At 39.3% G+C, this 72,089-nt stretch overlaps 1 protein-coding gene across 3 annotated transcripts; it reads right to left on the bottom strand.

Moving 5' to 3' along the window:
* Positions 1–16,852: 16,852 nt before the first annotated feature.
* kcnv1 (potassium voltage-gated channel modifier subfamily V member 1) lies at positions 16,853–61,263 on the bottom strand. 3 transcript variants are annotated; one of them, XM_072571245.1, is made up of 5 exons: positions 61,205–61,263; positions 60,587–60,848; positions 38,195–38,325; positions 28,840–29,808; positions 16,853–18,207 (listed from the first exon to the last, which is right to left on the bottom strand). In XM_072571245.1, exons 4-5 carry the CDS (start codon positions 29,783–29,785, stop codon positions 17,699–17,701), a joined length of 1,455 nt encoding a protein of 484 aa, XP_072427346.1. In that variant the 5' UTR covers positions 29,786–29,808; positions 38,195–38,325; positions 60,587–60,848; positions 61,205–61,263; the 3' UTR covers positions 16,853–17,698. The 3 variants fall into 3 exon arrangements, with proteins under 3 accessions (XP_072427346.1, XP_072427345.1, XP_072427347.1); XM_072571244.1 differs by having other exon boundaries at positions 60,587–61,223; XM_072571246.1 differs by lacking the exon at positions 38,195–38,325 and having other exon boundaries at positions 60,587–61,223.
* Positions 61,264–72,089: the final 10,826 nt, after the last annotated feature.

Raw genomic sequence — 72,089 nt, 5'->3', positions numbered from 1 at the left:
GATGCAAAGTGAGGTTTTGAAGGGCTGAAGTGTTCCAGAGATCTACAGAACAGAAAAAGCCCTTTAAGGCCCATCAGAAAAAAAAACAAGCACTTAACTATTCTAATCCCATCTTCCAGCATTTGGTGCATAGATTTGAATGTTTTAGCATCGGAAATGCACATCTAAATATGTTGTAAATGAGGGTTTCTACTTTTAGTATCCTCTTAGGCAGTGTGTTCTAGATTCTCAACACCCTCTGAGTGGAAATATTTTCTTCACATCCCCTCGAAACCTCCTGCCACTTATCTTAAATCTATGTACGTTGTCATTGATCCATCCATGTAGTGGAACTGCCTCTTCTTGTTTACCTTACCTCCGCCCCCATAACTTTGTACATCTTCATCATTTCCCCCTTCAGTCTCCTCTGCTCCAAGGAAAATACCCTGAGTCTGTCAAATCTCTCATTATAACTAGAAGTCTCCAGGAAGGCAACATCCTGGCAAATTTCCTCTGCACCATCTCCAATGCTGTCACATTGCTCCTATAATGCCGATTCCAGAACTGCATATTGTGACGATACTATGGCTTTAAGAGGTGTATTAGCAGTCACTGGGGTCCGGAAGCTAAATGTGGAAGCTCGTATTCCTTTCACTATTACAGCTAAAAACTAGGGTTCTCTTCCTACTGCTAGAATTGCATATGAGACAATCTATTTTACTGAATTTGCCTTTGCCAAAGGTATTGTTTATGGGATGTTCCTATATTGGAACAGATAACTAGCAGAATTTAATATATATTATTTTATGAAGCATTTCAATAGAGTTACAGTTCAGCCAATTCTTTTCTTTTATTTTTAGTTGGTATTCTAACTGTAGTGTAAAAATAAAGCGTTTTAAAATAAAAGTCGAGTAGTTTGGTCAATCAAATTGCATCTGGAATGCAACACCTAACCTATAAAATATGAACAAGTTAGGGTCTAGGCTGTCTTCTTAATATACTTTGAGGGGGTTTGGTTTGGTCCATAACAACACAATATTCTAACTGTGGCCGAGGCTATTACAATAAGAAATGTCCTTGGTTGATTGATGGTATAACAGATATGTGCTGTATTAAACCATGTGTTATAGCATATAGCTTACTGTGGTAAAATAATGAAGATTTCTGAAACAAAATGTGAGACATTTACTTCTATGAGAAAATATTCAGGTTAAATTTTGTGAACCTGATAAGTGTTTTCAAGCAATCTCTGTTTTTATTTCTGATTTTCAGCATCCATATTTCTTTCTTTTATTCTGGTTCATAACTGTTTTGAACCTTTTCAACAAAGTGATTAATTAAGTGACATAATGTACATAATGTTATAGATGACATGTATATGATGCTCATGTATTAGAATTTCAATAATACATTGAACAACTTTGATCTTTGATATTTTCAAAATTTATGATTGGTGGAAAGTTTTTAGACTAAGTTGCTGTGTTTTCTGAATTGATGTCAGAAAATTGATGTTGGAGACCTTACTCCATGGGGATGTGAATACAGACAAAAATATTTTGTGTCAACAGGAAATGAAACAGTACTGGGTATGAAATTAAAGCAATGAAGCAGACCAATTGAAAAATAGTTACCCTTACTTAATCAACTCTGCAATGGAACTGAATAATATCATGGAATTCATGTTAAACAGGATGGACTAGAAATTAATCAACTATAATGGGTTGAAGGCCCAGATTAATTTGTTGTAATGCAGACCTCATCCCTTTTATATAGATCTTCTGATTTAAATCCACAGACTAGTCACACGCTTTCTCTACTGTCTTGTTCAAAATCTTAATTAAGTAAGTTTCAAGTAACATCATGTTAGGCAGAAGGACCTTTTTTTAATAAAAGGCATTAAGACATTTCACTGAAGGAAGGCTGATGAGCTATATAAAGTGCCACATTAGAATGCAAGAACATTTTTATAAAAGAAAGAGCAAGCAAAATCAAAATTAGAATTTGTGATCCCTAATGTAATTATCTTAGTTGTTGTAAGTTATGAACTTTTTCAGATCACACTTTTTGCAATGTCATTGGATGTTTATTGTAGCTTGCTTAATACAAACAAAATTCTGAAGGTCATGCTCAATTACAACTGTTTGGATGTAATCTAATGCTATCTTCAATGGTACTGTTAACAAAGTGTAGGTCTGTACTGTAACTTTAAATAGATGAAAAGCTAGCAAGGCTTGACAAAGCACAGAGAGTCCTGAACAAAGCAAAAATGTGACACTTGGTCAAAACAAACAGCTGAAGATGAGTTACCATGAAACAAAAACAAATTAAAATCTGGCCACTCAGTTTAAATTATGCCCCAAGATACCAAAATCCAATCGAGATTTGAAATATAATGTTTCTGATGGCATCAAAACCAAGGAAATGACCCAAAATTTTGGGGTATAAAACTGAACATTTTGAACATTTGGGGGAGAACTGCCAACAACATCAACAAATAGACTGCTAGCTGAAGACCTCTCTAAGAGGTACCTATCTACTCGACATTTGTGCAGCAGAACCTCAATACTGACCTAGAGAAAATCTACAGAAGAAAATCTACAAAGAAGAATCAACAAAGCTGACTGGTTTTTGAAACATGATTTTTTTTGTTTTAAATCTTAATAGGGATTTTTTATTGGACCAGTATTAAAGAGTGGGAGATGAAAGATAAGTTTAAGAGAAAGCAGTTGTAAATAGTTGTTCATTTTTGCAATATTCTCTGTTGGACATAAAGAATAAAATTGTTAATTTTTACTTTAAATAATGACCTCTGTTCATTGCCTCTTGAAGTTTAGCAGCTTATGGCGTGAGGTGAACTTTTCTTGTGTGGCTCGTTTAAATTAGCAGAGGGTTTTACCCCGTGTTGTAATAGGTAGCCGTATCACGTCCACAGGATCCCACCTTTTAAATTCTATTTGTTGGCTTCTTAAAAAGTGAGCTTATTTTTCTATTCAATTGTTACAAAAAAAGAAGTTGCATTTACATAGTGATTTCCATGACCTCAGAATACACCAATGTGCTTGATAGCCACTTAGATAGTTTTGAATGGTAGTCACTACTCTAATATTGGGACAACTCCCTGCACTGTTTTAAATAATACTATGGGATTTTTTACGTTGATCTGAATGAGCAGAAAGGCATCATTTTAAAACCTGATTCATATTCTTTTATGGTAAAAACAATGACTGCAGATGCTGGAAACCAGATTCTGGATTAGTGGTGCTGGAAGAGCACAGCAGTTCAGGCAGCATCCAAGTAGCTTCGAAATCGACATTTCGGGAAGGGCTTTTGCCCGAAACGCGATTTCGAAGCTACTTGGATGCTGCCTGAACTGCTGTGCTCTTCCAGCACAACTAATCCAGAATCATATTCTTTTATACCTGTTTTAGCATTGAAAACCTTTTTCAATTTATTAATTCCTTGGAATACTTATTGTTGTTCACTTCAAATTCATAATATTTCAATTTACGTATCTTCAAGGATTGGCCACTCTGTAACCTGACAAAAATTAACAGGGAGGAGATTGATTCTAAAATTCTTGCTTCCAAAGCTTTCTACTACCACTCAATGTCAGCACCAATTGCATACAGTTCAAATACCAAGAAGAGGATTATATGAAATTCAGTCAGCTGAATTTCCCTCTGAGGCCAGGAAACAGAAGCTGGAACTTTGGGGAAGCTACGTGGTATTATTGCTGGACTATTAATCCATAGACCCTGGTAATCATCAGGTAACTACAATCTAGTAATTACAAATCTGAAATTAAGAGTCTAATGCTGGCAATGGACTTTGATCAGATGGGCTGATGGGCCAAGGAGTGGCAGATGGAGTTTAATTTAGGTAAATGTGAGGTGCTACATTTTGGTCGGGCAAGTCAGGGCAGGATTGATACACTTAATTGCAAGGTCATGGGGAGTGTTGCCAAACAAAGAGACCTTGGAATGCAGATTCATAGTTTCAGGAACATGAAGTCACAGGTAGGCAGGGGAGTGAAGAAGGCATTTGGTATGCTTGCCTTTATTGATCAGTGCATTGAGTATAGATGTTGGGAAATCATGTTGCAGCTACACAGGTTATTGGTTAGGTCACTTTTGGAATACTGCATTCAATTCTAGTCACCCTGCTACAGGAAAGGTGTTGTGAAACTTCAGAAAAGATTACAAGGATGTTTCCAGTATTGGAGGGTTTGAGTTATAGACAGAGCTTGAATAGGCTGGTGTTATTTTCCCTAGAGTATCGGAGGTTGAGGGATGATCTTACAGAAGTTTATAAAACTATGAGGGGCATGGATAGCGTGAAGAGTGAAGATATTTTCCCCAGGATATGGGAGTCCACAACTAGAGGGCATTAGTTTCAGGTGAGATGGGAAAGATTTAAAAGAGACTTAAGGAGTAACTTTTTCACACAGAGGGTGGTGTATATATGGAATGAACTGCCAGAGGAAGTACTGGACACTAGTACAATTATAACATCTAAAAGGTATCTGGATGGGTAAACAAAAATGAAAGGTTTAGACAGATATAGGTCAAATGCTGACAAATGGAACCAGGTTAATTTAGGATATTTGTTAGGCATGAACAAGTTGACCCGAAGGGTCTGTTTCCATTCTGTACATTTCTATGACTATGACCCTATGGTTATGAAATAGTAATGTTGATTCTCAGAATAAACTGCTCTAGTCCATTAATGTCCTTCAAGGAAGGAAATTTGCCATTTTTGTCTGGTGTGGCCTACATGTGACCCTAGATGCACAGCAATGTCGTTGACTCTCAGCTGTATTCTGGGCAATTAGGCATGACAATAAATGCTGGTCTAGCCAGCGATGTCCACAGACAGGTAAATGGGACTGCATTAATGAGTTGGATCAATCGATAGTTTCTGTCTATGACTCTATGACTCGTGCCTTGGGATGGGTTTTAGCAAAATTTCCCAATTCTAATACTCCATTCCCTTTGAAATAAAGGCCAGCATACCACTTTCCTTTTTTACTACCTGCCAATCTTGGATGCTAGCTTTTTGTAACTAATGAACGAGGGCTCCCAAATTCCTCTCTGTCTCAAAGCTTCTATCTTCCTACCAGAGCAGACACATTTACATTTTCCCACATTATGGTCTATCTGCTGACTTTTTGCCCACTGACTTAATCTATCTATATTCCTTTGCTGATGCTGTGTGTTCTCTTCACAACTCATTTTCGGACCTGTTGTGACTTGCTGTTGTAAATTGTTATAGCACGGGAAGCGGGGTGCTATTGGGCACTGTTTCTGTTGGGTATGGGATGTTTACCAACCAACCTATGACTGCACTCATAGCCACGTAGACAGTAAAGCTCTGCACTTGTCTAATGCCAAGTACCTAACATCGCACACTTCAACCTGCTCCTTGTTCAAACGAAAATTTCTGATCAGATTCTTTTATTTCACCTTAACAAGGTCTCCATTGAGCTAAGTCTTGAGTGTGGTGCTGGAAAAGCACAGCAAGTCAGGCAGCATCCGAGGAGCGGGAGAATCGACATTTCAGGCATAAGCCCTTTATCAGGATGAAGGGCTTAGACCTGAAACATTGATTCTCCTGCTCCTCGGATGCCGCTTGACCTGCCGTGCTTTTCCAACACCACACTCTCGACTCTGATCTCCAGCATCTGCAGTCCTCACTTTCTCCTAGGTCATTGAGCTCAGTTGACTATTTATCATGGAAGAGAATGCAGCACTGCCATCCTTAAACCTGCCCCAACCAAATGGCCAGCACTTTTTCATGCAGATGGTGACGTGTGTATGGAATGAGCTATCTAGGGAAGTGGTGGAGGCTGGTATAATGAGAACATTTAAAAGGCATCGGGATGAGAACATAAATAAAAAAGGGTTTAGAGAAGTATGGACTAAATGCTGGCAAATAGGACTGGATTAATTTAGGACATCTGATTGGCATGGACAAGTTGTATTGAGGGGTCTGTTTCCAGGCTGTACATCTCTATTACTGTATTAAGAACAAAGTCGAGAATGTGGCTTACTTGAAGTGGCAATATTTTTAGATCTTGTCCATCTTTGTTTCTACCTTTGATAGATCCCAGGGAGGCTCTGCTCTCAAAGGGGAGTGTAGTTATTTGGAGGAGAATTTTCATTTCCTGCTGTTTAGATAGTAACCCAGGGAACAATTTGGCTGCCCTGTATGAAATTCTGCCCTCAACCCATATTTTCATTATATTAATGTGAAAAAAAAGGGCTAACTTCTATAAAAGATACTTGATTCTGTCTGACTGATTACCACCAAAGTGAAAGGGATACAGAAATCTAAATCTAACTTAGGACTGTTATACTATAGTTTCAATTTGTTAATCTTGATTTCACATCTACCAAGACTCCAATCCAACACCATGGCCGCTCTGAGTTTGTGCTGTATGGATATGTGAAAACTACAAAGGGAACATATTTGCTGTACCAAAAAGAGTGAACTTCAGATACTGGAAATCAGAAACAGAAACAGAAGTTGCTGGAAAAACTTAGCAGGGCTGGCAGCATCTATGCAGAGACAGCGAAGTTAAAGTTTTGAGTCCAAAGACCTTTCTACAGAATACATTCAGAACATTGGACCAAAAACATTAATTTTGCTTTGTCTTCACAGATGATGTTAGACCTGCTGAGTTTTTCCAGCAACTTCTGTTTCTGTTTCTGATTTCCAGTATCTAAAACTCAGCAGGTCTAACATCATCTGTGAAGACAAAGCAAAATTAATGTTTTTGGTCCAATGTTCTGAATGTATTCTGTAGAAAGGTCTTTGGACTCAAAACTTTAACTTCGCTGTCTCTGCATAGATGCTGCCAGCCCTGCTAAGTTTTTCCAGCAATTTTTGTTTTTGCAACATATTTGCAATGAAGTGGATTTATAAGCTAGGTGGAAAGTATGTGCAGTTCCCCAGACATTTACAGCAGTAGTTCATAGCAAAGTTGTTGAGTCTGGATTAGCTCAGTTCCCTTTTTTTTTGCATTTCATCAAGATCTCCTCAAAATGCAGATTTAAACCCTATAGAACTAATCTCCCCAATGCATTCATATTACATTAATGCACTATTTTAATAGTTATTAACCAGTTTATTTTAAATGGTCTAAAAAACTGCATTAAATAGGACAAACACAGATTTAAAGCAAACACAGTAACCATTGGGCTAAACATAGAACAGTTATGAAATTAAATAGCCGGAGGTCTTCATAACAAATGTGATTTTATTTTGGTGCAGTTGCAATATCGGATGACCTATCCTGAACATCTGACCATGGAACACTGCAATTTCAGGTCAAATGTAAGTGAAAGTCTACAGTTTTCACCTGAATGAAAACAATGTATTCTGCAGCATCCCTAAAATAGAAGTGATCTTTTAAAGGGTAATACAACTGAGAATAGTAATCTGTTTTTATCCTTCTGTGTTGACTGTGAATGACAAGGTCTACCTGTGTTCTTCTGCAAGGTGCTGATAAACTTGAAAAAGTGGATCAGGCTCACCTTCAAAAGTATAACAAATTCACAAGATGGAGCAGTGTGTTCAGGCACCGATTTCCTCCAGGTTTAATGTGATGTAACTACATGTGGTAGTGGAGATCTCCAGTCAAGTAAAATCAGAATCTGGCTCAGGCGCTTCCTTTATCTAAATTGAAGGTGCGAGTTGATGTAGCTAGTGGAAGGATCACAAGTAACATTTTACTGTTTTCCTACTGGCTACCCATTCTTGAGAAGATTTCATTTGCATATCCTCTATAGACCTCTGCTTTGATTCAATGCTGTTATACATTTCGGTTCGTGCAGTGCCAATTCAATCTTCAAAATGCCAGTTCAGTTTATTGTCTGAAGAGGTAGAAAATAAAGAGGGTGAGATAATACCAGACTTATGATGAGACTTGAGCATAAAATTGTTCCCTGCGTTGAAACGGTACGACTCAGCCATTTTCAATTTTGGAGATGAGGCCTCACTGAAACTAGAGCAGAGAGCTTTTGTGGGCCAGACAGCTAGTAACTTCTTTCCTGTTGCTTGCCCTATACCATGCTGGTAGGAGAGGTAATGGTTAGCAATAGTCAGTGGACAGTTGTGGGGGACAATGGGAAGAAGTGGTAATGATCATGTCAGGATGGAACTGGGAAGGTCATCAGAGGAAAGCTGAGCAGGAGCTGGCGATTTCCTTTGTGATTGCTGTGGTGCCATGAGAGGATTAGTCTTCCCAAAGCCAATTTCTGCTAAGCATCTTTCAAAATAAAATCTTTTGTGATCCTCTTGAAGAAACACCAAAAGAGCTGGCGCCAGCAGTATTCAGGGCAGCGTAAATTTGAGAAAGGTAATGGACTTTGGCCTGAGTCCCCTTTATGATTGGGTTTAGGACCTAAAGTATGTTTCAGATATTGGCCATGGATTCTTGGACTTCAGCTGCAACAATGTGGATGATAGTACACATCTAGTATAGAACACTTTTACACACAGTTCACCATATTGGCTGCTTAGTGCTTGTTTTATCCTTGTATCATTAACCATAGAATCATAGAGTCATAGAGATGTACAGCATGGAAACAGACCCTTCAGTCCAACTCGTCCATGTCGACCAGATATCCCAACATAATCTAGTCCCATCTGCTAGTACCCGGCCCATATCCCTCCAAACCCTTCCTGTTCGTATACCCATCCAGATGTCTTTTAAATGTTGCAATTGTACCAGCCTGCACCACTTCCTCTATTAGCTCATTCCGTAGATGCACCACCGTCTGCATAAAAAAGTTACCCCTTAGGTCTCTTTTATATCTTTCCCCTCTCACCCTAAACCAATGCCCTCTAGTTCTGGACTCCTCCACTCTAGGGAAAAGACCTTGTCTAATTAACCTATCCATGCCCTTCATGATTTTGTAAACCTCTATAAGGTCACCCCTCAGCCTCCGACGCGCCAGGGAAAACAGCCCTAGCCTATTCAACATTGCCCTGTAACTCAAATCCTCCAACCCTGGCAACCTCCTTGTAAATCTTTTCTGAACCCTTTCAAGTTTCACAAGGTCCTTCTGATAGGAAGGAGACCAGAATTGCACGCAATATTCCAACAGTGGCCTAACCAATGTCCTGTACAGCCGCAACATGACCTCTCACCTCCTGTACTCATAACAAATGCCTTCTTCACTATCCTATCTACCTGTGACTTTATTTTCAAGGAGCTATGAACCTGCACTGTTTGTTCAGCAACACTCCCTGGGACCTTACCAATTTGTAGGCTAGCAAATAAATTTTAACTGCAGAATTCAATTAGGAAAACCGAAGTCATCGTGTGAAAGCCGGTTGATCTATGCACGTAAGCATAGAGTGATATAGCAGTCCCACCAGTTCTCTTGACAGAAGACAAGACCCTGGCCACATGCAATGAAGAGTGCCCAAAGATTGCCTTTTGAGATTAACAATATCTTGACTAGCAAAAAGTCAAGAGTCCTTCTGGAACAAGCAGAGTATAAATAAATATCAACGTCAAGCTTCTTGTCCACTGCTGGAAGAAGAAAGTAGTTTTAAGATGTCAAGAAAATTAATTAATTCTCTAATGACAAATAAACATTAGGTTCCAATAAAATTTAGCAGAAATTTCTTCTGAGTGGACAACAAAATGGCCATGTTCATTGCATTTTCCAAAATACTGGGAATGGCACAAGAAAGATTTATTAGAAATGCATATTGACTGAAGCAATTCGTTCCCCAACTTAAATAGAAAAATAAATTGTATTACTTCCTCATTTATCTATTCCTTCAGACTATCACATGCTTATTCAATACTTATGAAAGACTATTGATGTATCCATAGCTTTGATTACCAAAGTTAAAAGCCTCTGTTTTCATACTTCCTAGAAAGATAGTTAGGACTATACTTGAGTCTTGATAGAATCTAATGAAACATTTTTGTCAACCATGGTCCAAATTGGTGTGGGTTTATTTTGTTCAGTACATTTAGTTCATTTTCCAGTTCCAGACAAAATAACACGAAGCTGTCTATACCTTTTTTTCAACATTGTTCTGTTATGCATTTCCAGGCTTTTGTTTTCAGATTTGTTTCTTTCTAAATTTATAGCTTCTGAAATAGGAGGGTTTGCTGTTTACCAATTAATCAATGTTACATTTCCTTCTCTCCAAATATCTCCGGCAACTGGTGCTTCCTGTTCCCAAAAGTACAGAGCAGTAGTTGTGAGCTTTATCCAGAATACATTTGCTGTTTAAATCACGAGGAACAGAATCTGGGTCAATGACTGCAGTGATATAATGCACTGAGAAATGTTACACAAATGTGCCTTTGTGCATAGAAAAATCGTTTTTTTTAAAAAAAAACTTTTTAACTAACATGAAAATATCTATAAATTATCTTGAGCAATGGACAATGCACTACCATAGTTTTGGATGCCTTTTTAATGAAAAGTTATGTGTCATTAAATACTCAAGAGTTGATTAAATTCCATCTAGCAAACTAGGTAGCTGGATATCTAGGAATTGGAATGAGCAGAGCATAGGGTTCAGTCAAATTTATGTGCTTGGATAGTTCTGCAAATGCAAATTGACTTTCCAATCAAAATTCAAAATTATCATTTGTCCAAGGAGTCATTTACAGCATGGAAGAAGGCCATCCATTCTATTGAATCCAACCTGACTCTCCACAGAGCAATCATTCAAGTCCAACTCCCTGTTCTATGCATCCAATGTCCTTTTCAGATAATCAATTGTTTTTGCTTCCAACATACTAGTGGGCAGTGAGGTCATTGCCACTTGCTCTGTAAAAGGGCTCTTCCTCCCATTCTCCCTGCACCTCTTGCCTCCTACCGAAAAAGAAGCAAAACACCTCTATCACATTTCCCCTCAATCTCCAAAGGTCTGGGAAAAAGAAACAGAATTAATGTTTTGAGTCCAATGTCTTTGAAACTCTAACGTTTTGAATTTGAAAAGTTAACTCTGTTTCTCTCTTGATGCTGGACCTGCTGAATTTCACCAACATTTTCTGTTTGCATTCCAAATCTACAGCAAATGCGATATTTTTGCATTTACACCCTCAATCTGTTTTGCTCTGAGGAGAACAACTCCAGACTTTGGAAGCTAATCTTGTAATCTTTCCCATCCTAAGAACCATTCTGGTGAATCTTCACTGTATCCTCTTGAGAAGCTCCCTTATACTTCATAAACTATTATGTGCAGAATTGGACAGAATATCCTCCTGGGGCCCAACCATGGCTTTATATAGATTCAGCATAACATCCAGGCTTTGTACTTACTGTCTCTTTGAAGCATGGGATCACCTAAGCTTTGCTAACACCTCTTTCAGTATGTCCTCCCGCCTTCAAAGATTGAAGGCACATGCACTCTTAGCTCCCTCTGTTACGGCCTGTGTGTCATGTTGCCTCTTCTCATCCTTTCCACCAAAATGCATTTTCTCACAATTGCATTAAATGCCACTTTTGCGTCCATTCTGCTCATCCATCTCTTTCCTGTTACTGGTAATTTATTTCATCCTCACTGTTTGCCATTCTACTAGATATGGTCTCATTGGCAAATTTTAAATTTTTAACCTTTATTCCAATGCTCAAGTAATTTATATATAGTAAAAGAAAAACATACTTAGCATTAATCCTTGGGAAAGATCACTGTCTACCACCCTTCTGTCTGAAAAATGACAATGAATCACAACTTTCTTTCAGTCCTTAAGTCTTTTTTTAAAAATCTGATTTTTAAAAAGAGAGGATGTTTTCCAGAAACTTATTTTAAATGAGGTCCTGGAATCAAAGTTCCCTCGGTTTCATGCTGTATCTCACCTGCTGGAACCCGGCCTAAAGCTATCTCTGTAACACAACAGAAGGAATTTTGACTTTGGATGAAATATAAAGTAAGCAATGAGATCATCTGCGCTTTAACAAAGAGAAAAAAAAAGTGTAGAAATGGTGGCTAATCAGATACTGCCCAGATTACACAACCATCTAAAGTTAAAATATTTTTCAAAATATAATTGTCACAAGCTTTCCAGAAATCAATCTGTAACTTTCATTTCCTTTAATCTCACACAAATAAAGTGGGGCGGCACAGTGGTTCAGTGGTCCCAGTTCGATTCCAGCCTCAGGTGACTGTCTGTGTAGAGTTTGAATGCTCTCCCTGTGTCTGTGTGGGTTTCCTCCAGGTGAACATAAAATATAGAACAATACAGCACAGAACAGGCCCTTCGGCCCATGATGTTGTGCTGAGAATTTGTCCTAGCTTAAGCACCTATCCATGTACCTATCCAATTGTCGCTTAAAGGTCACCAATGATTCTGACTCTGCCACTCCCACAGGCAGCGCATTCCATGCCCCCACCACTCTCTGGGTAAAGAACCTACCCCTGACATCCCCCCTATACCTTCCACCCTTCACCTTAAATTTATGTCCCCTTGTAACACTCTGTTGTACCCGGGGGAAAAGCCTCTGACTGTCTACTCTATCTATTCCCCTGATCATCTTATAAACCTCTATCAAGTCACCCCTCATCCTTCGCCATTCCAATGAAAAAAGGCCTAGCACTCTCAACCTATCCTCGTACAGCCTATTCTCCATTCCAAGCAACATCCTGGTAAATCTCCTCTGCACCCTCTCCAAAGCTTCCACATCTTTCCTAAAATGAGGTGACCAGAACTGCACACAGTACTCCAAATGTGGCCTTACCAAGGTCATGTACAGCTGCAACATCACCTCACGACTCTTGAATTCAATCCCACTGCTAATGAACGCTAATACACCATAGGCCTTCTTACAAGCTCTATCCACCTAAGTGGCAACTTTCAAAGAGCTATGAACATAAACCCCAAGATCCCTCTGCTCCTCCACCTTACTAAGAACCCCACCGTTAACCCTGTATTCCGCATTCTTATTTGTCCTTCCAAAATGGACAACCTCACACTTGACAGGGTTGAACTCCATCTGCCACTCTTCAGCTCAGCTCTGCCTCTTATCGAAGTCCCTTTGCAGCCAACAGCCCTCCTCACTATCCACAACTCCACCAATCTTCATATCGTCTGAAAATTTACTGACCCACCCTTCGACTCCCTCTTCCAAGTCATTAATAAACATTACAAACAGCAGAGGACCCAGAAGTGATTCCTGCAGAACTCCACTTGTAACTGGGCTTCAGGCTGAATATTTACCATCTACCACCACTCTCTGACTTCAACCGGTTAGCCAGTTCTCTATTCAACTGGCCAAATTTCCCACTATCCCATGCCTCCTGACTTTCCGCATAAGCCTACCATGGGGAACCTTATCAAATGCCTTACTAAAATCCATGTACGCTACATCCACTGCTCTACCCTCATCCACATGCTTGGTCATCTCGTCAAAGAATTCAATAAGACTTGTAAGGCAAGACCTACCCCTCACAAATCCGTGCTGGCTGTCCCTAATCAAGCAGTGTGTTTCCAGATACTCATAAATCCTATCCCTCAGTACCCTTTCCATTACTTTGCCTACCACCGAAGTAAGACTAACTGGCCTGTAATTCCCGGGGTTATCCCTATTCCCTTTTTTGAACAGGGGCACAACATTCGCCACTCTCCAGTCCCCTGTACCACCCCCATTGACAGTGAAGACAAAAAGTTCATTGCCAACGGCTCTGCAATTTCCTTTCTTGCTTTCCACATAATCCTAGGATATATCCCATCAGGCCCGGGGGACTGGACTATCCTCAAGTTTTTCAAAATGTCCAACACATCTTCCTTCCTAACAAGTATCTCCTCTAGCTTACCAGTCTGTTTCATACACTGCTCTTCAACAATACGGTCCCTCTCATTTGTAAATACTGAAGAAAAGTACTCATTCAAGACCTCTCTTATCTCTTCTGACTCAATACATAGTCTCCCACTACTGTCCTTGATCGGACCTACCCTCGTTCTCGTCATTCTCATGTTTCTCACATACGCATAAAAGGCCTTGGGGTTATCCTTGATCCTACCCGCCAAAGATTTTTCATGCCCTCTCTTAGGTCTCCTAATCCCTTTCTTCAGCTCCCTCCTGGCTATCCTGTATCCCTCCAACGCTCTGTCTGAACCTTGGTTCCCCAACCTTTTGTAAGCCTCCTTCTTCCTCTTTACAAGACATTCAACCTCCCTCATCAACCAAGATTCCCTCACACGACCATCTCTTTCCTGCCTGACAGATACATACATATCAAGGACACGTATCTGTTCCTTGAAAAAGTTCCACATTTCAATGACAATCTTCCCTGACAGCCTATGCTCCCAACTTATGCTCCTCAGATCCTGTCTTGCAGCATGGTATTTATCCTTCCCCCAGTTGTAAAACCTACCCTGTTGCACGCACTTATCTCTCTCCATAACCAAGGTGAAAGTCACAGAATTGTGGTCACCATCACCAAAATGCTCACCTACTAACAAGCCCATCACTTGTCCCGGTTTGTTACCAAGTACCAAATCCAATATGGCCTCCCCTCTGGTTGGACAATCTACATACGGAGTTAGAAAAGCTTCCTGGACACACTGCACAAACACCGTCCAATCTACTTGATCTAAAGAGCTTCCAATCAATATTTGGGAAGTTGAAATCGCCCATGACTACTACCCTGTGGCTTCTGCACCTTTCCAAAATCTGTTTCCCAATCTGTGTCTCCACATCTCTTCTGCTATTGGGGGGCCGACAATAAACACCCAACAAGATGACTGCTCCTTTCCTATTTCTGACTTCAGCCCATACTACCTCCAAAGGCAGATCCCACTCGAACTGCCTTTCTGCAGCCGTTATACCATTGCTTTTTTACCACCCTCCCTTATCTTACTGAAACATCTGTCAGCAGGAACCTCCAACAACCATTCCTGTCCCTCTTCTATCCACGTTTCCGTGATGGCCACAACATCGTAGTCCCAAGTACCGATCCATGCCTTAAGTTTACCCACCTTATTTCTGATACTCCTTGCGTTGAAGTATACACACTTGAACCCATCTCTGTGTCCGCAAGTATTCCCTGTCAGTGCTACCTTCTCCACAGCCTCCCTACATTCTTGGACATCCTGAAAAACAGCTAACCTACTTGCTGGACTACAAGTCCGGATCCCATCCCCCTTCCAAATTAGTTTAAACCCCCCCGAAGAGTGCTAGCAAACCTACCTCCCAGGATATTGGTGCCCTTCTGGTTCAGGTGCAACCAGTCCTGCTGGTACAGTTCCCACCTTCCCCAGAATGCAGTCCAATTGTCCAAATACCTGAAGCACTCCCTCCTACACCATCCTTGCAGCCACGTGTTCAACTGCAATCTCTCCCTATTCCTTGCCTCACTATCACGTGGCACCAGCAACAACCCAGAGATGATGACTCTGTCCATCCTAGCTTTTAGCTTCCAGCCTAACACCGAGCTCCTGAATGGCCTCCCCACCCCTCTTCCTACCTATGTCATTGGTGCCAATGTGCATGACTTCTGGCTGCACACCCTCCCCCTTAAGGATTCTGAAGACACGGTCCGAGACGTCTCAGACCTTGGCACCCGGGAGGCAACAAACCATCCGAGAGTCTCGCCCATGTCCACAGAACCGCCTGTCTGTCCCTCTAACTACAGAGTCTCCTATAACTAGCGCTCTACTCCTCTCCCCCTTTCCCTTCTGAGCCTCAGAGCCGGACCTCATGCCAGAGACCCGGTCACTGCAGCTTACCCCTGCTAGGCTGTCCCCCCCAGCAGTATCCAAAGCGGTATACTTATTGTTGAGGGGAATGCCCACAGGGGATCCTTGCACTGCCTGCTTCCTCCCCTTCCCACCTCTAACTGTTACCCAGCTACCTCTGTTCTCTGGCGTAACTATGTCCTTGTGGCTTCTATCTATCACCCTCTCAGCCTCTCCGGTCTCCTCCCACAATCCAAAGATGTGCAGGTTAGGTGAATTGGTCATGCTAAAATTGCTTAAAGTGTTAGGTGCATTCGTCAGGGGTAAATACAGGGAGGGCCAATGTGGACTTGTTGGGCCTGTTTCCACACTGTAGGGAATCTAATCTACAATCTCTTTTATAAATGATGATGCAAACCAATGTCCCATTCTTTTTACTACAATTTAGCTCCAGAGCAATGTAACCTCTAGCTTCCTGCATGCAGCATCACAGGGAATTTACCAGTCTATACAAATATTTTGAGTATCTGTCATACACCAGATCAAAACCACCATAGGCTAAGAAGTCCAATCATCTGCATTTTCGAACTTGTAGCAGATCAGAGGAAACAAGCACATGTGGCAAGCAGGTCCAATCTACAAAACAAAAACCTTCTTGCAGTCACCATAACTAGCCTTTAAGTGACTTCAGAATATAAGAAACTTGCTACCACTTCGCGCTTGTTTGAGTCTTAATCTTTTAAGGGCAGGCTAGAATTTGTATGGACAGTATTGGATGGTGCTGTCCAGTGCAACACATTTTTAAACAAATTTGGAGGCGGTCAGGCTATTTGTAACTTTTGTGGCCTATCAAAGTGCACTTTGATTCTGATTTGTCCATTGAAGTGACTGCCAGCAGTGAAAATAGGAAAGATTAGTAACTAAAGATTTCAGCCATGCTCCAGGTGACCCAGGAACTGGAGAGACGAGCTAGTCTATACAAGGTAGCACTGGGAAGCTGCTAGGTGATGACTTTAATGATGTCCTTTTCAGTCTGCTTGAACTAGATGTATTTTACTGATTGCCCTCAAAACATTTTTATGTGATGCCCAACTTGAGTTAACCTAAAGAGTTTTTTTACCTTAACAGAAAATAAACCTTTTGTCTTCTTAACTACAATAACAGGAAATATGACTTATTAATTACTTTATTCAGATCAAGAAAAATCAAATTCTGGGAGGTACAGACGTATTCCAAAACCAATGTAACAATATTATTCAATTTTACAATATTCAAGGTTTGTTTCGAAGACAAGCTCTAAGTGGACAAAAAGTTCACTACCTTTCAGTTTGATTTTAGATAATTTCTTTTTGATTTTCAGTATTTTTCTAGAATTAATCACATGCTCTCAGCAGTCAGAACAAAAAAAAGAGATAGACAGCACATTAACATTTGATATTTGTCCCATTTATAAAATCTAGTACAAAACTGTTTTCTGTTAATAACTAATTCCTAAAAATAATATGAAGACATCATTGTGAAATACTAATAATGATTTAGTTACAAATTCCAATAAATAGTGTATATATAATAAATAGTGGAGAAATGTAATCTTGGATCTATTTAGTTCAGCATTTCCATGGTCCACATTTCTCCTCAGTTAAGTCACTCCATTCTCCATAGTGGAGCAATTTAAGTTTGAAAATATTTACAGGGTACTTTATGGGACACTGTAATTTCCACGTGTTGGTTTACAGATATGTTCGTTTATAAAAGTAGCCTTACAAACCTGTCATTAAAATCCCTGACTTTATGACTGTGAGGAGGCTGAATCCATCAGAAAGGTAACATCACAACTGGCAGTATTAAAATTTCAAATATTTTTTGTTTTCTTTTCCAACTAAGACAGAGATTGAAGTTAGGATCAAAAGTATGTAAGATAAAGTATTTATCTTACCCCAAGTAAAGTAAAAGTATTTAAGATAAAAGTGTCCTGAGCAACTATATTTTGAGGCTGCCTCTTTTACTAAGATTTATAAATAACTGGTTGGAAATAGACTGCACACCACATTAATTAACACTATGTCACCACATTTCACCTCCAGCACTACTTCTAGTGCTTGCCCTTTCTCTACTCTTAATCCGTAGCATTTCCATAATGCTACGTGCATAAACATCTCGCAAATTAACATTGGCAATGGAATCAAAGGCTGAATTCTTGGTGAGCCTCTTCAAAGCATCACGGTGTCGAAGGGCAGCATCTTTCATCTTGAGGGTAAAGTAACAAGAGGAAAACCTGTCATTTATAATTGCTATGGGTAGTGACAAGACCAATATGCCAGTCAAGATACATAAAAAAGCAATTATCTTCCCGACAGTAGTTTCAGGACGGATATCTCCATAACCCACAGTGGTCATAGATGTTGTTGCCCACCACCATGCAGAGGGTACACTAGAAAATGTTGTCTCTGGGACACTACGCTCCACAGCATACTCCACTGTTGAGAAGATGGAAATGCCCACAGACAGGAAAAGGAGGAGTAAGCCAACTTCTTCATAACACTGAGTCACAGTCATTCCAAGAGATTTCAAACCTGTAAAAATGACAAACAATATTGAATGATAAATTATTCATTTTATACCTGTTAATTCCACACTCTGTTTGAAAGAGTTGTACATGCCATGCAGAGTGTGACTGTACATTACTGCTATTGATAATGTCTTAACAGGGAATGAGAGGTGATATGTAAGTAAATTAGTGAGCTGGAAATGCTCCTTGCTACAGGACGTGGAAACACTATAGATGTGTTTGTGTGGCTTGGGACTGGTTTTGGGGTTGGGGAGTCCAGAACTAGACAGCATAGGTTTAGGTGAGAGGGGAAAAATATAAAAGAAACCTAAGGGGCAACTTTTTCACACAGAGGGTGGTACATGTATAGAATGAGCTCCCAGGGGAAGTGGTGGAGGCTGGTACAATTGCAACATTTAAAAGGCACTTGGATGGGAATATGAATAGGAAAGGTTTGGAGGGATATGGACTGGGTGCTGGCAGGTGGGACTAGACTGGGTTGGGATATCTGGTCGGCATGGATGGGTTGGACCGAAGGGTCTGTTTCCATGCTGTACATCTCTATGACTCTATGACTATAAACAAACTGATCATTTCAGATGACAAGCAACATGGTGTTGAAAATTATTTCTTGGATTATTGCAGAAAGCTTTTCAGTGCTTGGCAACAAAAACAAATAATATCCAGAAACAAGAATAGTACTTTCAGTCGTGTGGACAATGGGTCAACTTCAACTGGAAGACTTTCAGAAATGATGTGTGTGCACCTTACTCAACATTCTGAAATAATGAATTTTCCATTGACCTTACATATCGTAGGTTTTTGTGTTTCCTCCAAGATGTTGTTATGTCAACTTGTTCTTGGCAGATGTTAAATTTTTCTCTACTATTCCAGATTTTCTCTTTCAATTAATAACGGCAATCTCAATGAGGCAGAAAGAGATGTGTTTGTAGAATGGGCAGACCTCTTCTGCCCACCATCAGACTAGGAAAAATCTGGGGAAGCCAAATTCAATATTCAGTCCATGAATCCAATTCTGTAGAATTGGGGTGCGAGATATTTACATGTTCTTTATGAGACAGAATATTGATTTTCTTAGGGAAAAATAACTAAAAAAACTCAGAAGAAATAGAACATGTCATTCAGCACGTTTTTGTTCTCAAAAGTTTAGAAAAATCTCATAGTTAAAGCCATTAAAGTCATAGTTATACACCAATTGCAAATTATGCAACCTTTTCCAACTGGTAGGAATCTAAACAGATGACAAAAAGAAATCTGCCTTTGAACAGCTTCAGGAATTGTTTAATACACAGATATTAATATGAATACATGTGTATTTGACATGTGCATTTATTTATCCTGGTGGCTTTCTTTTGCTACACATTGCACTTAGCTGAGCAACAGCAGGACACTTCCTAATATGAGAGAACACTCAGCATAATCTGTTGGACAATCAATGTTCAAGTTCAAAATGCAGTTGAGTATGATTTGAGTCGCTGGCTTTTAAAAGGTGCAAAAAGGAATCCACAAAGTAAACAGCTGAAAACATTTTAATCTTGGATTTGATTTGGGATTATCCTGCACCTGATATGAATCCAATTGATATGTCCCTTTTGTAGGGATAATCTCAAAGCTTCTAGCTTTAGTAAGATCAGGCTTGCATCGTGATCTGATTATTAAGTTGCAGAACAGCTTATGTTGCAATACACATTTGATATCCATGTAAAAAGATTCTAAGTGGTCTCAGACAGTTATATTTGACCTAAAAGATCTAATATTAAACTGTCACATTTATGTCCATTATATAAATGTAACCTTAAACTTATTCTGTTCCACTAACCAAACAAAAAAATAATGAATTAGACTGCAGCAAGGATCAAGTGAACCCACAATCAATGACAGTAATCTTCCTGTAGATGGCATCCTAACCGGCTAGCCCCCAAGCATGCCATCCAATTAAAGATTAATGAGCAGGCATCCAATGTTACCAACAGCAAAGACAGATCAGGCATCTCTGGACTCTTGACAGCAGAACCAGGAGAGGGGTGGTTCTTGTCATGCTAAGGCAGGTTGGGCACTGTTAGGGCACCTCAAAATACAATTAAAATATTGACTGTCAGTGTTGAAGCCAGGCTGTTGGTAATCAACTCAGAGTGCAATATGAGGAACCTGGATTATCTAAAGGACACAAGTGGGCAGTATTTCGTTTGGTTGATTGAAGGAGGGGAAAGATATAAAAGAGGCCTAAGAGGCAACATTTTCATGCAGAGGGTGGTACGTGCATGGAATGAGTTGCAAGAGGAAGTGGTGGAGGCTGGTACAATTGCAACCAATTAAAAGGCATCTGGATGGGTATATGAATAGAAAGTGTTTGGAGGAATATGGGCTGGGTGCTGGCAGGTGGGACTAGATTGGATCGGGATATCTGGTCGGCATGGACAAGTTGGACCAAAGGGTCGGTTTCCGTGCTGTACATCTCTATGACTCTATAATTCCGGATAATTGAATGTCGGATAACATAGTTTAGCCGAGCATTGGGATATTGCGATCTTGCCAGATAGTCTGATATTTGGATAAGTGATAACTCCAATTTTCCTCTGTAAATATAAAAGTGATAAAGTAAGTGTAACTCCAATTCACCATTTATGAACTGTCCAATGCCTGCTTTCTGCCAGTTACTGATCATTATTCCATTCACAACAGATCAAGCAGTTTCTGTATACAGCTAACATTTCAGGCCCAGCGACCCTTCTTCAGAAGGCAAAAGATTGGTATATATGCTAAAAATAGCAGGGGGAGAAAAGGAGTGAATGATATGTGGGGATGTAGCCCAGAGAGAGAGAAAAATAGTTGCGCAGACAAGGGAGTGGGTAAAGGTCAGCCTGAGAGAATGAATATAATGGGGATCGTTAGTGGCGAACAATAGATTGTAAGTGTGATATAACCCATGTGATAACAAGCTTGGTGTCAGGGGGCTGGGTGGTTAGGTGGGGGTGGGGGGGAGGGGGGGGGATGTTCAGGAGAAGATGCTCAGGTCTGAAATTATTGAAGTTTTGTTAGAATACTGAATGGACTCACAAACTCTTAACATCCCACTGTACCTGTATTTTTGTTTTTGCTGCTTACCTATTATTTACTTATCTATCGACTCTGGGATCTGCCTGTATTGCTTGCACGGCAAAGTTTTTCGCTGTGCCTCATGTAATAATAGATTCAATTCAATCTCAATCTGAGGGAGCAGATGGGCGTGTACTGCACAGAGCTGCTGCCACAACCCCAAGATGATACCTCAGCAATTCTGGTAATCTGGGAGGGCAGTTTGCTGAACAAACTGCCCCTTTAAGCCTTTGTATCCACCTAGTTGCATGATTCTGCTCACATACAAAGATCCAGGTCAAGCTAAAGGTGTGCTACAGAGAGAATGCTGGGTGAGTTATATAGTATGCTTGAGCAGAAACAACTATAGTTGGATGATGATTAGGGGGAGGTCAGCTAGGACTAGGAGTGTAGGATTTCTACTGGCATGATTACACGCTTAAAAAAAAATGCTGCAAAACATATGCTGTACAATGGAGGTGGTCATCACATTGACAGATTGCTTCACAATACCACAGATCATCTTGGAGCATGAAACAATTTTAGAGATCTGCATATTAGAGGCTTTTTTCTGTGGATATTCTGATTGCTGGCATATTACAGTCAGCCCTTTAAGATTGAATGGCCCTGGAGGTGAATCAGCACTATGTTATAGGAGGTTGCTTTTTGACAAGATACAGCTGATGTCCTGGTCATCCGCTGCATCTGGATCCATCTCTAGTGGTCTACACTCAATTTACCAGTGGACAGGACAGGTGAGTGAGGCTGACAACATGCAATTCTCCATCAATATAATTAACTTCATGCTCAAATCCTGTTCACTTTTTTTTCCTCACTGTCCATCCAATATCTAGCTGTCTGATCAGGATGGGCAAACAACTGGCCTAGACCTTTGCTGTCATGAACCACCTCAGTGAATAATATCTCTTCAAGTCTGTTAAAAGTCATCAAACTGTTTTTAAACATTCCTGCACAGTAACAGCCAAGTAACTCTCAGTGTATTTGCCCCTACCAGAGTCAACCCTGAAGAAATCAAGGAAACATTTTATAGCGAAGTGTGTTCCTTGACTGTTGCTGATCCAAACAAGCTATTTATTCAATATAACTTTAACTCACGAGTTGATATAGACCAGACAAGGAAAGGGGTCATCAGGAAAAATGTAGTTGATAATTGTCACGGCAATGGTGACCCCTCCCTACTCCACTTCTGAAAGTAAGTATGTGTTAAGCACGAGCTCTTAACCACTAACACAGTTTTCCAACTCCCTAATTATGACAAGATGCATCCCTGTTCTGTGAACTGGTATCTAATTGTCCATGTCATCGGAAGACAGGATATGCATTTAATGAATGGTATGAGGGATAACGTGCTCGACGGATCATTGTTATCAAGTCAAATGTTAAAATGTCAATGTCTATTCCTCAGATATCCTGAGGGCATGAAGGCATTTCATTGTCTCGAGGGTCAAACAGGCGGTCATGAAAAACCTCTTGGAGTCAGCTGTACACAATGAGAAATGACACCTGCTGCATTGAGGTTGACTGAGAAACCTTCAAGGATATTGCACATCCCATTGGAGTAACATTGCTTCACAGGGCCTCAATGGCCAGTCATTTCTATCCAAGCAAGAGATCTACTAGATCATCTACAAGAGAGATGCAAAACATTTGGATGAATCAGAAACCAGATGAAGTTCATTCACATGGAAAACACCAGAACTGCGAGGGACTCTGTAATGCTCTAAAACTTGACTAAGGACCATTGCCTATTAGTTCACTACCAATCCTCAGTGCCAACAAGTCAACATTACTTCCAAGTGAAGCCAAAAATCATGAAAGATGGTCAAAGAACTTTAACAACATCCTCAATTGGCTTCCATCCATCAAAAGAGGTAAATAACTGTTCTCTTGATGACCCTCACACAAATGTTGAAAATGACAAATTCAGTGAAACTGCTGTCCAGTGGAAAAGATTCAGGAACTGATGCTATCCGAGTTTATATCTACAGCTCTGCTGCCAGAAAGACACTGTATTTCAGAAAAGACCAAGGAACCATATGGTACAGGTACACAATCCTTTACCTGAAACCTCCAGGACCAGCTGACTTTCAGAATTTCGAATAAGTGACAGTTTAACAATAAGTTAAAAATATCTTAATGATCACCAGATGCACCTGTGAGAGTACTATGAGCCCTGAGACAGAATTGATGCCTGCCAGGCTGAGCTATGCCCCCATGTCACATCGGAGTGACGTAGCTAGAGTGGGTGTGGAATTGGTTAATTGTTCGCACCTTGTTATGGAGAAAAAAACTTCACAAAAAGAACTTCGGATTTCGGATAAAGGATTGTGTTACCTGTATTTGCAATTTGTCAACTGCAGGAGAAATACCAAGAGCAGAACATGGACCTCTGTACTATGCTTGTTGACCTGACCAAGGCATTTGACACCGGTGCTATGAGGTTATTTGGAAACTATGGGAAATTCCTCACAATGGTTTGATTATTCCATGATGACATACTTACATTTAGCCTGGAAAGTAATGAGTTTTCTGACTTTTTCCCAGTCACTACTGGAGTTAAACAGGGCTGTGAGCATTACAGAGTCCCTCGCAGTTCTGGTGTTTTCCACATGAATGAACTTCATCTGGTTTCTGATTCAGCCAAATGTTTTGCATCTCTCTTGCAGATGATCCTCTACAGTACAACATTTACCTTTCCTGGTAGTGATCCTGTTTTTACAAATGGATGGGTAACTGCTCAATCAGTGCTCATTCTGGGTAAGGACTAAAATCTCCAAGGTCATACTTCACGATGTCCGCTTTGCTGATGACTGTGCTCTGGTTGCTGGTTCAAACCTGGACATGAAGCATAGCATGGGCTTGGGCTCCGATGTATGCCACATTAGCTTTGCAATCAGCTCAAAGAACATTACAGCAACCTACCAACCTGCTCCAGGTAACCCCTATCTTGAGCATGAAATTTCAAACTGACCAGCGCATGTTAAAAGTGGGTTCATCAACTTATCTTGGCAGCTGATCTCCCCATTGTTTTGTAATGACAGCGAGACACAGGCTAGAGTGCCCAAAGCAAGAGGAACCTTCAGCGTACTTTAGAAATCAGTCTGGGATGAAGAGCAGTATATCTGCTACCAAACTGAAAGTCTACACAATAAGGGTTCTGCCTGCTCTGCTCTACATGAGAGACTTGGACTGTGTCCAGAATTAAGTCAGCAAACACAATCAGTATCACTTCAGCAACCTTCAGAAGCACTGACGGCAAGGAAACAAAATATCAGGCACTGAGTTGCCTGCCTGAGATAACACAACAAGCATTTGCATCATATTGAGACAGCCACAATTAGGTTGGGCCAGTCATATAACCAGAATGTCAAACATTCATTCATCAAAGCAAACTTTCAAGGAGTGCTTCAGTCTGGAGTATGCTTTCATGATGATCAAAGGAAGTGTTACAAGAACAGCACAAAAGCCTCACTTAGGACTTCTGATCCCACCTTCAAGTCTGGAGGAGAACCTCATCCAGGATTCCTAAAATGATGTTGTCTCCTTTGACAGCAAGACAGACAGAGAGATAGAATGCAAGGAGAGGAAATCTCAAACCAGCTTCTCATCCAAAACTCAATCACCTGCAGAATCTTGTCCTAGTTTCAGCTGAAGTTCCTGCACACAAGTCAGCCTCAGCAGTTACCCCACTTGACCATACTACACATCCCAGATGAACTTAGTTATCTTGCCCTTAAAAGCCAAACAAGATTAGTGATAAAACCTATGTCGCAGATGATACTGTTAGAATCACTGCATACACAGCTCCTCCAGCTGGTTTGATCTAATTCCACAAAATGTAGCTGAAAGTCTCAAGGTCAAACAGCTACTCATGATGCTTGGCTCAAAATAAAGTCCATCTTGGAATTGTGCAGATATTAATCAAGAGTCACCATAATCCCACGAGTCTCAGATAGATTTGCAATAGCCGATTACTTCCAAGACTTTAGTCACTGGAGTAGCCCTTAGAAGAAATGGGTAATTAAATTGTAGATTTTCCATACCGTACACAAGCACCAAGGGCAAACAGTGACAACAAGAACACGTGACAAAGTGCTTATCGTCAAGGTTGAATCTTTAACTCAACTATATTTTCTACTGCGAAAAAAGGCAAGAGATTAATGCCAAAAGGTCACAAAAATAGTTGTGCATCGGAAGAGTTACCAGTTTGTAAGAACTTCACAAATACAAATAGCTATGGTGCAGGTGTCTAAGATGTTAACTTTACATCAAATGTTGATCTGAAATACATTCACAAATCACTTTTCATTGTCAAATGGGGGTTACCATTTCAGTGCATGTAAAGGATTGTTTGATCTAAACTGATTGTTAAAGATATAGTCACCAGCAACTTTCTCCTTTAGTACATTCGTATGCCACTTTCATACAAAACCAAGAGTTAGACCTCAGTTTGGGTCAGAGGATTGATTGGTAGCTGTGTCTGAGACCTTTCAAAAGTGAAGACAGTTGAATAGTTGAGGTTTCCAATCACTGAATTGTATTGGGAGAATCAGGAAGCAATCTACAGTCTGGTGTCAGAGGTTCGGGTCTTACAGGCCACAGTGAAAGAGCTGCAAATTAGAAAAATAAGATTTGCAAAGGAAGCAGATACAGCTGGGTTCATGTGAAATGATGATTAGCTCTACAATGTAAAAGGTGAGACAATAATTTGAAGACTACCAATGGAATCAACTGGAAGTTATCTAGAAATGAAGTATGATGCAATTGCTTGCAAATACAATAATAAAAACATAAAATAGTAAAATAATTCCAGTATAAAATAATCTAAGTAAATATTGTACCAAAGAAAAAAGACATCTTAATATACTGTTTGCAAAGGTTTTAATGTATGCAGTTGCAGAATCTACAGAAAGTGCATAGAGCAGGCAGACCACGTCATCAATACACACTGACAACTGCACTGCCAATTCAGGGCTCTGTAAATTTATCAGATGTCCTTTCTTGACAGGTAAAAGACAGGAAGGAAAAATATTGTTTCGGTAAGCCATCCTTGTGAAATCCTACACGAGTAGGACACCGTGTAGAGATAAGGTAGAACAGGGGAAGATGCTAGTGGAAGAGGAGAGGTTCCAGCAGGATGTTCCCTCACCAGTGTTTGAGATGGCTGGGGTTCAGTAAGGACATTCTTAAAAATATTTGCCAACTGCTGCAACCAAAATTCGAGCCTGAGAGCAAGACAAAATCATATCGCTCGTCGTGGTGAAGGTGATCATGGCATAAGCTTACATGTGAAAAGCTCCCTCCAAGCTAGTGTTGGAGATATTAGCAACATCCCACAATTTGAAATGCGCTGAAAAGGTAAATTTATTGAATTCCTTCTTGCCAACGAGAAGAATCAAGCAGGCAAAATTATCAGGCTTCCCTGTGATGCAATCGAGAGGTTACTAAGCCACAATAGCATCTGTAATAAAACACCATAAACTTTCCAGAAGGAATGCAAGTATTATCTATATGGATGGTATCGTGGGATATTTGCAATGCCTACCTTCTTCCCCACCCTTATCTCCTGTACTCTTCTCCCTCTACCACAAAATAATCCTTGTCTCTCACCCACAGGTCCCTGGTTTTGACCTCCTTTGAAGACAGTGAGTGGACTCAGTTAAGCAACATATGGACAATGTAGCCAATGACTCCTTAAGTGGAAGAGGAGGGTTGACTTTAATTGCTTTTGAGGCAGTAAGTCAAAGACTATTAAAACAAATCTTAGTACTTTCGCGTGTTGATGCGATATAGTATGCTGGGGACTTCAATCCTCAATCAATATCTCAGGAAACCAATGAATGGATCATCAAAGTCCACACCCTTTCATACTGAAGCAGTAGAGGTTGTAATTCTTCTTTGTCAGCACCCCAATCGAAACTCTGATGCTGTGATTGAAAATATTTACCTCTTCATTTCTCCCCAGGGAATATGATTCACTTACAACCACAATTGTGTTTTACACTAATTCTGTAACTCAGAAATTTGAATGAGTCACATTTACATTTGATTAGGAGAAAATTGATTAATGCAATTTATCCATGAATGATCTATAGCAAACTGATGGGTATATTATTGTTCCAATTGAAGATAACAATAAGCAGAATACAGTGCTGAAAAATGGATGATAATCATGGTGATAGGTGAACATTAACCAAATCCGTAACAACACAAATTAAATCCTTTACCATTTTCCATTAATGTGCACCTTCTTGTATCGGGAAAGAAAATAATTTGGAACTGATTGGCACTTATGGTGTATATGATTGCTTTATCAGACTAAAGGAATGTCAATCCATTTTGTAGCGGACAAAAAAAAAGTCATATTTTCAATTAAATGACCGAAATCTTTACTTAGCTACACTGAGGCTTTTCTCAATATCAATTGTAATTTTACAATATAGAAACATAATAACTTGCATTCATATGGCACCTTTAACAGATGATTCCTCAGAGCATAATCTGATTATAACTTAAACGAGGTGATATTAGGATGGATGACTAACAACAAATGTGATAATCAGTGTGATGTGATAGAAGAGTCTTGCAGGTGTACAGATTTACAGAGAGATAAAAGGTGAGAATTCCGGTGTTTATGGCACGGAAAGCTGAGGATGCACTTGGTTAGTCGTTAGTGAAGGGGCTGAAAAATGAGTTGCTGGAAAAGCACAGCAGGTCAGGCAGCATCCAAGGAGCAGGAGAATCGATGTTTCGGGCATAAGCCCTTCCTCAGGAATCATTTGAGACTGACAACTGCACTGCCAATTCAGGGCTCTGTAAATTTATCAGATGTCCTTTCTTGACAGGTAAAAGGCGGGAAGGAAGAATATTGTTTCGGTAAGCCTTCCTTGTGAACACAGTGTAGAGATAAGGCCAAACAGGGGAAGATGCTGGTGGAGGAGGAGAGGTTCCAGCAGGATGTTCCCTCACCAGTTAGTGAAGGGGTCCATGCTAAAAGAGTTTATAAAGATAGGGAGCGGCAAGGATGTGAAGACATTTTAACATAATGGGAATTTTAAATTTCAGTCAATGAAGGTCAGTGACATTGATAATGGTGCAAGTCAGGATATGGCTAGCAGAATTTTCTAGAAGCTTGAGTTCATGGAGAAAGAAAATTGAAGTCAGTCAGAAATAGCAGTCAGATAGTTTGGCAAACATAAGTGCAAAGATAAAATGGAGTAGTATCCATTACAAAAAGATAAATGAATATGAATAGTAGTACAGAAGTTGAATACTGATTAAAAAAAAGATTTTGTAGAGCTCTTCATATTGCATTCAACAGGATATTTCACAAGAAGTTTATGGTATATTATGATTGTACTATGAGACTACTGAAACACCAGTGTTTGTACGCAGAGCAAAAAAGTCATGTTTTCAAATCATTTGCTTAACTACAATCTGTCACAAATAGATTTTCAAAAATCATTTGTATTTAAACTAATACTTTATTTTATCTTTAATTTTTTTTTCTTCTGTGGGAAAATTTCCGTGTACATCTTACCTGTCGAGTGTCTTCCAAGCTTTAGCATACGGAGTGATCTCATCAACCTGAGGATCTGGACAACCTTTCCCACATTTTCCAATTCTGTGAAACCTCCATAAAGTTGCTCCACCAGCATGGTGACGTAAAATGGGATCACAGCGATAAGATCGATGATATTTACCAGACTCTTAAGAAACTTCCATTTGTTTTTGACACAGAAAAATCTCAGTAAATACTCAGCAGAAAACCAGGTGATACAAATATACTCAATCACGTTCAATAAAAGGGGTTCCAATATTGTATATTCAAGGGAAAAGAGAGCCATATTTACAATGGATATGAGAACAAATCCTACAGAAAGGATGCCAAATACTTTCGCCATCTTTGAAGAGTCAGGTTTCTCCATCATAAGCCATAGTTTTTGTCTTAGGTTTTCACAGACTACTCCAGAGAAATCTTCCTCTTCATTCTCAATCATTTCTGCATCTTGCTTTATGTCTAAAGCTTCATTAATTTCTTTCCGTCTGTAATATTTGTCTCTGCAGCAAATGTCAATGTTAAATTCATCTATTCCCCAGTATTCAATTTCCTGTAAAAAAGACATTGCACAAAGTTCTTCATTCACATGTAATCTACCAGTTTTATAATAATTTATGATGTACTTGAATGTTTGAGAACTCCGGTCGAAGAAATATTCATTGTCCACAAAGTTGGCATCATCACATAACTCCAGCACCGAATCCTGTTCGGACATAGCCAGTTTCCCCAGACGTGTTTCAGGGTGGGACAACAGAATTTCAGGGGACAAGATGAACCTGCTACCCCCTACATTTATGATGATGGTGTTCAAAGAATTTTTATTCAGACATTCTTCGCTGTAGAAAACACTGGATTCCAGAGAGAAAGCAGAACAATTATCTTCATTCTGTTCAACTAACCAAGGAGAACAATTGGGAGACTTCATGGTACATGGTCAATGATGATGGCCTGGTAAATAAATTCAAAATTGCTTGTGAGGACACATTTAAAACATTAACAAAGTTGCTATATCAATTTCCTTTGCAAAACACATTGAACATTTAATGTAATTCATTTTAGGCCTTAATTGGTAAAATGAAAACCTCCCTAACAGATTTCAACTTTCTTTTCAAAAGATTATAAACATCATAAAACTCAGCATAACTTCTAGAGACAAATGAAAAATGGATTTTGAATGAAGATTTTCTTCCCCCACAGAAAGAGTTAGATTAGATTAGATTCCCTACAGTGCAGAAACAGGCCCTTTGGCCCAACCAGTCCACACCGACCCTCTGAAGAGTGACCCACCCAGACCCACTCACCTACTCCCTACTAATGCAATTATCACTATGGGCAATTTAGCATGGCCAATTCACCTGACCCACAAATCTTTGGACTGTGGGAGGAAACCGGAGCACCCGGAGGAAACCCACGCAGACACGAGGAGAATGTGCAAACTCCACACAGCCAGTCGCCCGAGGCTGGAACCGAACCCAGGTCCCTGGTGCTGTGAGTCAGCAGTGCTAACCACTGAGCCACTGTACCGCCTTACAAGGAGCAATCTGACAGATCCATTTTGCCACAGAATGAAACAAACAGTCATGTTCTGGTTTTAACCCAGTGCCATTCCTTTAAATGTCAGTTTAGAAATGACAATATTACGACGGCCAGGAATCAAACCTGGGTCAACTCTATAGAAGGAAGCTACGTTCGCCTTAATTTATGCGTCACCTTTTGCATAGATGAGCAGAAAGACATGTGACTGAAGCACAGAAGAGTGTGCATCACTAACTGTTCCTGCAAAATCAAAAGACAATACAGGTAGGTTGTACCCATTTCTTCGCTTTGACTGAAGGGGACTTATACTTTCATTGAAATACTTAGAACTGATACAAACATAATAATGGACTCATTCAGAATGTTAAATTTGAGTTTCAATGATTTAGTCCTTCTGATTCTCTTAGAGCAAAAACGTGTCACTGTAATTTAAAAATCTGCTTGACATCTGTTAACTTGGCACATGCCACTTCAACTTTTAGAATCCCCACAATGTGGAAACAGGCTATTCAGCCCATACTGACCCTCCCACCCAGACCCATTCCACCATCCTACATTTTCCATGGCTAATCCACCTAGCACACACGAGAAAACCCATACAGACGTAGAGAGAATGTGCAAACTCCACATAGATAGTCACCCAAGGATGGAATTGAACCTGGATTCCTGCTGCTGTGAGGTAACAGGGCTAACCACTGCACTACCCAAGAACGGCTACTGTTGAAATGTCAGTGATTCTTAAGCAAACGTGTACATTTTGGAATATGCTTTGCTTGACATTCAAGTGTATTAACATGCTGTTAATGTCAATAATTGTTATTTTTCAAAAAGCATTGCGACCAGGTGAGGAGGGGTGAATCAGCTTCCCTCTTTTCAACCTTCTCAAGTTGGCTGCAACAAAGATGTAATGTTCTTTTTATTATACTGCTATAATCAGAGACCTAGCTGGCTAGACATGCCTTGGATAAAGGGAGACTGTGAATATTCCAGTTAATCCTCGAGTCCTCAAAAAGACAGATGTTTCTTTCCAATATGCATTCCTGGGTGCTTTATCGTCTGAGAGGCTGAGAGAAACAGGGAAGGAGAACAAGTCTTCTCCGTTCTTACAAGTCTCTCTCCTTGGCATTTCCAAAGCTGTTACTTTGAATATAACCCATTTATGTATTCCTGATTCTTCATCTCCCATCCTGATAAATTGCAGATAATCTTATCACCTACAGTAACGAACTTCTCATGAAAGGTGTATAGAGCAGGAAATACCAGTCTGGTTGACTAGTTTCAGTCTACATTGATAGAAATGTAGTTACTTCAGTTCAGACTGGCTCTTGTGAAGTTTGGCTCAACTTATGGCCGGGGAAATCACTGCAGTTAATTTTTTCTTCCTCCTTTTTGAACCATTTCAGTTCGTGAAAATCCCAGGTATTAAAATCAGATGACGGAGGTAAAGAACTGATAGATCTTATTTTGTCACTATCTTTATATGTAGAGATATAAAGATACATTTGATACATTAGGAATAGATTAATCCAACCAACAGCAATAATATTAAAGCAAGAAGCAGCAAACACTGGAAATCTGAAAACAGGAACAGACAGAAATACACAACAAGTGGTTTGTCAATGACAGATTAAAGCTTCAGTTTAATCTAGTATCCTACTTGGGTACAGGGGTGGAAACAGATAATTAACAATGATCAATTATTTTTTAAAATATGCAAAAGGTGAAATCTCATGGAGACAATCTCAGTGAAGCAATTAGAAAAATCAAAAGCAGCAAAAATAGGTAATTAGGACAGTGAAACCAAAAGATAAAATGTGCTAATTATGGATACTACAGTGTCTTAAGAATGCAGGTATGAAATCTGCCAGGTGGATCAACTTACTGCTGAAGAAAAACATGTTTTGCTGAAACGTTTCATCTTGCATTCATTAGAACATTCACAAGAATACAAAAAAGAAGGCAAATACTTTACATTGTGTCAGGAGAGATTGCTGATTGCTAGAAATATTGCCATGGAGAATGCACCAGTTAGATGATAAGTGACAGATAACTGCAAAGATTTTTTTTTTAGTTTTCAACTAGGCATGTTGACTGTGATGGAGGAATAAATCAGAGAATGGATGATGCTTATTTTGTGAGGTTGAAAGAAATGCAATGTTCAGTTTGCAAAGAATGGCATCCTTCGTATTAATATATGGAGCCACCAGTTGATACAACTATGACACACGTTGAGTCCAACTGTCAGGTTAGACAGAAGAGGTTACACAGAAATGCACCTTCAGACTCTCAGTTTCAGACACAGATCACACGACCAGATCAAGGGTGGCTGCTACTGAGAAAGGGACCTCAGAAGTATCAGCAAGGTTCAATGCCTTCAAACTGGATTAAATTGTGAAAATGTTGTTATATCAGAATATCATGCTGAGTTGGAGAAGGGAGTTTAATGACTAATCTATTAGGATTAAGGTTTTTAAAATAAAAAGCAACATGAGAGGATTCCTGAAGTGCCAATGAGAATTTGTTTGCATAGGGAGAATTTTGAGTAGGCAGGGTAAACATGGAAGAGAGTGTTAGTTGCTTTCAGTTAGAAATATCATGGACTTTTCTTTTTAGATTAGCTTAGTAAAGTCACCCATAATGTGGAAAGCTTTTGTTCAGTTCACAGAAGTCCTGCTTAAAGCTAACCCTATAGATGTAAAAGAGGTAGAATTTTGTGGTGTTTTAGGACTACTATTGGGATGTTGGGCTAATAGATGGAAATATTGTATTTTAACCATATTTTGAAATTTTTCAAATTGTGTTATCTTGAAATGGTTTGGCTTATTTTTTGCATAATAAACTCTTGTTATTGTTGCAAATCAGCATGATGTGCTTGTGTTTCAGTGAAAGACCACCTTAATTTAAAAAAAGTCAAAATATGATCTATTAAGCATGATTTCAGTATCAGATTGGACTTGAGCAACAATAAACATTAATTAGGATCATAACATCATCACGAAAAGTACCAGGTCATCTAAAGCAATATTTAGTCAAAATCATCAGCATCTCAGTATTGCTTATTAATTGTGAGTATGCAAATATCTATCACTAAAATTTTTTGCAAATTTCTCTCACTCCTGTGAAAGACACTCCAAGCTTCTGGAGGACTCAGTTATTCTGCTTTTGAGAACAATCACAGTTTCAGTGCACAGCTAAGATGCTACTGTAGACAGGTTCACTTTTTATACAGCTTGAGGCAAAAGTCTCTTGAGACTAAATATTTGTGATAAAAGGTTCAATTCAAACTTGTAGGCACCGCCACAGCAGACATTATTGTGACTGATGTTGCAGCCTAGTCACCTCAGTATCCTAACACGTTTACTGGATTGGGGTTATCGTGGAGGGGGTATGTTAGGCTCCTCACATTGAAATTGGAAGAGTGATGTGACAAACAATTTGTGACAGTTGATGTTTACAATCTATGTTGACATGTCACAGACGCTGAAATGAAGCAGGTGATATAATTGAGAAAACTGACTCCTTACTATAGATATTAAAGCTGGATATTGCACAACAAAAAAAAAGTTGAAAAATTGGAAAAGCGCAGTAGGTCAGGTAGCATCCAAGGAGCAGGAGAATCGACGTTTCGGGCTTAAGCCCTTCTTCAGGAATGAAGGAGTGGCAAACTTAGTCTATGCATCAACTTAAAGTGATCAAAGCTATAATTCCGGACACACCTGCACTTCCTACAATCTAAGACCCATCAGTATCATTTCAAACTTGCTCCACCATGCAATAAAATCATGACTGGTTGAATTGTAACCTCAAATTCTTGATGGGCCTACCCTTGGTAACCTTTCAAACCAGGAATCTATCTATCTCTGCCTTAAAAAGTATTCAAGGACTCTAATTCCACCATCTTTTCAGGGACAAAGTTCCAAAGATTCCCAACTCTAAGACAGAAAAAAATGTATGTCTTGTTCATTTTAAAGTAGGTGACTCTGATTTTTAAACATTCATCCCGTTCTGGGTTCTCCCATAACAGAAAACATCCTCTTCACATCTGTCCTTTCAAGATTCCTCAAAATTTTATCCATTTCAAATAAGTCACCTCTTACACTTTGATGCTCCAGCAAGGGAAGTCTACTTGTCCAACCATTTCTCATAAGACAATTCCCTCATTAGTTTGTAAACCTTTCCTCAATGGTCTTGAATGCATGTATATTCTTAAATAAAGTGACCAATATTGTGCAGTACTCCAGATGTGGTATCACCAATACTGTGGGTAACTCAAATTTAACCTCCCTACTTTTGTATTCAATTACCCTTCCAATAAATCATAATAATTTATTATCTTTCCTAATAACATTTGTACTTGCATACTAAGAAGTTTTGAATTTCATGCACAAAAGAGTCCCAGAGCCCTCTGATCTCAGAGCTTTGCAATCTCTCACCATTTAGAGGATATGCTTTTCTATTCAGCCTGATAAAAATGTACAAATTAACATTTTCCCATAGTATACTACTTTTAACACAATCTCTCTAAGCATCTTTATATCATCTTCACGACTTACTTTCCTACTTATCTTTGTGTTTGCATTAGAATTGGCAACCATACCTTCATCAAAGTCATTTATATAAAATGTAAACAGTCAAAGTCCCAGTATCCATTGCTGTGGCCGACCACTCGTTGTATCTTACCAACCTGAAAGAGACCTGTTTTTGCATACAGTCTGTTCTCGTGCAATCTTGCGTTATAAGAAAATCACGCAATAGCTGTGCCTTTTAAACTAATGGGGCCGGAAGCGCGCTATAACCAATACAGGTCAGGAAAATTTGCACTCTATAAATAACCGTCTAAATTCTTCAATAGTGTTAAAGCCAATTTGCATTGAAGAAACACATGTTATAGCAGCATATAGTCAGTTCTGCTTTGGGTTAGACAGCCAATCTTTTATTCATTCCAATATACTACCCCAGCACCATAAACTCTTATTTTCCCACAATAAACTTTGATGTGGTACTTTATCAAATGCATTCTGGAAATCTAACTACAGTATATCCACTCGTTCTCCTTATCCACAGCATATGATTCTGCTTCAAAGAATGTCACTGATTAGGCAGACATGATTTCCCTTTCACAAAACCATCTTGATTCTGCCTGATGGCTTTGAACTTATCCCAGTGCCTCCCGATAACTTTTTTTAATAACAAATTTTCCTGATGATAGATATCACGCTAAAATGATCCCTCAGTGCCCTTATTTGCCTCCTTCCCTTTCTGAACAAAGGGGTTACATTTGCTAATGGAAACCACCCTAAATCAATAGACGTATGGAAAATTAAAATCAATAGACTAACTGCCTTATAAGCCACCTCTTTTGTGATCCCAGGATGAAGTTAACTTGGATCTAGCTGCTTTTCAGCATTCATTTCCAATAATTTAACCAGTATCACTTCTCTGGTGATTGTGGTTTTCCTGAATTCCTCCCACATTTCCATTTCCTGATTTATCATTGCTTCTAGAGTGTTGCTTGTAACTTCTGATATTAAATGCCTACTCAATTCATCTGTCATGACCCAACGATCCTCAAAAGTTTGATATGGGACATCTTTTCAGAGACCTCTAGAATAAAAAAAACGTTGATATCGCTCAGCTATTGTTACTCATGCAGGGTCATTTCAGCACCACAGAATTTCCATTGGACTAAGTTTGGCACTTTGCATGATCTGCAAGATCATTTCCTCAGTCTTTTCATACACTGAGGGGCTGCTCAACCAACCTCATGACAATGACAATGGAAAAAACAGTGGTATACAATAAACGACAATAAAAAATGCTCAGTCTCTGGACTCAAGGCAAATTCAAAAGGATAACTGCACATTTGCAACTCCTGGTCTTTACTTTCTCATGGCAACTTTTCAAATTATACTATTGGCAAGAATATTGACATCAAGATGGTTCAGATGGAGCCTGTCCTTTTGCTCACATCCCATTTTCAATGATAGTGATGCCAAGCTGCAAGAACTAGAACTCAGTTCTCCCACACCAGGCTTTTGGGCTACCCAATCCTTCCTAATTTGATTTGTGCTGTGCAAATATGAAGATGGCTTAAGTAATAGTGCAGAGATTATGTCCTTCGTGAATTTGTTTCTTAATTTGGTGCCTATTGACCATGCAGAATCTCTACTGTGTCCTGCCTTTATCACTGATCCATGCTTGGACCACAATGACTAGATCCTGCCATTATACTGCAAATACCTCTCCAGCTCTTTGCAGATGTCCTGAACCTTGACACCAGGCAGGAAGCATAAGTGCCTGGATTCACACCTTGTGGAGCAGAGAACAGTGTCAATTCTCCTCACTATATTGCCACCAATTACCACTACGTTTCTTCTTACTTCCCCATCTTGAATGGTTTCTTCTACCATGGTACCATGGTCAGTTAGCTCATCCACGCAGTAGCCCTCATGCTCATCCAGGGAAGCTGAAAGAATCTCAAACTTGTTGAAGATAGAAAAAAGCTGAGGATCCTGTGCTCCTGACCTCTGGGTTCCCTTATCTGTCTTACTCAGAGACACACACTTCTGTTCCTGATCCATAACACCAGATGATGTAAGAGTAGAATTAAGCCATTTGGCCCACCATATTTGTTCCACCATGGCCGATATGCTTCTCAGCCCCATTCTCCTGCTTTCTCCCTGTAGCAATTAGTTCTAGTCTCTGGTTGAAGAAAATCCTCCTCATCACAGTTCTAAAGGGTCTTCCCTTCACTGAGGAGGTGCCCTCGAGTTCAAGTTTCTCTGACTTGTGGAAACATCTTCACGCCCGGCTGAAAATGGGTAGGAAAAGGAAAAGCAATAGGACACCTCTTTTGCTTCCTCCCACTAACTCCCTTAGCCAATTAACATATCTGAATGGGTCAATTGATATATTGGCAATAGAATGCAGGAGTTATGACATACCCCTAGGGCAGGTGTGACTTCAAAACCAGGGTTCTGACTCACAGCTAGGTAGAGTACCACTGACTTAGGGCTCTTCTCTTCCAATGACACTGCATGGGGCTCAAAGCCACAGCTCTTAAATCATGAGTCTTGTATTCTATCAACTGAGCTGCCAGACACGAGTTGGAGCCCAATGCTGGGTTCAAAGCAATTGATCCAGTAGATTAATAGTATTATGCTTTACGATTGAGCTAGCCAGTACAAACAGGCAGGAATATTAACTATTATACTAACAAGGAGCTTCTACACTCTCTATTGTCAATTGCAGTCCTAAATTGCAATAAATTGTCTAGTTCATGCCATCTCCCAAAACAAATGGCCTATCTGACTCATTTAACATGACTCCAGTTGGGGTTCTTGTGATGCAGTGATAGCACCGGCGCCACAAGGTCTGGGTTCAAGTCTCACCTTTTGCAGAGATGTGATACAATACTTCTGAACACATTGATTAAAAAGGGCTTTAGCTGCTTCACTGGAACCCCTGTTCAAAGCCTGTTTAAGTCTGGAAACCAAAGAATTTAAACTGAACATTTCAGTTCAATGCCAACTACACTAGAAACAAAATTACATCATACAAAATAAATATTTAGAGTTTTTCACCTAAACCTCAAGCCTCTAACCCAGTACTATTGAAAGAATCAACCAAGATTCAATAGTCTAAAACTATTTTACTATACAATAATCAAGCAAAGCAAACATTACAGCATAAATTTTAAAGTTTAGAAAATATTTTAGGTGATTACTTACAACTTACATTAGAAAGCACAAAATACAACCACAGATGCTTCAGGCTAAAGTTCTCGAATTAACCTTACCTCTTCCACTATGATTCCCCTAGAAATTCTTTGGCTACTCATTAGGTTCCACGTTCCTGGGACTAACTCCAAAACCTTTTACACAGCTTCTTGTAGGACTTTTCAGCTCTTCTGAATCCCACTTGCAATCCCTGTCCAGTGAATTTAATCAGAAAATTAGAAACAACTTTGATTTCTAATAGCTCCATTCTCCTGATCCACAGCTTCTGGCAAATTCTTTTCCCTGTTGATACGCAGTCATCTTTATAATGTCGATGGACATGGCAGCTAATTTGTGGACAGAAGCTAATTTGTGCACAAAGTCTTACAAACATTAATGAGGTAAATAGCCAGTGAAATGGTTTTCGTGATGATGGTTGAAAGATAAATATTGGCCAAAACTTTTTACCAACAGTTCTGCTGAGAATGAATATCAACTGTACCTCTCTTTAGAACAGAGATGAGTTAATTCAGTGGAGACGTTTGCATTCAGTTCTAGTTTCCTTGCTACAGAAAACATGTTGTTAAACTTGAATGAGTTCAGAAAAAATTTATAAGGAGGATGCCAGGTTGAGGAGTTTGAGCTATAGGCTGGGGCTGTTTTCCATGGGGCATCAGAGGCTTAGGGGTGACGTTAGAGAAGTTGATAAAATCACGAGGACATGGATAGGACGAATAGCCAAGGTGTTTTTCCCCAGAGTAGGGGAAATCAAAAGCTAGAGGACATAGATTCAAAGTGAAAGGGGAAAGATTTAAGGAGCCACTTTTCCACATTGATTTCACGTGGAATGAAGTGCCAGAGAAATTGCAATATTTAAAAGGCATCTGGATGGGAACAAGTGTTAAGGAAGAGTTTAGTGGGATATGTACCAAATGCTGGCAAATGGGACTAGATTAATTGAGAATATCGCGTCGGCATGGATGAGTTGGACCGAAGGGTCTGATTCTGTGCTGTACATCTCTGACTCTATAAAATCATAAACTGAATAAAGTGAAACTGTTTCTAATGGAAAAAAGGGTCAATAAACAGAAGATGGTACTATGTTTGCACATGGGTGGCTCAGGAGAGGCAGCATGCAGTGTTCACTAATATTCTTGGTGCCTTTAGAAAAAGAGTTGGTCACTGCAGGGGTGCTTATTGCCTTATCTTCTCCAACTCTAATTTTCTCCCTCGTCTTTGCTGTCACTGCACTACCTTTAACATGTTCTGCAGGCTAACTGATTAATTGGAAACACTGATGACTTGATGGTGGTGGAGGCAAAAACAACTGTGTATATTAGCATTTCTGGATATAAGATACATTCAACAGAAGACAGATTAGACAAGTAGATGAGGTGAACACTTCATGTAGCCAGTTGTTGCGATTTGGCATGTATTGTCTGAAAGAGTTGGATGAAATAGGTTCAAATGAAACATTCAAAATCAAACATTTAATAAATATTGAAAGGAATAAAAACTAATTGTATCACACTTTCAAAGAGACAGCACCGGTACAATGGGCTGAAATGTCTCATTTCCACAGTAAAATTTATTAAATTCTTACATCCTTTGTTCATGCAAATAATTGAAAACTCTCTCTCATAAGGATGAGCAGATATGGAATTGAAACACTTAAATTACACAGTTTGTTGCATAAGGTAAATGGTTCTGAAGGGGTTAATGCTTGTGTTACATTGCCAAATAAATGGGGCATAGCCAAGATATGGCAGGAGGGTAAACAGCCAGTCATAGATTCATAGAATCCTGATAGCGTGAAAGTAGGTCATTTGGCCCATCGAATGCATACTGCCCCTCCAAACAGCACTCCACCCAGACCTATGGAAAATAAAGAACATGAAAGCATGGGAAGAGTTAAAGCATGAAGACCACTGGCAATCTATGGTCTGTGGAAGACAGGATGGGATAAGAATAGTGGAATGCTCTTACATCAATTAGCAGAGTATGGTTAAAGCTGAAATGTCACTATGGCGAGATAAGGTAACAGTTAGTAGAGGTAGTTTTCTGTTAAGTGTTATTATGACAGGATTGGGGCCATAAATATTTGGGACATGCCATTAAAATATCTAATTAATACTTAGACAGTCAGCTTGAGACAGGAGACTATTGCAATTGATGGAATAGCTAAATATCTATCATGACAGGTTAGTCTGGAATGGAAGATCACTGCAGCAGAGGTAATAATAAATATCAAATCATGACATTAGGAAAATATTAAGTAGGGTCTGGAATGAAAGACCATTGTTGCAAAGAGTTAGCAATAAAATATCTAACCATGTCATTATAATAGCATTAAGTAGAATGTACAACTAAAGAGATAATGGGAACTAACATCACTGGTTTATTGTGTAGCTAGAGTGAGGTATTTTGATTAATATAGTTGGATATGCTGATAAGCTAACAGAAACATGATAAAAAAAATATAAAAATCCACGGACCCTGAGGTTCGTGGGCATTCGAGAATCTGCTTTCTCGGTGTCATGGTTTTTTGTTTGCAAATAAAAGACCTACTTCTTAAGGAACTCTGTCTCCTGGTGATTCTCTACATCTTCTTCACGAAAGACCCATCTCCCCATCCCTGTTACCCTGTATTTCCCATGGCTAATCCACCTAGCCTACACATCCCTGGACATTATGGGCAATTTAGCATGGCCAGTCCACCTGCACATCTTTGGACTGTGAAAAGAAACCAGAGCACCCATGCTGACACAGAGAGAATGTACAAACACCACACAGATAGTTGCCTGAGGCTGGAATCAAACCTGGGCGTTGGAGTGGTAACCACTGAGCCACTGTGCCAGGTCGATCCAAATAACCTTCATTTGTTCAAATAAGGGCAGGCATATCATTCAAATAAAGTACAGCATAATCACTGACAGAATGGTAAAATAAAAGACTGGAGGTCAGAAACAAAAACAGAAATTGCTGTTGAAACTCTGTACGTCTGGCAGCATCCATGGGAAGAAAGCTGAGCACTGATGTTTTGAATGCAAAAATGATCCCAGGCTTCCAGTTGCCTGCCACTTCAACACACCTTGCTTCTGGCCAACATTTCTGTCACAGCATTCCAGTGAGCATTAGAATAAGCTTGAAGAACATCTCATTTTCTGCCTGGGGATCCTAGGACTCAACAAAGTTCAATAAGTTTAGAGGTTGATTCCATCCTTCCATGTTTCTTACCCACCAAACATCGGGTCCTTTTAAAAATTCAATAGTAGGCATTGCAGGCTGGCTAGCATTTATTACACATCCCCTAGTTGCCTTGGAGAAGGTCCACATGAAAGTGTTTGTGGCAAGTCCAGTTGTGTTTCAGGCCAAGGGTGACTCCCAGGATGTTGATAGTAGGTGATACACTGATGGCAGCATCATTGAATGACAGGGCAGGGGGTTAGATAGTCTCCTATTGGAGACTGTCAGTTATTGCCAGACATATCGTCCAGGTCTTATTGCTTTTGGCAATGGATAACTTCAATTTCAGAGGAGTTGCGAATGGTGCAATCATCAGCAAACATTCCCACTTCTGACCTTATGATGGACGGGTTATGAAGCAGCATTGATGAAGCTGATGAAGATGGTTGAGTGAGGACGTTACCCTGAAGAATTCAATTAAAATGGAATCACTTCAAATGTTTCTTAATTTCACTCAGATGCCATCTTGGTTTCTTCATCTTATCATTTCCTAACAGTCCTGAAGAGTCACTGGACTTGAAATATTCACACTTTCTTCACATAGATGCTGCCAGACCTTGTGTGTTTCTCCAGCAATTCTTGTTTTTGTTTTACAATCACTGTTAGTCTGTCCTCTCTCTTACAGCGCAAGGTGGCTCATAATATCACGTGCCTCGATAACCCTATCTCTGTACCTCCATGAAATGATGGTGCACCACATAACGAGTTCAAAAGTAGCAAGACCCATGACATCTGGCACTACACGGTCTATCATCCAGGATGATGGCGATGCCTTATGCTCTTCCAGTTCTTTCCTTACACTCGTCCTAAGATGTGTCACAAAGTGGAAGCTGTAGGTAGGACCATCACAGAACTCCCATTTTTCTCGTGCTCCTTCCTTCCTTTCAGAGGTACAAGAATGGAAAATGGACAACCTCACTGCAGCCAAGGGCAAGGAGAAGAGCAGCTTCATGTCATTTATTGCCCATCCCTAAATGCTGAGAGGGGAGATAAGAGTCACCACATTGCTGTGGGTTTGGAGTCACATGTAGGCCAGACCAGGTAAGGATGGCTTTTTCCTTCCCTAAAAGATGATAAGTGAACCAGATGGGTTTTTCTGTCAATTATTTCATGATCATCACTGAACTCTTATTTACAGACTTTTATTGAATTCAAATTCCACCATCTGTTGTGACAGGATTTGAACCCATGTCCCCAGAAAATTACCTGGGTCACTGGATTAACAGTCCAGCGCTAATACTACCACATCATTGTCTCCTTACAAATGGGTGTCTCTCTGGTGTACTCCTCGTCTGGTTTTTGCTTCATTGCTCTGACACAAAGGAATTATGGCTGTACAAGTAACAATTGTTGTAGGACATTTTCAAACCAAAGTGGGTGAGAAATGGGCAGTACATCCATGACACTTGCCCAACTATAGGCCAATACCTGCACTGCCATTGACAGCTTGTATATCCAGAACATGAATTTGAACAGAAGTGGTCAATGAAAGGTAAGCTCTAAAAAGAGAGATGCACGCAGACTGTATGGCATTCAGACTTCAAGAAAAAAAGTCAGCTGCAAGGGGTCCTCCAAGCTTTGAGCAACACAATGATAATGTAATGGAGGTTAGCGTTCTGAATGCAATGGTTCATAAATAGTTAATTTTCATGTTACATTGGCTTCAGTAGAATAGGTGGAGCCAATTCAAAGCCATCTACCAGCTCCATAAGGTCCTCATAATTGTGCCTGACCAAATGCCTTTGTATTTATTGCGATCATATAACAAACCTATTTTTATTATCTAAGAACAGTGCGTCTTCTGTAAATCCTCTTACTGGTTCTCTGCCAGTTGCACCAAAGACAAAAGCAGCAATGGTGGCAGCGATCTAGCTCAAACAATCCTTATCAAGGACCACATATTGGAAGAGGTCGCAAATACAACTGGGGACAAGAAATGATCATCCAGGACAATTCTACATGGTTGCAATGGTACAGATCTAAACCCCACCATGGAAAAGAAGAAATCCAGACCTGGAAGAATAAAAATCTAGTGAGTGTCTCTCTTTAAGAGCATTATCACTTTAAGGAGGTACAGTTAACCAGTAGTTGAAGCACAATTACAACATAACCAGAGAAACAAGAGACCAAAGACATCCAAAGACAGAATGTCAAAGACAGAAGCTAGTGTGCTCTTAGTCTGGTTTTCGCTTCATTGCTCGAACACGAAGGAATTACGGCTGTAGAGGTAATAATCGTTGTAGGATATTTTCAATGAGCAGAGTGCAACCTTGAAATGAAGGAAAAATGAACTAATTTTAGAAAAAGGCAGAGACCTTCAAAGAATCCTGATAGAGTGGAAACAGGCCCTTCAGCCCAATGATTCCCAATGAAGAGCATCCCACCCTGAGCCACCCCCCTTTACCCTTTCCCTGTAACCCCACATTCCCATGGTTAATCCACATTATTTACACATCCCTAGACAATGGGGAATTTAGTATGGCCAAACCACTTAATCGGCACACCTTTGGACTGTGGGAGGAAACCAGAGCATCCGAAAGAAACCCAGCTGACACAGGGACAAATTGCAAATTGCAAACTACCAAAGGATGGCATTAAACCCAGGTCCCTGGAGCTGTGAGGCAGCAGTGCTAATCATTGAGTCATAGTGGAGGAGGCTCTGTAAGAAGTAATTGAAGGCTTTGGGGTGTAAAATGAAGAAATCTAAAAGTTATTCTTTCTCTTTTCCCTTTTATGAAAAATGGTGTGCAAAAGGGGAAGTCAAAGGAATGTAAAACGTGTTTCCTTCTCACATCAAGAATTGCCATTGACATTAACCTCCGATAGGTATACCTGAAAGGAACAATGAAAGGACCAGAAAACTAATTTAGACCTTGGCTACAGAAACAAGAAGACTTTAGAATTCATTAATAGTGAAGAGGAATGGTCAGGAAATGTTAGAGATTTAAAAAGACCAGGATACAATAATAAGTGATTTCCTTTGGCTATATGCAAAGGACTTCTGGGTGGGTTACTTTCTGAAGGGTCAGTGTTAATTGGTTGGGTCAAAGGGCCTGTTTCAATACTGTAGGTAATCTAATCTTAAATGAACATACTACTGAATTTAAGCTTGATATGAGTGTGCTGGTATCATGGCTGAAGAAGCAGAAGTTACAGAGCAGTGACCACATGTTATATTATTGGTGAATAAGCACCAATCGATCAACAACTACTATTGATTAGAAACGGAACTGGATTCGCCAGAGATATTGTGGAGACAGGAACAGGTCAGAGGTTAGGAATTCTACAGCGAGAACTCACCTCTTGACTCCATCTACGGGGCACACATCAAGAATGCAATGCAACATTCCCCACTTGCCTGGAGGAGTGTAGCTCCAATTCTCCAGAAACTTGAGACTATGCATTACAAAGCAGGCCACAAAATCGGCACCGTCAGTTGGCTCAGTAGATTTGCCAAACTGAATGGTGCTAACAGCATGGGTTCAATTCCTGTACTGGCTTAGATTACGATGAAGGACTCTTCCACCCCAACCTTTCCTCTCATCTGAGGCGTGGCAACTCTCAGGTTAAACCACCACCAGCTGTGAGCAGACAAACCTGTACACTAGAGATTCATTTAAGAATAGGTTTTGTTTGATGTCAATTTACAATTATTGTTGTGCAACAAATCTCTGCAGAGTTTCTTTGGATTGTTGGATATACCTGTATTGGCATTTTAAGTCGATGACTTCAATCTGGAGGCTGCAAGAATTGGATCTGACATTAATAGGGACTATGATTCAGATGGGAGGCTATGTACCTAACTGCGACTTCGAGGCTGTATGTATAACACAGGCATAGGGTCCCTCACTGTTCCTTCTTGCAGTTTAGTTTCAGAACAGTCCAATTTTGCACACTGGCTGAAAATGGAAGAACGAAATACTCAAACAAACACTTGCAGAACCTCGGTTACATGTACTTATTATAGATCTACGAACTTAAGACAAGCACGCTGATAATCAAGATGTATTAAATTTAAAGCCATGCTGAACAGAATCTCAGTGAGCAAACGGCATGAGAGAATCTCACACCAAATTCAGAAGGTGACCATCAACTTAGCAGTGCTACATATGGTGTGTGGGAAGCTGAAAATCTATCCCATCACTTTTGTTCATTGAATAACTTCGGCTTATAAGTAATTCCCTGTTATATTTTGGTTCTGCTTAATAAAATAAGATGCACATTTTCACACTGTGGCACAAGGTCAATTAAGGAAATCTCTTCTTAGATGATGAAAGCACTTGAGGCATTAGTCAGTAGGAAAGAATAAATATGTGTATCAAGATACTTTGTTGTAACAGGTCTCCAATCAGGTCTTGTCTGTGGCGTCCAAAATTAAAATTGCAATCCAAGCAGATAATACTTAATTGTAGTAATAAAAAAACCATTAAGCACAAACATTGTTATCTATGTGTTGAAATTACTTGAATGCTGTATTTAATGATTTAATGCATTTATCTAAAAAGGTCTTTGTCAGCAATTTCAAAGTAATTAGGTTAACTGCAGTGCCAAAATGGTTCACACACTTCTGCAAAATTTGTCAAAGTCAAAAGTCAGAGCTTAATGATTTCCAGTCCAAGATATCTGCACTACTCAATAGGCATAATATTACTCAAAGATCAGCATTAAATCTCTAGGTATGCCTGTCTCATACAAAAATCAGAACTAGAAGGTAATTACATGGGGATTCACATAGTATGGGTAGAATATTCCCAGTCTCAGAACAATTTGGGCATTGATGGAAGTGTTTGGAAAATAGGATAAAATCAGCACTAAAGAGATGGTTGATGTTGAGAGCAGAAGTCCAATTCTTCAATAAGTGTTGAACAGTGAGGCAAGAGTCCCTCACTAGTGAATAGCAAAATGCACTATTGTTTCACCCCACCTCATTGATACCCAGTTTCCAATTCTCAATGACCAAATAGACACCAAATGACCATATTTCTGATATGACAACTAAAATGGTACTTGGTGACTCTGGTTCACTGCTTGTTCCTTCTGGTTTCCATTTTGGATGGCATTTCAGGGAACAAACCCAAAGTGAAGTGACCACTTGCTCCTCCAACAATAGGCAGTGGCCGCAGACACACTGACAGCAACCTTACATCTTTGATCTATTTCCAACATGGTTCTGAACATTCATGTTGCAGTTTGGGGCACATTTCTTTTTTTAAATATTCATGCATGGGATGAGGGCAGCACGGGCGAGGCCAGCATTTATTGTCCGTCCCAAAGGGCAGTTAAGAGTCAACCACATTCCTGTGGGTCTGGAGTCACATGACCAGGTAAAGAGAGTAGTTTCCTTCCCTCAAAGGCATTAGTGAACTAGATGGGCTTTTCCGACAATGGATTCATGCTCATCATTAAATTCTTAATTTCAGATATTTATTGAATTCAATAAAATTGAACTTATATTGAGTTCAAATCCTGCTATGCTGTAATGTCCCCAGAACATTATTGGGGTCTCTGGATTAATAGTCTAGTGATAATATCACCAGTCCATCACCTCCAGTGCTACTTTAAGGTAATCAAGGGTTATGGGATAAAGACAGGTAAGTGGAGTTGAGGATTATCAAATCAGCCATAATCTCATTGAATGGGGGAGCAGGCTTGATGGGTCAAATGGCCTACTTCTGTTCTTATGTCTCAAATGTTTTAAAAGACCAGATAAGAGCTGTTTACAAATAGATCAGCTGATCCATCAGAACCAGCAGCTGTCACTCAAATCTGAGAAACAGACTGAAAAGTGGCATGAAGCAGATAAAGTCCTTAACCTATTCCAGTTTCAAAATTCACCTGAGAATAAATCTCCTAGATATCAGATTATAATATACATTTCAACTTGCTACAAACTTTTTGCTTTGCTGAGTTAATTGTAAAGGTGCCTATCATTAACTGCATTTAGTGTGTGCGTAATCGTGCACGTAAGAGACTGAATGTGTGCCGTTGTATTAATTCAGGGTAAATGTGAGAGAATAAATAATGTTTTTAGTTTTAAATAACATCCTGCCTGATTACTTGTTTGGATTGGATTGCACATTCCAGGGGTAAGAAAAGCCATTTCTTTCTGATTATGGGCAGTAAGAGAGTACAGAAATTCTATCCATGACAGAAGGCTTGGAATTAATGGAGAATTAGTATTTTGCAAAATGTGAATCTCCCTAGTTCCATTGACACCACATTTGAGCTCTTTATCATTACCCCTGAATTAGAATATGGTGAACTGCCTTTTGTCTGGGCAAAGAATAAAGCATCTTGAGATACCTCTCAAAGTTGAACTGAAAGTAGCACCGTTCTTTCATTTCTTACAATTTGTAAAAATCACAGAATGATTGACCCATCTCTATCTGTTATAACTTCAGCCTAGGTTTGTTTAGATGTATCCATACTAAAGACTATGCATTCCCCTTAATTATGTTAAGTAGCCAGCCATTCACGTCATTCTTGTACCGATATGCAGTGATTTCACCCAAGACAACCCTTTGATCAAACACTTAATGATGTGTGACATAGGTTCCAAAATAAATACATTGATAACAAGCTGAAATTGTGACCCTCTAGTGGCACAGCAGTAGTGTCTCCACCCCTGAACCAGGAGGTGCAGGTTCAAATCCCACCTGCTCCAGTTGTGTGTAATATCTCTGAACAGGTTGATTAGCAAAATAGGCATCTGGTGTACTGTGTTCTTTTTGGGGGGGGAAATCAAGCTGCATTTTCAAATTGGTATCTTTGGCACATCAGACTATGAAGTATAACATGTGAAGCTTGAAGAAATAATTAATAGTAATCAATTTTACTACTTGTGTACTGTGGTTTTTTTAGATTACTTACAGTGTGGAAACTGGCCCTTCGGCCCAACAAGTCCACACCGACCTGCGACCCACCCAGACCCATTCCCCTTCATTTACCCCTTCACCTAACACTACGGGAATTTAGCATGGCCAATTCACCTAACCTGCACAGTTTTTGGATTGTGGGAGGAAACCAGAGCACCCAGAGGAAACCCACGGAGACATGGGGAGAATATGCAAACTCCACACAGAGAGTCGCCTGAGGCGGGAATTGAACCCGGGTCTCTGGCGCTGTGAGGCAGCAGTGCTAACCCCTGAGCCACTGTGCCGCCCACGGTGGTCTTTAAGAAAGAACTCAATAAGCATATCTATCATAGAAAAAAAATGCTGTTCATGACCAAAGTATAAATTATGTATATATAAAGTTGCCCAAGGGTCAGGCATGGATCCATGTCTGATGATGGTCCATCCTGTTATGCACAGCATAAGTTATTCGCTTGACTTGCAGTTAAGAAAATGTAGATTTTCTGCTATCAGCACAATTTATTTATTTTTTTGCCAATTTGTTGGTGTACAGTTAGCTGCCACGAGGTTTGACTGCTCCTCACTTTTGCACAGATCATTCACTTGATAATGTTCATATATGCCTCTGTAGCATTGCCATCTCAAAGGGTGCAAGCTGAATAGTCAATACAGAAACTATGGTCACTGGATCCAAATAAAAGGGATCAACACTTTAAAAAAAAATGAAGTATGAAATAAAGGAAAATATTCAACTTCATTAAGTTACATAATGAATTTTAAGTCAGTAACACAAATAGCAAAGGAGAATGCCTGTAAGACCTGAAACACATGAACAGATTACAGGATAATTCAAGTATGACAAAGCAATATGCTGACTAGGAAAGCTCACAATTTGATCTAATCTGTGCAAAATTAACCATATCCTAGGCAGAACAGGAATCAGATATTATAATTGATTTCATGCTCCCTGGTTTTGTGACAATAATAAAGTTGTCAAGATTTCCATTTCTGATCTCTTGTCCAACTGCTGCAAAGTATAGTGATGAAAATAATTATGGGCGGCATTTTTCCTATTGATAATTTTAGCAGAAAAGAATCTAGTATGAGAATTAAGATTTCCCATTGAGTATTTTTTTAAAAAAAGTATTATTGGCAGAAGGATTTTCATCCTTGAAGTATTGTCAGTAGTAATTACAAATCTAACATTACACATTTTAAAATATCCCTTTTGAAGAGCACTGTAATCATTCATTTGCTGCACCGTAATTAGAACAGATGTGCTATTATACACTAATATCATCCCCTTCCTGCAAGGCTAATCTTAAGCAAGCCCCAGGAAAGTCTCCCCTTTAACAGATGTCTAATTACTTCTTCAACTGCCAGCAGCTAAAGTCAATAGTTAATTTTCATGCCATATATTTCTGTTATCTTCTAAATTCTCAAGTTTCTTTCAGCATAAAATTATTTAATCCAGAGAACAACTAGAACTTACTTCTGAACTATCAAACTTGTCAGATTCATAATTTTGTTCAGCACCATTAGTCAGTCTTCTGTTCTTCCATTTTAATGTTGACCAATTTTTGCTTAAAATTTAGAAAGCTGTTAGGGCCTGCAGTTATAATTAAGTTAGTGTATGAGATGATTTCCTTGATTTGGTCACACACATCCTTAGGAAAAAAGAACACAAGTCTTTCTTACTATGAGCAATGAGTGAGTACATACATTGTGACGGAAGGCTTGCAGTTAATTGAAAATTAGTTTGTATCAAACTGTGAATCTCTCCAGTTCTACTCTTCTTTTGCTCTTCTTTTCATCATCTCTGAACTAGAATGTGTGTTTTGAACTGTCTTACATAGATAGGAAAACAATGAATCTCTTTAGCTGTTCTTCAACATTAACATCAATAACTTAGATGGAATACTTCATATATGTAATGTTAAAGCTACTTGCACTAACGCAAGTAATATCAAAAGACAGACTGATATGTCCAAGTACAAATGAAGTGGTCAAATTGTTCTCTTTCTCACGTGTTATAAATGTTGAATTGGGTATGAAGGTCTATCACGTCTCAAAAGGAACATAGCTATAAACAGTTTTGAATTTTCTAACTTGTATTTTATTGTATGGGTGAGAAACTTCAAGATGAGGGCAGCATGGTGGCTCAGTGGCTATTACTGCTGCCTCACAGCACCAGGGTCCCAGGTTTGATTCCAGCCTCGGGTGACTGTGTGGAGTTTGCACATTCCCCCTGTGTCTGTGTGGGTTTCCTCCCACAGTCCAAAGATGTACATGTTAGGTGAATTGGCCATGCTAAATTGCCCATTGTGCTGGGTGCATTAGTCAGAGGGAAATGGGTCTGGGTGGGTTACTCTTTGGAGGGTCGGTGTGGATTGGTTGGGCTGAAGGGCCTGTTTCTGCACTGTAAGGAATCTAACCATTAACCACTAATTTTGGATGGATTTACAGGAATACCTTGAAACTAATTCTGAAATATTTGTTGTTCTATATATTTCCCCTACATATTCAGACACTTTTTTAAAAATTTTGGATTCAATTCTAGATATATATTCTCATGATTGTCTCCGTTTAATGTAAGAAAAGACAATTGTAAAATGTTCATTAGAATTACAGTATCTCCTACTCATATTAATTCTAGTATGAATGCATAGCGTGAGTTACAAATGTTTCAACTTAATATATTTTGATATTATAATGTGTCAACTATATCAACAACAAATACTGTGGATCAGGTCCAAAGGCTAAGTTAAAACATCCATTTTATATTAGCTGTGCATATAAAGATTAAATGCTATGCTTTCTTTCTACAATGCAGAACTTCATGCAATGAATACATACTGGGAAGTTGTATTATGTAACTAGTTGAACGGGTGGACACAAAGGCAAGGTGGTTTTTACTCTGGGCTAGTAACCCAGGAAGCTGCAGCCATGATCCATGATGCTCTGAAGGCAAAATGTCTTCAAATGTCATTGTTGATAAATTAAACTAGCCTTTGCAATCCAAGAGGATCTTTAAAACAATGACCTTATTTGGTTGCTGTAAATTAAACTTCTTGTGAGCTGGGAGCAGAGTGTATTTTTCACGTGTTCAGCATGGAGCGAACTGACAGTCTACGCTCTCAGAGAGCAATATGCATGGAGGAGTGTATGGGGCAGCATTTTAATTAGATGTATGCTAGGGTAAAATTGTTGGTAGTGGGACTAGTATTTGGCTAGTTTGCTCGAGATATGGTCTCCTAAATGGTTTCCAACCACAGGGCCAGCCTCTGAGGAGCTTCAGCAGAATTACTGGGAGAGCTGGTCACTGTGGAGGAAAGCAGGGATCCTGTACAAGTCAGATTAAAAAGATTTCAAAAAATCATAAATTCACAAGCAGAGGGTCAGAAGTGAAATCTCTCCCAGGATGATGCTGGAACTGCATCAGGAAACTGATCCAACCCAATTTCCTGCAGGTATAGCCCATGAATTCCCGCCAAATTCTTAGGATCAGGTAAAATTCAGACCTATTTCTAAGGAGCATAGTCTTAAAATAGGAATTCAGTCTTTCAGGAGTTAAATTAGGAAAGATCTTTTCACACAAAGGGTGGTAGCAATAGACAATAAATCAATTGTCAAAGTGAAAACTGAAATGTATTTTAACCAATGGCATTAAGCGATATGGAGTAATGATGAGTACGCAGAGTTCAATTGCAGATCAACCATGATCCTACTGAATGTTGAAACAGACTTTGATCGGATAAATGACCCAATTCTTTTCCTATGTTCCAAAGTTCCAATGTAACAGCACAAAATAATCATTAAATCTGTAACTAAATAAAATGCATTCTCAAAACTGTTAGTCAAACACTTCACATGCAGCATATTCATGAGTAATATGCAGAAATATAATTTAAACTGGGCAATAATTCATCTCTTTAGAAAAGGGTTCTTCATCCAAAACTAAAAAAAAGTGTAAGAACCACAGAATGAGATAAATCAGTAAAAATAGTATCAGTAATGATGAGGATTAAATGACCAGATTATTGCAAAATCTCTCTTGTTGGCTAATACCTAATTCAGCGAAGGTTTACTAAATTAATACCTGGAATGAGCAGATTGTTTTACGACAAGTGGTTAAACAGACTGGGTCTGCATCTGCTAGAGTTTAGAAAACTATGAGGTGGTGTAGTTGTAATGTGTAAAGGTCCTGAGGTGTTTTGATGAGGTGGATTGATCCGGTGTCTTTGGAACTCTTTTCCACACAAAAAAAAAGAAGAGCAGACTTGGAATACCTTTAAGGCAGATGTATCTTGACAAACAAGAGAAGAAAAAACGTTTTTGGAATATTCAGGGGTAATGTGGAGGAATCTCAAATCAGCATAAACTTTATGAAATGTGGAAACAAGTGACGTTCTCCTGCCTCCAGATCAGACAGGGAAATCTGGCATCCTTATTGAGTTGGTACATTTGATTCCAAACTCACATTAATACAAAGTTAAAAGTCACAAAACACCAGGTTATAGTTGCAATCACCTGATGACGGAGCTGCATTCCGAAAGCTAGTGCTTCCAAATAAACTTGTTGCACTATAACCTGGTGTTGTGTGATTTTTAACTTTGTACACCCCAGTCCAACACCAGCATCTCCAAATCACATTAATACATGTTTTCTTTTTAACAGTCCTCTGAAACAAGATGGTCAGTTGTATTTAAATTGATGAACAGCAAGTGAATTAATTCATTTAGCAATGATTAATTTATAATGTACAATAAATGCTGGCATTACCAACAACATTCACATCCCAAGAATAAATAGCAATTAAAAAGAAGAACTAGGGTATCTTCACCTTAATATTTAAAGTTCCAACCTGTATTCCTGTTATAAAATGTTCTGTGTCAGGAACACAATATCATAAGTACTGCTCTGTAAGAATTCAAATAAAATCTAGAATGAAAAGAAAATCCAGTACATAGACTAGCCAAATGGTTTTCAATGAATTAACTGGGAAGTAACTTCCAATTACACATAACAACCTAAACTGCTTTAAGATTAATACATTATTTCCAATTCCTCTCATCTGACATTAGAAAAATCTTTTAACAACTAGAGATTTAGGCTTTGTAATTCTCACCCAAAATCTTTCATTTTGCTTTTTCTCTTCTTCTTTCATAATTACACTTATTTTATAGTTCTTTAACATTTAATCTCTAAGGCCATTGCTTCTGTGAAAACTTCTACATTCTGCTCAGTAGCATTAATACATGCTCTGAAATGTTTCTCTATCAGATGAAATGTTATACAAGATGCTGTCATTTGGCAGCAGCAAGGTTGCCCATTTATCTTAGCTTAACATGTCACCAAAATCTGACCGCTAACCTATCAAGACCCGCAGACATTGTAGCCCAAGGTCCCCATATTAAATGAAGGTATGCACCTATTTGTACCACTACACTTTTGCTCATTCCAATAGCAATGGAGAACTGGCATCAGGAACAAGGCTGACAACCTGGGAGTCCAGGGTCAAAAATGTGCACATGTGAAATAGATACAAGAAGATAACTGGACATTGGATTTGTGACAGACGTGCTTGTAGGTAGTGGTTTGAGAGACAGGAGTTCCGGATACCCTCTACTCACCCCAAATGGGGAAGGTGCCTAAAAAGAGTTGCTGAAACAAGAGGCTGTTCTTTCTGGGAAGAATATCTTGCTGGGTCATTAACTTCATTGCTAAAGAAAGTTATAAAATTTTGCAACTGGGAATGTTAGAGTACTAATGGAAAATTTCGTGGGTGATCATTCAGAAAGAAGAACTACAATCAAAGACATGTAAGTGAGTCAGGACACTGAGTCAACATCATTGCCCTCAGTGAGATCCACTTTCTTGGGAAGGGGAAGTTAAAGGAATGAGCAGGGGGATACACATACTACTGGAAAGATACGACTGACTCATGCTCATAAGGGTAGGATCTTAGAGGAACTGCCTGAACATACCCGTTGTGTAAATGACAGGCTCATGACATTACTTCTCCAGCTCAGTTGTAATCAATACACCACACAGTCATCAAATGCTTCTGCCTAATCCTTGACCAGATGGGGATGTCAAGGAAAAAATGTTTTTATTTCATGAACTCTTCACTTGTATCCCAACAGAAAGACAACAAGAAATCATGCACCTCAGGGACTTCAATGCCAGAGTTAGCCTTGACTCCAATCTCTGGAGATGAATGACTGGGAAAAATGGCAGGGAAAAGTCAATGCAAATAGTGTCTTCTTGTTGGCAAAGTATGCTTAGCACGGTCACATTGTAACAAACATTGTCTTCTAGTAGAAGGACAAATATAAAAACTACAGGGAGAAATCCAGGATCAAAGCATTCTTGATCATTTCAATAATTTGAGTTTGACTCAAAGATCTAAACGATAGGTCTCTCTCTCTCTATCCATATGGGGGTTGATGCCTAATGGATGATATTGACTTGTTCAACTGGTATTGAACATCACGAGTGTGGTGCTGGAAAAGCACAGCACATCAGGCAGCATCCGAGCAGGAAAAATCAACGTTTTGGGCAGAAGCCTGAAATGTCCATTTCCTGCTCCTCGGATGCTGCCTGACCTGCTGTGCTTTTCCAGCACCACACTTTCGGCTCTAATCTCCAGCATCCGCAGTTCTCACTTTCGCCTGGTATTGAACGTCCGTCAAGCATAAGAAATCACAAGAACCAAAAAGTCCAAAAGGCAAAATATCAATGCCTCAGCCCTAAATCAGTCAAGAGAGCAAATCAAGGTTGATGTTTAAAACAATCCTGGAACATAAAAGACAAATGGTTGGAAGAAATTGAATGGCAGAAGGACGGTCATGGCATGTGAAGCTCTTTTGAAGCTACTAGGCCATTGTCAAATGAACAAAATCCCCATCACTTTCAGGATGTTTTTTTTCTTCTTAATGCCACCAGTCAAAGCTAGAAAGAATATTTTCAACAACTCCTGAACCTTGATTCCTCAGTGAAAGTTCACACTTCCGCGCAAACCCTCAAGGTCTCTGTGGTAGAATCCTTTATCAAACACTATTGACGAGAGAGCTACAGCAAGATATCCAATTGGTGAAAGATAACAAAGCCTATCTTTGTTATTTCAAAACTGCTGGATCTTTGCTCATATTAAAGATTACATGCACTTATCCTACAGGTTTCAGAGGAAAAATAACGACGCACCTCACCACCTGCTGAATTCAGGACTGCAACAATCTTCCAGATGGGAGATAAAACATGTCGGGGAAACTATTGACATATTGCTCTTTTGACCACAACAGGGAAAACAGTAACACACATCACCTACTTCTGTTGGTGAGAACATCCACCAGAGACAAAGTGTAGCTTTAGACCTTTCCAGAGGAGCAATTCACAAAAGTTTTTGTTTCCATGTAAATCAAAGAAAATTTTCAAGTCCAATTCTAGGAGACTTCCATCAACCTGCCCAATTCTGTGAATTGTTCTCCAGAGATTTGAATGCCTAAAGAAACTTTATTACAATCCTTCAACTACTTGAAGTTGACATGATTAATTATCTTGAATGTGAAATCTGAATATGTAGACTAGCGTCAAGCAAAGTTATGTGATAGCCCTATTATTTATAAAATTTACCTGAAAGTGGAATTCACCTCAAAGAGGAGTATGATACTCAGGTATGAGTATCAAATGCCACCCAAGTGGAAGACTTTTTAATGCTAGCCCATCTAAAAGAAGGCAATCAATATTTAGCACAGCACGGTGGCTCACAGTGCCAGGGACCTGGGTTCAAATCCAGCTTTGGCCTGTGGAGTTTGTACATTCTCCCTGTATCTGTGTGGGTTTCCTCAGGTGCTCCAGTTTCCTCCTACAGATTACAGGTTAGGTGAATTGACCATGTTCAATTGCCCATAGTGTTCAGGGATATATAGTTAGTGCATTAGTCAAGTCTACATATAGGGTAGGGGGAATGGATGTGGGTGGGTAACTCTTCGGAGAGTGGTGTGAACTTGTTGGACTGAAGAGCCTGTTTCCACACTGTCGGAATTCTATGACACGCTTATGCAGATTACTTTAATATCACTGCCCATTCTGGACTAGACATATGTGCAAGCCACTCACAGTAAATATGGATTCTCAACTTTTGACTTCCATCATCTAATTTTAATGTCTGGGGCCTTTCATGAGCTTGTTTTTTTGTAGAAAGGAAATGCACTCACCCGAGAGTGATCACCAGGCGAAACGGTTGAGCCAGTTCATAAAATCATCAATAAACAAGGTGCAGGCTGAACTAAAACAAGTCTTCTGTTTAATTTATACATTTCTAAACATTTCACATAACTGGCTGAAAGTCACCAGCAGATTATCAAAAGTTGCAAATGAAAATAACGAAGCCAGAGTATGGAATACGCAAAATAACTGAATTTCACACAAAATCTTTTTTAGCAGAGAGAGGACAATAGATTCATAGCTGTTAGTGGGAAAGACTTGCTCCCTCCCTCTCTGTTTAGGAGATACTCTTAAAAGAACAGCATCTGGTTACACAGCAAATTGAGGTAACATCCATTCACCAAGAACCCAAAAATATCTACAAATCTTTGCCACTGCTGAGGATAAGAAACAACTAAACAAGTCTGGTCTCACGTTAAAATCTTACACTTCAAGTACTCAAAGAATTGGTTTTAAAACTGCTTATTCTTTTTCATTTTCCTTTTTGTACTCGATAATCTCCCATTTAAAAAAAACTCTGTTGTATGTTTGACTGACACTGTATCTTATGATTTTTCTCACAGTCAGAAAGTAATAAAATTCATGCTTCCATACTCAAGATGATCTTGTAGTTAGCATCTAAGAATGTAACTAATGCTATAATTTAATAGAAATCCAATGTGGCTGTGTGCTAAAAAAGATTTAAAATCTTTGTTGCAGCCACTGAAGGAGGTTAAAAAGAGGGGTGAGACTGTTAGTACAGCAAACTTTGTTTTAACTGGCACCTATGGGACCAGGAGTACACCAATTGACCAAGAGGGCTGCACTTATTAATGTTAAAACATGCACAAGGTAATAGCAATGTAATGCAAAGGGTATGCATCAACAATAATTATATAACTGAAATACCAGATGTTAACCATATTATCACGATCTTTGTGATGTCAATGTATTCAGTTGAGGGGGAGAGTGAGAAGATTGTCTGTTGGTAAGTTTTATTTCAGTTATTATTGAAGTGATTAATGCTGTAAGTATAACACTTATGTTTATATCCCCTGCATTACATTTCTATTAATTAATGTGTGTTTTTATTGCTTGATGTGGACCCATTGATCAACCGGTACACTTCTGGTTCCATTGGTGCTGGTTAGTGAAAGGCTTGCTGAAGTTTTAGGGGGTTAATTGACATTACAAAATAAGCTCTGCCCATCAGGATATAACATACTTATCCTGGGAGGAGCTAACAAGTTCTGCGTGTGTCCTAAGAGTTCCGTATATGTTCTTGTGGTTCCAAATATGCTCAAATGCAGCAGTGGGGTCATCCATCTCCTGATATTCCAGAAGGGGATCCTAAGCGCAAGATTTCCATTTTCTTTCCTTTTCTCTACATAATTAAGATGTTTTATCTCAAAGTATGATGCAGATTGATGAACAAATTGTTGCCATTTTGGAAGATTCATAGCAACCTCCTCCAAGTCATGTTTGCCAATCCCCCTACACTTCAAGAGAGTTTTAGAGGAAGAGTTTTTTGTAATGGTTTCTTTTTAAACATTCCCTTGAACACTGGCCATTCACCTCTTTGCAGTTCATTGTAACACTATTGATTTTCCCTATTCTGCACGAGACTTGCCTTATGCTTGAATGTTGCCAAAACAAAATTCATCAACCCCAGAACTGGGTCAGTCAGATAATCCACCTCCCATATACATTGAAGGAGACACTCTGGATTGTGTTGAGCACTTTCCATGTCTTGGTAGCCACATCTCACAAATGGTTACCAATTGATGGGAATCTCAACACTGAATCCGCTGTGCCAGCTCAGTCTTCAATAATCTATAGCACTGACTTTTTGGCAAAGCTCCGCAAGTCAACTAAAATCCAGAGGTACCGAGCCATTGTCATCACAATAGTCCTGTAAGGTAGTGAGACCTGGGCTGTGTACCAAAGACGCATAAGATTGCAAGAGAAATTTCACCCGCAATAACGCCACTGCTTTCTTCTGATTCAATGGGAGAACCATCAAATTAATGTCACTACATTTTTTTGAAGCTAGCTCTGCAAATATTCAGAAAAAAAAACCTAAAACACAACGACAATGGAGTGGACATTACACCCAGAAGGCAGAAAACACAAACAAACATTTTCCCTATTAGATCCTAACTTCTCAACTCTAAATTGACTTGGAAACAATGTTTTAGCCAATGGACAGGATCACCATTTGTTAAAATTCAGCCTAAATCTCTAAATGGAGTAGAGGAGCAGAGAAATCTTGCAATATGGAAAAAGATACACAAAAAAAACTAAAACGTAACAAGTTAATAAGTAAAACACACTAAATTCTAAAAGGTCAGATTGAATGCAAAGGAATTATGTTAATGTGTTACAGACCATAAACTGACTGCACAGAGTACTGAGAGAAGTTATGGTTTCTATGATAAAAACAAACAGACAAGTGCAAAAATAATTTAAGAAAATTATAAAGTAAAAGATAGCAATTTTTTTTAAAAAACCTTTTAAAATCAATCTGTTCAGAGATGATATTACACATGTCTGGAGTGTGTAGGGCTTGTACCTGGCCTTCCTGGTCCAGGGGGTAGGGACAATACCACTACACAAGAGGGGCTCCAAAAAGTCTTGCAATTATATAATGGCTTGCATGACCACCAGATATTTCAACGTGTCTTACAGCTAGTGAAGTTGTTTTGAAATGTAATGAAACTGATGCAACTTTTGTAATGTAGGAAACTAGAAATGAGATATCGTCCTGACCATATTTTTTTCTTTCAAAACAAGAACACTGATAGAGATATTTAAGCTGATGAAAAAGGTTTAAGAAGGTTGACTTAGAGAAGACAACATTAACTGTGGTGAGAGTCCAAATCTAGGGTCTGTAAATCTAACATTGGATTTATTAGTAGCAACAGGAAATGTCTTTACCCAGAGAATGACTAGAATGTGGATCTTGTGATAACAAGGAATAACTAATGTAACTATTATTGGTACGATTAAAGAAACAGGTAGACAAAACACATGAGGGAGAAAGGAGTGGAAGGCTGAGAAGATTCAATGAACAAGGCTATAAGATTGTGTGGAACCAAAACACTGGCACGTATGAAGCTGAATGAAATTGGTCTGTCACAATTCTTAATTTTAAGGACAATATTCCTGTTTAACAGGATTTTAAAGCACATTTATTTTGAGTGGCAAAACTTGTTCCGGAATCCTGTCGGTTCACTCACTGGGGCAACATTAGGAGCAAGCTCTAAAATCTACTTAACCTGGATTTTTTTCAGATCACCTATTCGAGTACATTTTGGAGCAAGTTAGAGATGGCATTTTGACACAGCTCGGTGTCATTATTTTACCACATGCGTTTACAAATTGGTCCTGGTTGTGGTCACAGGTATCAAAACAACACTTTTTAGAAAGAACACAAAAGCAGATACAGGACCAGATACAAAAGGCGGGTCTGGCATTTTTTTTTTGAAAAGTTCAGGCATAGAGAGCTGATTATTTAGTTGAGGTTGAAACAGAAACATTCCCATTGTATTATTAAAAATACGGCAGAATGGACTTAACATAAAACTTGGGAAAATAAATCCAAGCAAATTTTAGATACATTAAAAACATACATTCAGACAACGAACAGTCACTCCGCCGTTTTGGGGGGAGTGAACAGATGAAGTTCTTCAAGGTAAAGTGAAGGGAAGGGAAAGGGGAAAATGTAATAAAGCCAGCTACAAAAAAACCCTGGATTTCCAAAACGTCTACAGGAAGAAAACAAAAGTAAAAAGTTTTTTTTCATCTTGAAGCGATGTCAAACGGGATTGGCAGCCGCAATTGAGAATAGGTAAAAACAATGACTGCAGATGCTGAAAATCAAATACTGGATTAGTGGTGCTGGAAGAGCACAGCAGTTCAGGCAGCATCCGACGAGCAGCGAAATCAACGTTTCGGGCAAAAGCCCTTCATCAGGAAGGGCTTTTGCCCGAAACGTTGATTTCGCTGCTCGTTGGATGCTGCTTGAACTGCTGTGCTCTTCCAGCACCACTAATCCAGCAATTGAGAGTAGGTCAGGGGTAAGGAGAACGCCGGAGAGAGAGAGAGAAGCAATATTCATCGTTAAAACTTGTACATGGCTGCAGAAACTGGAGGAAGACCTACCTGAGTGAGAAGTCAAGTCCTCCTCACTGACGAAGGTGTCAGGTAGAAGCTGGCATTGCCCACGGACAGGATGCAGGAGACTCTGAGTGTGGTTTGGGGACCGGCCCGATGGTAGGACTCTGTCCCGAGTTGTTGAGTGCTCTGTGTCCGCAGGCGCTCAGACAAGACCATGCAGCAGCAGCAGCTCCCAGCTCCTCCACTGGCGCTTTCTCCCTGATGTTTCCTCCCAACTCCACGTGGTCCCGAGCAAAGCGAGTGACATCTGTAACCCCCAGGGTTAAAATGAAGTTTTATTTTAGTTTAAAATGAAGAATTTTAGTCCTGCCAGAACGACACGCCCTCCCCAAAGCTGCTTTTCAACACTTTGCCCAGTCAGTTCATTTGGATCTCTCCACATTCCCCAGCAACTCTCCGACGAGACAACTTTGGAGCAGTCTCTCACAACCCAGGGAGACTGCCCGCCGCACTCTCCAGCTCTGTTAGCTCCCTCTCAGAACAGAAATGCAGCGATCTCCCAGGAACTGAGCAAAGTTGCCAACCACTGGCAGTGGGGTGGGAGAAAGACTGACATTCACGATCAAGCCGCGGCGCTAGACTGCACTCCAGGCGAACTCTTACATTTATTTTAACTGATCCGCATCGCAACTTTCAAACCAAGGTGAGTCTTTGTCACATGGCTGAGGGGAGAGAGGCACATGATGGCTGTGACAGCTCGCTGCCTTAAAGCAGCGAGGAGGCAGCTCCGCTCATGGAATACAAGGAGGGGAATGAGTAGGGACCTCTTTTAAACTAGAACAAAACGGTTCAAGCTTCTCTTCGTCCCCGTGTCCGAACCATTTTCTGCTCCCCCTTACCTTACCTTCCTGCAGTTTGCCGTTTCACGTTTATCTTGACTACCTTTTAAACTCTATTCGGGTGTCTTTCACGAATTTGTGAACAATGCATTTTCTTTTGAGAAAAGTACTAAATAGGCTTTGAAACATTTCTATAAACACAGGATTGTGAATGATGCCATACAAATGCAAATCGTTTTCCTCTGTTCCAACCTTTTCTTTCAAAAAAGAAACTTTATTCCAACTATAAAATCATTTCCTTCCCCCTTCTACTTGCACCATCTCGTTTGAAAGTGGAAGAAAGTTGCATTTTAGTCTCAAAGGGTTAAATTGTGAGGCAAGTTTAAACAGAATCATATTTCATGGATTTTGAAGGTTAAGGGTGAATCGATCAATGTTTTCTTTATAATAATGTGAACAGATGAGACGGAGATGGGAAATGACAAATGACAAATGCTGGAGATCACAGCAGGTCAGGCAGCATCCATGGAGAGAGACCAAACTAATGTTTTGAGTCTAGATAATTCTTCATTGCTGACGTGAAGTGGGGAGGGGGAATGTGGAGTGTTGTGGGAGACATTAAGTGATCGAATGTGAACAATGGTGTGTCTAACTGCAGGTATGTGAATTCAAGAGCTACCATCCAACAGACAACAAAGTTGTGAAAAAGCAGTTGAGATGCTTAGAATGACTGTTGGATGCTATTTCTGCATCATGCTCAACCCTTGTTCTCCAGTATGACAGTGGTGGGCTGTACACTGTGATACCTAGTACAGCAGAAAGAAGTTGAATTGGAGATGAAGGAACATATTGAGCATGCTGCATCCTCCTCTAAGTTCTGGTTGCAGGCTTCCAGACAGTTACACTGCTCCCTCCAATCATATTGGAAAACAAGAGACTGACTCTGATCTTCCATTAGATAAACTTGACAAGACTTTTCATCAGCCTTAAGGAAGGCTGCCTTCCTTAAAGTATCAGAGGGCCTTGCCAGACTCTGACCCTGCCTTGGCCAAAATGGCCAATACTGGGAATAAGATCAGGAACTTTCATTTTTCCAAATTACTTGCCTTCCTGATCTCAGCAGAGTCCAAAATGTGAACCTATTTCAGATCCATGACATAAGAACAGGAAGACATTTAAAAAGTCCCAATTTTTAAACGGGTACAATTGGGTTTGGGTAAGAAGGAGACAAGGAAGTCTGTGATCGAGGGAGGGCAGGATCGACAAAGTGATAGAAGGATGACGATCCCGTACACAAAGAAAAGATGCTTGTGACACAATTAACCAAGGAGAAGAAAGTTTGAAAGAAATGTAAATGGAAACAGCAGAAGTCTTGCCAGCACCTTCTGTTCAAAAATCTGGGATTGGTGGATATGACCCAAAATCTTTTAATTCAGTGGTTATTCCAGAAGGTTTTAAAATGCCAAAGATAATGTGTTCTTCCTTGAGCTCTGCTGAACTTCTCTAGAGCAGTCTATGAAGTTGATGATCAAGAGATCAGAGTGGAAGTGGGTTGGAAAATTAAGATAGCATGGAAAGCCATTGCCATGATTGTGGACAGACTTTAAAAATTGGATTTGGCCATTGTGGGGTTATTTACAGAAGCACTTATTTATAACAGAATAGTGGAAGCTTAGAGCGACTCCTCCAAAAAGATTTTGAGGCTCAACTAATTCAAATGTTAAAGCTGAGATTGATCACTTTTTGTAAATTAAGAATATTAAGGATTATGCTTCTAAGTCTTGTACTTGGAGCTAAGATACTCATTAGTTATAATTTAGTTTGATGGTGGAACAGCCTCACCAGACTGACTGTTTGACCACTGTTCCTGTGTTATCCCTAAACTGCCATTGTAACACTGGTGAAGTAAAGCATTTGTCTAGTAATATTGCAAGCAGTCGTTTCTATCATTACTTAAGTAGTTTAGTTACAGCTGCAGTTCAAACAGCTCACTGTTGCCATCTACAGTGTAAGCATTCAGATATGCTTCACTTTATTCTTTGTAATATTACATGTAATCTAATAATACCACTAAAATTTCACAGTGATTTCTGTGGGTAATTTCATTAAAAGGTTGCTGGAACCATTGCTTAAACACCATTTTTGTCTATCTGAACCTTGAATGTACTCAATGAGTCAACCTCTACAGCCCTCTTTAGTAAAGAACTCTTCAGATTTATTACCCTCTGAGAGAAGAAATTTCTCCTCATCTCAATCTTAAATGGGCAACCCCTTACTCTGAGATTATGCCCTCTTGTTTTAGACTTTCTGATAAGGGGAAGCAAGGTCTCAGCCCTTACCACACAAAATCTTTTATATTTCAATAAGGTTACCTTTCATTCTTCTACACTCAAAAAAGCATAAGCCCAATCTATTCAACCTTTCCTTGTATGAAAACTCCTTCGACACAGGTTCAAGTTAATGAACCTTGTCTCAACTGCCACCAATCCTAGTATATTTTTCCACAGATAAGGGGACTCAAACAGTTTACAATATTCCAGCTGGAGTCTGAAGTGTCATGTGTAGTTTCAGCAAAACTCTTTTTTTAATATTCCATTCTCTTTGAAATACAGGCCAACATTCAAGTTTCCTTCTCATCCCTTGTTCAACTTGCATGCTAATTGTTTATGCTTTATGCATGAAAACCATCAACCCCTCTGTCATGTAGCTTTCTGCAATCTTTCCCCATTTACATAATATTCAGTTTTTTCCTGGCAAACTCACATTTTCCCACATTACATCTGCCATATTTTTGCCCACTCGTGTTACCTAACTATATCCTTTTGTAGACTTGTTATCCTGCCTGCTTGCCTTCTGATCAACTTTTGTGTCTCCACTAACTTGGTGATAGTACATTCACTCTCTATATCGAAGTCAGTATGATATTGTATTTAAATCATGGTGGCCTCAACACTAGGCCCTGTGGCATTCCACTAGTTACAGGTTTTCTTCCTGAAAATGCTCCCATCATTCCAATTCTTGGTCCCCTATTGTTTAGCCATTCTGTATCCATGCCAATGTACTATCCTCAACATCAAAGGCTCTTATTAAGTAGACATCTATGCAGCACCTTATTGAACAGCTTTTGCTTATCCATATTTGTTACATTTACTAACATCCCTTTACCTGTTCTGCTTGTTAATTCATCGAAGTTTTCTAATAAATTTGACAAGCCTTTGCCTTCATGAGGTCATGCTGACTCTGTTTGATTGTAATGTATTTCTAAATGCTCAGCTATTCCATGTTTTCTAACAGACTCTATCTCTTTCCCAGTAATAGACACTACATTAACTGGCATATAGTTGCTTTTTTTTTGTCTTCTTCCCTTTATAAAAAAAAGCATTACATTCGTAGATTACATCTGGGACTTTGTAAATGTTGAATACAGCTGTATGAAAGTCCTCCTACAAAATCTAATTTCTTTAAATTCCATCACAACACTTTAGTTTCTAATTCACAAGTTACAATATTCCTTATTAATGGGTTAGCAGGCAGAGTATAAATCAGGAAGTTAGAAGTGTTTGTAATAAAGTTAAATAAGAATAATGGAGCATTTTAATTTTCAGGTACACTGGGCAAAACACATTTTTAGTAATAGTGTGCAGAAAGAAATGAAACCATGCTACTTTTCTAGATCTGTACATCATGGAAACAACTAGGGAACAGTCTACTTCACATCCTGTTTTATACAATGTGAAAAGGATAATTAATAATCTTGTTGTAAAGGAGCCTCTTTGGAGTACTACTTCATATTATTATACATTTTTGTGTTCAAGTTGAGACTGATTTAGTGGAAGTGAATTGGCAAAGGCAGATTAGGAATGTAGGTTAAAAATGTGAATGTGGACAAGCAGTGACAATTTAAAAAAAAAACTTGCAACAAATAAGCATTCTCTTGAAGAATAAAAAGCTCAAGGAACATGTGGTCCTACTGTGGCTAAGAGAAGTAAAAGATTATATAAAATAAAAAGAAGGGGCTTATAATATGGCCTGAAAGCATAATTAACCTGGAGATTTGAAAAATGTCCAAATTGAGGAAAGGCTGGTAAAACAAAAATGACAATTAACAAGAAAAGAAAATATGAGAGTAGATAAGCAGGAGACATAAAACCGATTGCAAAACATTCTATCTGTATACAAATAGACATTGATTTGTGAAAGTAAACATGCACCTCTTGGAAGCTTAACCAAGAGAAATTATATTATATAGTAAAGAAATGACAAAGGCATTTGAAAAAAGAAATCAGTATATTAGAAGACACAAAAAATAATACAGAAACAAAAGTGAGCCAAGATTTCAATGAAAATGAAGAACTTAGGGATTTTGTTATAAAATGAATTGAATAAATGTAATTAATATGACTTGAAATAAGAACTTTATTGTACCTCCTCACTTCCATCAAAGGATTTTAAAAGAGATAACTTTGAGATAGTGGATTAATTAGTTTTTATCTTCCAGAATTCCTTAGACACTGCAACAGCATCCTGCTTTGGAAGGTAGCAATGATGGCCAAACTATTCAAAAAAAGAAGCAGAGAAAGTAAAGGGAGCTATAGGCCAATTGAGCTGACATCTCTGGTATGAACAATACAATAATCTATTATTAGATAACAGAAGATTTAAACTCATAATTCATTGAGCAGAAATACAGATTTGTGAAATTGAAGTAATGTTTCACAAAGTGCTCGAGATTTTTTTTAAAGCTGTAATTAGCAGATAAGAAGAGAAGGAAGCAGTCAGTGCAGGTTGTCTGGATTTTTGGAATGTAATGGAGAAGCACAGAATGAAATGAGAACAGAATCGGAATTTGGTGCAAATAGGAGTTCAGTGGAGAGCAAAACACAGTGCTGCTGCTGTTCTTTTTTTTCCCAGCACCTGGGAAAATGTGTCCATCTGAGCCTTGAACGTACTTAATGAGTCAACCTCTACAGCCCTCCTCAGTTAAGAACTCTTCAGATTTATTACTCTGTAAGTGAAGAATATAAAAGAAAATATAAAAGATTCTTAGAGGGTTTGGTGTGGTAAGTTCTTCTCTCTCCAATCTCAGAGACAGTTATTTTAACTAACTAAATTAGGAACTAATTGGCTGAATAAATTAATTAGGCTAGAGAGAGTAAATGGTGTGTTATGAAATGTTTTGCAGTCCTGAAACAATATCTGCAATAGGCTTCTGTAACTTAAGCAGAGTTACTGAGTTGGAGTCTGAATTTCAGTCATTACAATGCAATGCACAGTGCAAAAGTTACGAGACATGGTGCTTCAGGAGGCTTTCATATCTCTTTGGTTAAGTGGAATATTAGAAATGTTTAATGGTCAGGTACAAGAGAATATGATTGCTAGTCAGGTAGATGCTCCAGCGTATAGTTAGCTCTTGTCTTTGATGGACAGGGACAAGATACTCAGACCTGTGTGGGTGAGACCAATGACAATGGTCATGTTAGGCAAATTGACTGTGGCATCCTGATGTAAAATGCCATTTACATGAGGATAATGAAAAGGAATTTGGTAGCATTTGGGACCAATATAGTAGGGGATCGGTACAGGCCTCCGCATTTATGACCAGGATCTCTGAAGGTTACGTTACCACTTACTTATCTCATTAGAAGTGCCCTTGTGTTGAACAAGAAATAGTTTATTGCATATTACCATTAAATATAAGGTACATTGTCACAGAGACTAGGAGGTGGACTTTGATGTTACTCCTGCAAGATCTTAAGCTGTTCTGCCACAAGTCCATTTCATATGATCACAGTGGGCCATAGCTGGTCCTCTGTATTACGCTAACCCTTTTGGACCCATATACAATATCATTTTTCACATTTTATTTTCCATTATCAAAAATTATGCATTCATGTATACATTTCTCCTCAACTCTCTGACTTGACAAATTCAGATGGTCTAGAGTTTTTGTTAATGTCATAGAAGGTGTTCAGTTCATACTTGGAAGACTCATCGTTCTCTGGGTTGAAGATTATTGATTTGATTCTTCTCCTAATTGTACAAAGTCTGACAATTCCACTGAACCAGCTAAATTTTAAGCTCTTGGAGTTCCTATTTTTGGCAAAACAAAAATACAGGTAATAGTTTCTTTGAATATCTGGGGAACCTTTAATCTCATGGATTTGTTTTTTTTTGGAGAAGCATACAGTGTTTCTTCTTCCCAGCACCTTGAATGTTTGGAGATTGGTCATTTCTTCTCAGGGTGATTCCCGCAGATCTCAGGTCAGCCGCTCTTTATTCTCTACCTGCCTGTCAGTCTATGCTGAAATATGTAGGCTCTTTACATCAATTTGTTGATTGGTTTTGATATTCCTGTTTGTTCTCAATGATTATATTATTGCTGAAACCAATATGTTTGCTTCCTCAGATCTGCTATTTCAGGATTACTTCTTACTTTGGATTATCACTGTCCTGTTACTGATGATTACTCCTCCAAAATTAAGGAAAAAGTTATTATTTGAACTTGACTTTTCCAAATCACCTTAGTATCTGTAATAGCACATTTTTTCAACATGTGATGTTACATTTTAGATAGCATCCGTTGTAGATTTGTCAGTTAGTTCAATGGCGGTTTATTGCTCATTGGTTACTTTGTGTTTCCTTTTTGACCTTGTTGACTCTTGCAGTCCAAACTTCCTTCAGTGTTGTTAGCATTGGAAAACATTTCTGCCAATACAGTATGGTCATATGTTTCCATCTTGCTGATTAAATGAAACAAATTCCTTATGCCAACATAACCAATCTTAATGGATTCTGTCTTTTGTTTGGGTTCCCCCATGAGTCTGAAGAGCCCTATGATATCCTTTACCAGTTGTACTTTTGACCAGTTGTTTCAAAACCAGCTGTTCTTTGTCCAACTGTTCTTTGACATATTGTTCCATGATAGGCTGTACCTGAACCAGTTGTTTCTTGACTAACTCATTTAATTCCTTCAACCATTTAATAAAGATTGATGTCAAAATACACCTCCACACTCAAGAATGACAACTCTTGATTTTGAAGTATGTGAACATTTTCTACTATTTGATATTCCTTATATTAGACAATTGCTCCTAGCACACTTTAAATCATACCTCCTGGATCCTCCCATAGACTGAATGGAGCTTCATGCAGCCTTCAGTATTTGCATGTTTTGAATGATTTCTGAATCAATATTTTCTTCCAGGCATTTTATTCCATTATTAATATTTATATATTAATGTATGTTATTACATTAACCACTACCCATACCGCATGCACACAGCTGTAAGTACATTTTTACTTCCAGCATTTCAGTCTGTGACTATGCCATTTATTTAAAGTGTTAAAGTTTAAAGAGGCCAATGTCCATTCATTCTCTATGGCTCAACCTCTAATCTGAACCACTCTTACAGTTCTTTGCAATTTGTAACTGCCTTCATATAACCAGCTCTATATCGCTTCGGTCTCTCTATCTTGATGAAGAGTTTCGGCCCGAACTGTTGATTTTCCTTTTTCTAGGATGCTGTCTGATCTGCTGTACCTTTCCAGCTTCACAACTGGAAAAGTTGACTCTGGCTTCCAGCATCTGCAGTCCTTACTGTTCCAAGCTTCTTGTTCTCACTCCCTTCTGCACCTCAGTTCTCCTCCCAGGTCTGAAATTCTTTTAGCATGGCCTAAAGATGCTCCTTGATAAAACTTGCTGTGAGTTTGTCTGCTGCAGGCTGTTTAATTGTTCAGCTGCTCAGCTATTGACTCCCTGCCTGAGTTACCTTTGAAGTTGAGATTGTAAATTTCTTTTGCATTTGCTGACAATTGGTTCCACATAGTTACCAGCCTTCTGATGGCAAGAGGCTCTTCTCTTACACAAGATGTAATCTCTCGCAAGTTGCAACTAGGTACAAGTTAGATCGGTTACAGTTGGTACAGGTATTCTGATGGCCAGGTAGTTATTGCAGCACCCGTGACTGGGGATTAGGCCCATGTGGAATTCCTGATTTAACGGATTCTGAAGGATTTTCCCAGGAAATTGAAAGTTCTGATGGGTGATTGCCTTGCATTTGGAACTCTCCCAAAGCACCCACAGTGAGAGAAGACCAAATGTTCCAACTTGCTTAAGCACATTAGTTACTTGGAAACATCAGAGGATTAAAAACCGACTCTTAACTCCTGGCTAACTATTAAACTGAATCCTTGACTCACCAATAACATCCCGCAACTGCCCCTGTCTGTAATGTAGCTTCTAAAAAGTCTCTTCATGTGCTCCTTCTAGACTGGTATTGGTTTCCTCAAATTGTTAGACTTCTGTGATTGTTGCAGTATTGCGATTTACAAGAATCTCACTATATACTATCACCCACAAGTTTTCTCTACTATGTCTATATTATGCTTGTAGTTTATTTTTACATACTTAAATGGTTTTTGTGGTCATGAAAGCATTATTAATATCATTGTTGATATTATCACTATTATTACCATTATCACCATCTCCCCCGAAATCTGTATCTCAAAGGTCAAAGCAGTCTGACACCCTGACTAGTCAAGCTAATGTGGTTCACTTGAGTTCAACATTTGGGTGATGATGATGTTGTCCCATGTCAGGAATATTTGTACCACTCTGTACACCATCTGACATAGTACTGGTACAGCAATCCAACATTCTGTGATTATCATGCTTGGACTCACGTCTTGGCTCAAATTAGTTGAACACCTTATGTTCCTTCTAAATATGCCTTCAGGTATTCTGACATTATATGAGATTTCAGTTGATCTGTTTTTCTGATGACTGTGGCTTCTGACTTCTTCTGCCATAACTATACTTTTTACTTTGGCTTTAAAGTAGACAGAGATTTTGGCCTTGCCTAGAATTGTATCTTTCTGCTAATTTTTGCGGAGGATGCATCTCAAACATCACTGATGGTACATCTTCAGGGTCTGGAACTGCTGTCTATATGTAGTCCAAGTTTTGAAGCTGTATAGAAGGTTGGGAAAGATGACTGCCTTATACACATGGATCTTGGTTTCAATACTGAAGTCACGATCCTCAAACACTCTTATCCTTAGATGTCCAAAGGTGGCATAGGTAGATTAGATGCAATTTTTGAATATTCGCATCTATGTCAGCTTTAAATGAGTGGTAGCTCCCTAGGAAGGGAAATATATCACAATTGAGGAATTCTCCATTGATCTTATTGGAAGGATAGACCAGATCTTGCCCAGGATCAGGTTAATAAAGATCTTGGATCTTCTTGAGGTTGAGGCTGAGACCATTTCGAGTCATCGAGTCATAGAGATGTACAGTACAGAAACAGATCCTTCGGTCCAACTCGTCCATGCTGACCAGATATTCCAACCAAATCTAGTCCCACCTGCCAGCACCCGGCCCATATCCCTCCAAACCTTTCCTGTTCATATACCGATCCAGATGCCTTTTAAATGTTGCAATCATACTAGCCTCCACCACCTCCTCTGGCAGCTCATTCCATACACGTACCACCCTCTGTGGGGAAAAGTAGCCCCTTAGGTCCCTTTTATATCTTTCCCCTCCCACCCTAAATCTATGCCCTCTAGTTCTGGACTCCCCAGGGAAAAGACTTTGTTTATTTATCCTATCCATGCCCCTCATGATTTTATAAACCTCTTTAATGTTACCTCTCAGCAAACCAGTCTCCTACAGGGAACCTTGTCAAACGCCTTACTGAAGTCCACATAGATCACGTCTACTGCTCTGCCCTCATCAATCCTCTTTGTTACTTCTTCAAAAAACTCAATCAAGTTTGTGAGACATGATTTCCCATGCATAAAGCCAAATTGACTATCCCTAATCAGTCCTTGCCTTTCCAAATAACTTTACATCCTGCCCCTCAGGATTCCCTCCAACAACTTGCCCACCACTGACGTCAAGCTCCCTGGTCTATAGTTCCCTGGCTTGTCCTTACCACCCTTCTTAAACAGTGGTACCACGTTAGCCAACCTCCAGTCTTCCAGCACCTCACCTGTGACTATCGATGATACAAATATCTCAGTGAAAGTAGATGGAGAGGAATTTGTTAAGTGTGTACAAAAAAATTTCTGATTCACTATGTGGATGTACCTACTAGAGAAGGTGCAAAACTTGACCTACTCTTGGGAAATAATGCAGAGCAGGTGACTGAGGTGGAGACTTCTAGATTTTCTTCCGAGTCATCCACATATTAAAGTTTAGCGAGGGATGTCCATGTTGTTTTCTTACACATAAGGCCATAAGATATGGAAAGCATTCAGCCCATTGAGTCTCCTCCACCATTTGATCATATCTGATATGTTTCTCAACCCCATTCTCCTGCCTCCTCCCTGGAACCCAGAAATAATAAAATAAGATGAATTACTACAAATCTGCAATACATGTTATTCCGGAATAAGGAAATCCTAAATAATTAAGGAGGAGAGTGAAGGTAATCTCCAATTATAGCTATTGCAGATCTCTAATTATACCAGTGTCTCTAATTTTATCAGTGGATCTCTCATGGTATTAGTCCAGCACATCCAAATGCAATTTTTATTTTGTAATACAGCATGAGATAGCACTGACCCAGATTGTGCTATCAAAGTAATGGTGAGTTTATTGGCAGATTCTCACAAATATTATTGTGTAAGTCATACAGCAGTTTATGTGAGGATGAGATACCCTATAAAATGCACTGTTGATGGAGGAGGTGTGCCACCTCATCATC

The sequence above is a fragment of the Chiloscyllium punctatum genome, chromosome 5 (assembly GCF_047496795.1).
Source record: "Chiloscyllium punctatum isolate Juve2018m chromosome 5, sChiPun1.3, whole genome shotgun sequence".
NCBI lineage: Eukaryota > Metazoa > Chordata > Chondrichthyes > Orectolobiformes > Hemiscylliidae > Chiloscyllium > Chiloscyllium punctatum.
This window is presented reverse-complemented; position numbering and strand designations above follow the sequence as displayed.

Excerpts from the sequence above, each read along its gene's own strand:
- kcnv1 (XM_072571245.1), bottom strand. The coding sequence starts at position 29,785 with ATGAAGTCTCCCAATTGTTCTCCTTGGTTAGTTGAACAGAATGAAGAT. Across the intron at positions 18,208-28,839 it reads GCTTGGAAGACACTCGACAG|GTTTGAAATCTCTTGGAATG; the intron begins GTAAGATGTACA and ends TCATTTTTACAG.